This window comes from Chlamydotis macqueenii, chromosome 4 (assembly GCF_036417535.1).
Source record: "Chlamydotis macqueenii isolate bChlMac1 chromosome 4, bChlMac1.mat, whole genome shotgun sequence".
Classification (NCBI taxonomy): Eukaryota; Metazoa; Chordata; class Aves; order Otidiformes; family Otididae; genus Chlamydotis; species Chlamydotis macqueenii.
The window spans coordinates 6052879-6123247 of record NC_141559.1 but is presented as its reverse complement, the minus strand read 5'-3'; the positions used below and the strand labels follow the sequence as shown (position 1 = coordinate 6123247).

Here is a 70369-nt window from a genome sequence, read left to right as displayed (position 1 = left end):
GGAAAATAGTTTCCTTTTTATTAGTAATGGTGGTGGAGTTGGGCATCACTGAGCCCTGGAGGAAGAAGGAGGTGATCATGCATCAGAGGGTCCTTCTCAGGGCTGGGGTCTCTGGGCAGAAGTGGAACTGGCCAGTGTGTGGGACTGGTCTGGGACAATTTTTTCTGAGTCAGCTTCTTGGGATGTCAATGGAACATGGCACAGACCCTTAATCCCAACTGCATCGTTTGCCCTCTTCTCTGCCCCCACTATCTCCACTAACCAGGACAAATTCCTGGCCCTGGGGCTCCTCAAACAGCTCCCAACATCTCTTCACTTCCCTCCCTTGCCTGCTGAGTCCCCACTGACTCCTATGGCATTGCAGCATCCTCTTTGTGGATACCTTGATTCAATGCTTCGCTTTGGAACAACTTAATCTTTTGAGTTTCCATTCACTCCCACCCCGGGGTACATGGTGAGTCTGCATCCTGTCCTGACATCTTCATATTAATTTCCAGAGAAATTGTACATCCATCAGTGCGGTCATACATGAAGGAGGCTGAGGAGGCAATGGGCAGCCCATGCACCATCTCCACAGCCATTGGACTCCAAGAAGAGAGCCTTTAAAACAATAACTTCTGGTGCAATTAAACCCAATTAAATTGTGAGCTTAAGACAAAACATCAGGAGAATGCAAGGAGAAAAGGCACTTCAAAAGACCAATTCCTTGGAAAATTTTTCTGCAGTAATGTCGGAGGAAGAGCCCAGCCTTCAGACAATGCACACAGGAAATGTCCCTTTATTGAACAGGCTGCTAGTGGACGGGTCACATCAGGCACAGTGTGGTGCATGCACTCAGACACAACAGGATCAAGTCTCAAGACAAGTAGTAGAAACCGAGAAAATTTTATATAAGTAGAATTATCTGGAAGAAAAAAAAAAAACCTCAATTTCTCACCTAACATATACTTTGGGAAACATGCTGAGGAGGGGAGTTAGGCTGTTTGCAGTGCATCTGTGTCCCTTGGACCACTTTCCATAGGGCATTCTTCAGCTCCTGGTTCCGCATGCTGTAGAGGAGGGGGTTCACTGCTGGAGGCACCACCGAGTACAGAAATGACACCGCCAGGTTCAGAAAAGGGGAGGAGATGGAGGGGGGCTTGAAGTAGGCAACCATGGCAGTGCTGATAAAGAGGGACACCACAGCCAGGTGAGGGAGGCACGTGGAAAAGGCTTTGTGCCGTCCCTGCTCAGAGGGGATCCTCAGCACAGCCCTGAAGATCTGCACATAGGACACAACAATGAACACAAAACAGCCAAATGCAACACAGGCGCTGACCACAAGAAGCCCAACTTCCCTGAGGTAGGAGTCTGAGCAGGAGAGCTTGAGGATCTGGGGGATTTCACAGAAGAACTGGTCCACAGCATTGCCCTGGCAGAGTGGCAGTGAAAATGTATTGGCAGTGTGCAGCAGAGCAGTGAGAAACCCACTGCCCCAGGCAGCTGCTGCCATCTGGACACAAGCTCTGCTGCCCAGGAGGGTCCCGTAGTGCAGGGGTCTGCAGATGGCAACATAGCGGTCATAGGCCATGACGGTGAGAAGATAATACTCAGCTGAGATAAAAAAGGGAAAGAAAAAGAGCTGGGCCAAACATCCTTGGTAGGAGATGGCCCTGGTGTCCCAGAGGGAATTGGCCATGGTTTTGGGAACAGTGGTGGAGATGCAGCCCAGGTCAAGGACAGAGAGGTTGAGGAGGAAGAAGTACATGGGAGTGTGGAGGCGGTGGTCGCAGGCTATGGCAGTGATGATGAGGCCGTTGGCCAGGAGGGCAGCCAGGTAGATGCCCAGGAAGAGCCAGAAGTACAAGAGCTGCAGCTCCCGTGTGTCTGCGAATGCCAGGAGGAGGAACTCAGTGATGGAGCTGCTGTTGGACATTTCCTTCCTTTGGGCACTGGGTGCTGTCCAAGGAGAAAAATTCAGAGAAGTGTTAGGACAGAAAACTCTGAGTAAAACCTCTTCCATCTCCCCTAGAACCTCCCACTCCCCCAGCCTCTGTCCTTCCAGAAAGACCTTCGTGCAGGTCCCTGGCTGAGCCCTGGGTTCTGCTGGCTGAGGGTGCAATGGGGAGCAGATGATGATGCCGTGGGCTCCTGAGGAGTCAGTGCTGCTGTGCACCAACAGGCAGGTAGGAACCAGGAGTGATCTCTGTTTAAATCCCCTCATGAAATCAACGACATTTCAGCATTGTCCCTCCCAACTCACCCGGCTGCAGAGCAGAGCTGTGGGGGGTTGGTTGTGTTTGTTTTACTTTTTGAAGGCAGACAGCCTTGAATTTTCTGTTCTGCTACAAGTGCTACATTGGGAGAGCTGGGCTGCAAACAGGCAGACCCTTAGTGCAGAGTGAGTCCATTAAACTTGATCCCAGCTGCCCTGGGCTTGCACCTCTTTAATCTGGAGGATGATCACACCCCGCTGTTCCCTTGAAAAGAAAATTGGAGACTGCTGAGAGCAGAGGAATCCAGTTTAAAACTCCCCTCCCCAGTAAAATTCCCCTCAGTAAAGATCTGTGAGCTTTCTGATCCCTTGAAGATGGGGTGTCTGGCAAAAAGAGCCAGCTTCATCCCCACCCTCTGGACTGCATTGCCCAGAGACCCACAGGCCAGAAGAGGGCTTGGGCACCTTGCTGCCATGGACACATCTGCACGGCAAGGCCTGCAGGGACAGTGGCTGAGCTGCTGCTGAACCCCCATCCCCAGAGAGCCTGAAAACAAGAGCAGCAGCAGCAGGGGCAGGTGGAGAAAGAAGGAGAAATGCCCCAGTGCTTCTGCCCAGGGCAGCAAGGCCATGGAGGGGCTGAGGGGCACTCAGGAGTCTCCTGTGCTGGAGCTCTGGCTGCAGCGGCTACAACTCACAGAGCCCATCCCACCCACCGTGTGCTCACCCCTGTCATCAGGAAACCTCCTGGCAGCAGGACCCTGCCCAGGCCCATCTTTCTGTTGGCCAGTCCTAAGGAGTGGGTCAGAAAAACACTGAAGAGATGACTGAGCTCTCTGTAGGCAAAGGAATGATGAAGGAGCTTTATCAAGTTGCTCTCAGACGTGCTGATCTGTCAGTGTAACACTATAGGAGCCTCCTTCTCTTGTCCAAATGTTTCCAATGATGGGGCACCAACCACGACTCTGGGCAACCTGCTCCTGTATTTCATGAACCTTATTGTAAAATTTTTTTTCCAAATATCTCGTCTGAATCTAGCTCTGTCTATTTTAAAACCAGTACCTTTCACCCCATCACAACAGGCCCTACTGAAGAGTTATTTCTGTAGGCCCCCTTTAGATATTGGACGACCGCTATAAGGTCTCCCTGGAGCCTTGTCTTCTGCAGGGTGAACTGCACCTCTCTCAGCCTGTCCTGATAGGAGAGGTGCTCCAGCCCTCTGATCATCTTCATGGACTTCCCTCGACTCTCTCCAACTGCTGACCTTTGGGTTCTGCTGGCTGAGGGTGCAATGGGGAGCAGATGATGATGCCGTGGGCTCCTGAGGAGTCAGTGCTGCTGTGCACCAACAGGCAGGTAGGAACCAGCAGTGATCTCTGTTTAAATCCCCTCATGAAATCAATGACATTTCAGCACTGTCCCTCCCAACTCACCTGGCTGCAGAGCAGAGCTGTCGGGGGGTGGTTATGTTTGTTTTGCTCCTGCCCCCTGTCCCACCTGAGGAGGGTTTGCTGAAGGCAGACATCCCTGGCATCTCTGCTACACTGCAGGTGCCATCCTGAGAGCCCTGGGAGGCAAAAGGACAGAGCCTTGGTGCACAGGGAGGACAGACAGTATGTCCATCCGTCCTGCTGTCAGCTGCCCTGGGCTCACACCTCTCTGAGCCAGAGGATGAGCACAGTCAGCTCTTCCCCTGGAAGGAACTGGATGCTGCTCAGAAGAGAGGAACCCAGTTTCAAAATGCAGATGATCTCCACACTCTTCTCTCCAGGGAAGAGCTGTGAGGGTATGGATGCCCTAAAGACGGGGTGTCCTTAAGAGAGAGCCAGCTTCATCCCCACCCTCTGGACTGCATTGCCCAGAGATCCAGGGAATCCCTGCTCTGGAGCATCTCCTCCTCCACGCTGGAGAGAGATCTCTGTGGGCTGTGGCAGCTGGACAAGCCCCCTCCAGGAAGCTCCTGTTCATTGCCCTGCAGCCAGAGACTTACCGTGCAGAGGGCTGTGAAGGTTTCTCCTCCAGTGAGCTCTCAGCCCAGGCCGCCTTTACCCTCTCTCTGCCCTGCCTGTCCCCACTCAGTGCCTGCAGCAGTGCCCTCCGCCCTGCTGCGCTTGGCAGAGCAGCTGCTCCTGGGCAGAGCTGTCTCTCTGCCGTTCTGCCTCCTTGCCGTGAGCTCCCTGCGTCCCAGGAGCCTGGAGCAGCTCAGCAGCAGAGGACCAGCCCAAGGATTTTAATGACCTCTCTGGTGGGTTTGGGGCTAAGTCCATGAACCTCAGACAAGGTGAGGAAGTTGAGGAAACCTCTCCAGAAGTCAAGGACAGATGCAAACTCCAAAGTTTCTTGGAGCACTAATGGGTCCCACTGAGGGACATTACTGACAAAGCCTCCCTGGGGCTGGTGAGAGCAGAAACCTGGAGGCAGAGATGACAGGCAAAGGCAATGTAGAGGTGGCTCTGACGCTGAGCAAATCTGAATGGGCATTATCTCTTTCTTATATTGTTTCTCACTGTGAAGAACAGCTTCACCACCACTGAAACCCCCATTGAAGCACTCTTAGGCTACTCCTATACTGTCTGGAGCATCCACAACGTTGGGCCAAAGAAGCCCATGTTCCTCAGCCATCCCACACAGGTCATGTGCACCAGGTCCCAAACACCACCTCTACAGACCTCCTCTGGTCACTCTGCAGTTCCTTCCTACTTCTTTGAAAAGGGGAGACCCACACTGGGACACACCTGTCTGTGTGGGACCACAGCCGTCCTGAGATGAGTGGGATCATACCTCAGGTTGTCTGGGTGGCCCATGCTCCTCCTAATGCAGCCTTGTATGCAGCTGGGCTTCCTCATGGTGAGCACCTATGGTGTCCCTCATAGCGCCCACCACCTTCTCCTCATGGTCCCTGCTCAGTCAATCAGATTTCAACCTGCCCTGTTGTATTTGGTTAATCTCTCCACTCTGCGGGACTGGACATTACTCCTTGTAAAACTTCCAGAGGTTTCTGTTGGCCAAAGCCCAGAGTTTCTCCAGGTTCCCATGAACTGAGCCAGCTGTTCATGTTTGTGTGCAGATGGCTCACCATGATGGTGGTGTCTCTCACAAGGTAACAGCAGGAGGAGTTGCAGGGCACTACAAATAACACCTCCAGGAGAAACTGTGGGGTCTGGGGGATCTACAAGTCACAAGGCCACAGACCTGTGCTTGGGGGGAAAGTTGCCCTTTATGGGAGAGAGCAGCAGGAGGGCCTGGAGTTCTGCCTGGGGACAATGAGTCAGCTGAGAGCTGAGTGGTCAACATGAGAGGGCAGAACATGGGCAACGTTGTGGTTGGTGGATGTCTGGTGGTGACCCCTTGGTCAGGAAGAGGAAGTAGATGAGGCCTTCTTCAGGGAATTGGAAGAAGCCTCATGTTTGCAGGCCCTGGTCCCAAAAGCAGATCTAAACTATCCCAGTATTTTGTGAAGGAGGATCACAGCCAGGCGCAAGCAGTCCAGGAGGTTTTTGGAGCACAATGACGATATCTTCCTGACAAGGGTGACTGAGCAGTCAGAGAGGTGAGGTGCCCTGTGGGACTTCATACTTACATTTGTCTGTGTGTGTTCTTGTGTGGGCCTGGGGGAACTGGGGGATGAGGGGATCCCAGGGCCAGCTGCTGGATAGACAGAGGGTCTAAAACCAGCTCCTGAAGGGAACCACACTGTGTGTGTGTGTCTGCAGAGTGCTGTGAACATTTCCCTCCCAATTATGCAAATCAGCCTTTATAGTATGCAAGAATTTTAACCTGAGAGAGGGAGAGAGACAGAGAGATTTCACATTGTGTACGGATTACTCATGTGCAAGGAAGCAAACTGACAGACACCAGCTCCTCACAAGAACCTGAAGGACACTCTGGACCTGAAAACAAAGACTTTACCTCTCGGAATCTCAGAGCTGTGCATGAGGGATAAAAAACACCCCCGAAACTCAACGCCAGCATGCCAGTCCCTCTAACACAGCTTTGAGACCCTCCCAGTGTCTGGCACCACAGACAAGTAACCATAGCAAGAGCAACTCCAGGGACATCTGGATTAATCATCGTTAATCTGTGGCGATGACACAGAAATACAGTTGCTTTGCAAAGTTTTATTATGATTAGTAATCAGGAGTGTATTTGTTAACTAGTGATTAGTCAAATATTGTTGTACCTCAATGTTTGTAGGGTATAAGAACCCCATGTAAACCAGATTTGAGGTGCCCCAGTTTGGCTGGACAACACTCATGAACATGAATAAATATTCACTCTGGTAATTCTGTAAGTGCATCCTAGGTTCTCAGTCGGCATTGGCCAGTTGGGAATTTTTGTAACACTTTGGAAACCCAGAAAGGACACAGCTGACTCACCTGGTCCAATGTCTCTCTCCCATGCGTACCCCGTGACCTGCACTGCTGCCTTGTTGCCGGGTTCCTCTCAAGAGGCTGGAGCACAGGGTGATCAGTGAAGTGTGGAGCTTGTTTGGAAGTAAGGAGGTGATTTTGGAATAATGGGATGCCGAGGAAGGATAGTGGAAGATTCCCCAGCAGATTAATTGCTGCAACACTGGAACCTGATGGGATGGCTGAGTCACCAAAAAGCCAAGCCGTGTGTCAGGAAATTTGGCCAGGAGTGACTGCCTTTGGTGATGTGAACCAACCGTGGCCGCACTCTGGTTCTTTTGATTAAGCTGAGTTAATTATGCCAGCAATGGGAGATCTGGTTCCCATCACAAGAAGTAGCCCTTGGTATGTCTGGGATACTTACAGGTATCAAAGCAAATGTTCCCCTCCAGAGTGGAGAAAAAGTAGGGTTGTGAACAAATGGGAAAAATAGTATCTCTTTACATTCCAGAGCTTTTAAATCTGAGAGAGAAGTTTCCCCTCCAGGTTGGAAATTGAGTAAAAGTCTCTGTCTGAACAGGAAAATCAGGGACGTGCCACATTCAGCTCCACCTGCCCATGCTACTGCTCTTTCTTCTGCTTTTGATCTGGTTTCGGCTCCAGCTGCTGCTTCTGGTTTGCAAACAGCTCTCCAACAAGAAATAAAAGAGCTGGGACCGGAACCTGGTCAGCTTTCTGTGGGAACAACCTACGTGCCATTTGCACCTGCTGATTTGGGTTTGGGGTAACAAGTGCCCAGAGTGGGATGACACAGGGAAGGTGATGCAAACTGTAGGTGGCATCTTTGGCATCTCTAGCCCTCTGTGGGCTGACGTGCAGGGAGTGTTTGAGACTCTTTTCACTGCTGATGACAGAATTGAAATCTGGGAAACAATTAGCAAATGGGCCTGTGACGCACAGGGCAGAACTCCATGGCCAACCAGTGACCCAGGTCAGTCCCTCAAATTTACCAGCCAATACAGATGCGCTGTGAACCGTGACAGGAGATTGTCAGAGTCGTTAGAACTGCCAGGAAGGAAGACTGTAAATGGGGCTAAGATCCGAGGATGCCATCAAGGATATGCTGAACATCCTTCTCAATATTACACCCAATTGTTTAAACAAGTGAGCATGTTTAGAGGAGTCAGCCCTGGAAATGAGGAAAATCAGACTTTGATGGTCTCTTTCTTTGTAGATCAGGCAGCCTCACGTATTAAGAAATATTTTTCTAAGCCCAGGATGGCCGGGCAAAGGCTTGGATGAAATTGCATTGCTACATTCATGTTTAATGGAAAAGATGAAAGACAGCTGAAGCAAAACCCTCAGAAAGGAGAGGCACACAAAGCTCGTCTGCTGGCAGTGGCATTGAACAATAATCCTAGGTTGAGAGGACAGGGAGGGGGAGATTTCCAAGGTGGAGGCAGAGGAGAAAATGTCAGAAGCACTGGATCTCTAAGAAGAGGAGACTGTTGTAAACTGTTGTCGGTATCCTGGACAACAAGGCCATCGGAAACGGGAGTGCCCAGGATGACAAAACCCAAGGTAAAAGTGCAGAACAAAACCCAGGCCTCCCTAAAGGACCTCTCGCTGCTGCGGTGCAATCTTTCCTTGCTGTACGCAAAAAGGACAGCTCGGTGTCACCCAGGATTGGCAGTTAGCAGGGACCTGTGGTGCAGTCACTCCAGGAGCCTCTCAATAGGATTTTCTTTATGCTCCTTCTTATGAGAATCTTACATCTTTTCATTGATGACCGTAAATATTCCTGACTGATAGATACAGGGGCAAAGTTTTCTTCTCTAAACCAGTGCACTCAGCCATCTGAATCTCGATAACTTTCAGTATCTACTTGGGGAAAGATACAGCTAACATGAGCAAGATTCCCATCAAAGCTTTCCTGGGTTCTCCATTATTTTTCTAAAATTTTAGTAGAAAATTTGCAGGACGTTGGGTTTTTTAAAAAATAGAACTGGTTTTGGTATATGATGTGAAGGATTCATTAGGAATCTTACGTAGCTGACACCTGTACCTTCCTGTTTGCCTTGCTGAGAAGGGCCATCGGGCTTCTCGACATAAGATACAGTTTGTAAGAGAAGTGTAAAGTATCTGGGTTTCATTCTCTGACAAGGGGAGGTCATTTACTTGAGGAATGTACTAGAGCCAGTGAAAATTGTGGCAGTAAAAACACGGACTGCGTGGATGGTGTTCCAGAGACCTTTATTGTTAGTAGGCGTTTTACACTCTAAGTTACACACGAAGTGCACACACTTAATTATCTGATTTGATTGGTAGCAATTTACTGTTCACGTGCCTTATGCTTCATTTGGATTGGTTATAGGTTTTTGGTTGTCTTTACTATTTTTGCCTTTGCTATTTCCTTTTCTTGTTCTAGTTGCTGTTTTTTGTTATTGAGCAAGCGTTGTTCCAGGACATAGCCCAAATTCGTCAATGTCAAACAGCTGCGTTGCACTTTCTGCCTCCACAATGCAAAATAAAAAAAATAGAACAGCAAAAGATAGACTGGAACTTTATTGTATTCCTGGGACTTATATGTAGATGGTGGGTCCTTATTAATGATGGAATAATGTGTATTCATATACTCTCCTCAGGGCATCCTTGAGCTCCTTGTTCCTCCTGCTGTAGATGCAGGGGTTCACTGCTGGAGGCACCACTCAGTACTGAACTGCCAGAAATAGATTTAGAACTGGGGAGGAGATGGGGATGCTTTTGTTGTTGTGATTCTTGTAAATACTGATATTCTTGGGGAAATTACAGAAACATTTGAAGGATAATGGAAGGATTACCATCTGAGTAGCCCTGCAGTGAACTGACTCTTCTTTGCCAATGTCTCATCACCAGTGCACAGCTAAGCCTGAGCTATTTTGGATGTACTGTAAAAAGTGCAGAGCAGAAGGAGATAATCACTTCTCCTGGCTGTGGTGCTGCTCATGCAGCCCTAGATGCTGTTGGCCACCTTCTCTGCTGGGTCCTGTTTTGCCTCATGAAACTGAAGGACCACCACAGCCTTTTCCCACAGAGCTGTTGCCCAGCCACACAGCTCCTGGCCTCTGTCACTGCAGCCTGTAATTCCCCTGCTCAGTCCTTGGGTCTTTTTAGAAGATGGACGCAAGATTGGCTTTTTGCTTTCTCCAGACATTACGACCTCACAAAATGTGTTGGAACAGCCTTGCTATGACATCATCCTGGTCTCTTAGCACCCTAAGATCCATCCCATCTGGTGCAACAGACTCTTAATGCTTGACCTTACCTAAGTAACCTCTGACTTCATCTCCATCCACTGCTGTGTTCTGGCTGGGCTCTGCCTTTTAGGCACACACAACTGAGAGACCTTGCTGGAGAAGACAAAGGCCAAGAGTACCTCAAACCTGTCTATTCCTCCTCTTATGAAACCCAACAGTGGCCACACATTCTCTTCATTTCTTCTTTCACTTTTCCTCAAGTAGGAACAGCTGATTGTTTTGCCCCTGAACTCCCTTGCAAGTGTCAACTCTGCAGCTTTCCTAAAACCAACCCTATTTCTGAATTCCTTCTTTCTTTCAAGTCTCTGCATCCATCTCCTGTATGCTTCCTTTTTGCCATGGAGCTTTCCCAGGAATTTCCTGCTTCCTCAAGCATCTCTCCTGAATATCTCTTCTTGTTTTCCTGACTGTTGGTGCAGACGGTCTTGGACTTGAAAAGCGCTGTCCTTGAAGACCAGCTCTACTGAGCTCTGCTGCCCTTCTGTGCTGCTCACATGGGCTCCCCCACTACAAATCACAAGACTAGGCCAAAGCCTCCTCCTCTGAGGTGGGGCATCTGCACTTTTCTATTTTCCTTCCTGTCACGAATCGATAAATATCCGGTCGGGAAAGGTACGAATTTCTCAGTTGCAGAATTAAGACACAATGGTGTCATACACATATGTTGGTTATTTATTTCATTCATACACAAAGGATAATGGCGGGGAAAGAAAGAGAAAGAAAGAAGAGAGAGAAAAAAAGAAAAAAAAGAGGTGATAAAATACCACTATGGAAAGTCAGCGTCCTAAAGTCCGTCTTACAGAGTGGGTGGGGTGGGCGCCTCAAAAGGATGACAATGGCTCCACGGAGAATCGGCTTCCCCAAAGTCTGTCTGAGTGGGATGGAGTTCCACACACAGGTTCATGCGGCGACACTTTTTGTAGTCCTTTTTATCAGCCCCCTGCTTCTTGATGTTTTGGGGGCCTTTACCAGTCTTTCCATCTTAGGAGGTCAGGTGCTTCCTGCCTGTGGTTTAGCTTGTGATTGCTGCATCATGCTGATCTGTCTCTGTGGTGGTGGGCGTTAGCTCTCTGCAAATGTAAGGCCCGCTTGTTCTTGGTAAGCCGTGCTGTTACCTGAAGCATGTTGTTACCTGATGTCCAGCAAGACAGTGTCCACAAAGTCATTTTGCATCCCCCAGAGCAGGCCTCCATTGTGCAGTCCCTTGGCAATGCTGTGCATGCTTGGTATCGTCCCGGGCCTGAGCTCATGCACAGGGTTTGGCTCTATTCTGGGGGAAGGGTACAAAAACAAGACACCCCGTTTTGCAGTTCTTGGATTTTATAAGCATGTGTTGCTCCTTCAGCTACAAAACCAGGATATTTGTCTAGACATTCTTTCACAGTTATTGAAGGTTTTAGCATTGTGGTTTGTGGACGTTTTGCTCAGTTCCATCCATCCTTTAGCGATATTGAGACATTAATTAACCTTTTCTGTCTCCGACAAGGGAGGTAGATTCAGATTAGATATTAGGAATTTTTTTTTTTAACCTGAGGGTGGTGGAACCCTGGCCCAGGTTGCCCAGAGAGGTGGTGGATGTCCCGTACCTGGTAAAATTCAAGGCCAGGTTGGATGAGGCTCTGAGGAACCTGATCTGGTTGAAGACGTCCGTGCTCCCTGCAGAGGTGTTAGACTAGACAACATTTAAAGGTTCCTTCCAAACCTAAATATTGTAGGATTCTAAAATTTCCGCATAAATAACATTATTCTTGGCATTCAATCTTCCTGGGGTTTTTTTTGATCCAAACACCTCATGGAAAAATGGCGCTAGACTCCTTGTGTAGAGAGACACAATAAAGAAACCAGTTCAAAATTGTTTTTCCAAGCTCCCATCTCTATTGAACTTTTCCGGAGCAAGGTGCAGCTGCAGCATGCAGGAGGGGTTCAGGAGCCAAGAGCCCAGATGCCGCATGGGGACCTACGGCCTTTCCAATGCTCTCCAGTTTACCCCTGCCCTGGCACCTTGTTCAGAATCAGATCCCTCTCAAGTACCCAGGTGCTGCTTTGACCTTCAGAGAGTCAGAAGCCTCGCCTCGTCTCTCAGCAATAGGATTATCTCTTCATGCAGCTCCTTCACTGTGTTTGTATCTACCTGTGAAAAGCATCTCCAGTGAGGTTATCCCTTGTGGGTGGTGAACCTCATTGGAAGCACCTTAGACTTAGCATACAGATGAGGAGTGTGGGTTCTTGTTTATTAAACTTTACCATCCTCTCCTTCCCTTTGTTTGCAATGAAGGAAACCCTGCTGTGCCTGTGTGCAGCCAGGTCTCTCAGGAAAGCAGGTGGGAGTTGGTGCAGAGGAGCTGTCACCTCCAGCTGCAGACTTGGGTGGAGAAGTCTGGTGTCAGGAAAAGTGATGCAAGTCCCAGGGGGTCGATGAGAGAAATGGTGGGGCTGGAGTGGTGAGGAATCAGGTTGTCCATGCAGTGTCTGACCTCCAGGAGGAGCTGGTCCTACCCATCCTGATACCATTAGCAAATCCCCTGCATCCATATCTACTGGACAATGCTGCAATCACTCCTTCTGACAACTGAAAAAGTAATAAAATTGAAAGAAAATTAAGAAACTTAAAAGTGAAAAATACTTTTGTGTTGAATACTCAGTGAAAACTTCCCCTTTATGTCCACTCTGGAGACCTCTCCAATTAGCTGTCCAAGACTTGAAGATTGTAGGAAATAATTGGAGGAGACATGGCTTTTTGCATTTTAACGAGCCCCAGGGTGCATTTGGTGCTGAGACCATGAACCTCAGACACTGAGAGGAGCCTGGACAAACTCCTGAAGAAGCCAATGTCAGAAGCAACCCCTACAGTTTCAGGGAGCATTAATGGGTCCCACTGGGGATCATTACCAACAAAGCCTCCCTGGGGGCTGATTAGAGGAGAAAATGGGAGGCAGAGATGAGAGGCAGGCAAAGGCGATGTAAAGGTGGCTCTGATGCTGAGTGAACCTCCATGTGTTGCATGAAGACAAAGGGCCATGGCCTGACCCCCAGCCCCTGGGAAGGGAGATCCTGTGGGTCACACATTGCTCAGGGCTTTTCCTGGGGCAGTGTGATGTGGGAATGTGTGATGCCAAGTGCAGAACTACGGTGCGATGGTTATGGGTCTCTCCTTGGTGGGGTGAGGAGGCCTTCATGTCCTGGTCCCACCAAGGTATGGTGTCTCCCGGTAGGCCTTGGTGGTTCACATAACAGCCATAGTGGTGATAAAGTCCTTGTCTCTGTTGGGGGCTTTTAGCCTTGCCACAGCCCTTGACCATCTCCACCACAGGGTGTTCTACAGAGTCTCACATCTGCGGCTCTTTCCCTGCAGGCTTTAAAAATCTTCCTTGCTTCCCCACCTCGCTCTCACCTGAAGATCTCACTGCCCTTACGCTTTCCATTCCCTCTAGCTGTTCCTTGAAACACAAAGCGATGGTATGGTCCAGGATCTCTGTTCGTGACCTGTACAGAACAGAACTACCCTTGGAGAGACATTTCTTTCTGTTTTTTTTTCCCTGTCTCAACAGCCTAAGTTACACTTTCTTCCATTATTTCCTTGTCATGCTTTTACTACTGTGAAGCAAAGCTCCACCATCTCTGAAACCACCCTTCAAGCACTCTCAGGCTACTCCTACTCTCAGCCTCTCCGTCTCTGGGCCAAAGATGCCCAGGTCCTTCTTCCTCTATTCACAGAACATATGCTTGAGGCTCTGAAGCCCATCTTGGCAGACCACCTCTGGGCACTCTCCAGCTCCTCCCAACTCCTCCAAAATGTGGAACTGCAGACAGGGACACACCTGTGTATGGAGTCACACCACTGCTGGGTTGAAGGGGAAGGTAACTCAAGTGGTCTGATTTGACACATTCTTCCTAATGCAGCCCCAGCTGGCCTTGTTCATGGTGAGCAGGCACCACTGGCTTGTAGGGCGTCCCTCGTAGTGCCTTCTCCTCAGAGTCACTTCTCAGCATGTCAGGTTACAGTTGATCCAATAAATGGGGTTGTTCTCCCCTCTGGTGCAGGACTGGCCACTTCTTCTGGCAAACTTCAAGAGGTTTCTCTTGGCCAATTCCCCAAGTTACTCAAAGTTCTCCTGGACTTAAGCTCCATTTGGTCGGCTGTTAATGTCTGTGTGCTGATGGCTCACCCTGACTGAGGTGTGTCTGACACAATAACAGCAGGAGAAGTTTCAGGACACTATATAAAAAATAAAAGACGTACTAGTTTAATTTCTGTCCCAGCTATGAATTACTGTGACAACCATCTCGGCAACACCAAATGGGGATACAAAGCAAGCAAATCAAGCACCAGTGGAAACCGAGTCGATGAAAGTTGGTGTGCCAGGCAGTGTTCGTGGAAAAAGTTATACCTATATAGACAGACAGACAATATGACTCCCTCCAGGAGCTGGTCTTCAACCCTTCTGGCCAATGTTCTTCTGTCTTCTCTTGCTGACCCCTCAGCTCTCAGATACAAAAATAAGGCATATACAGCGTGAAAGCAAGGATGAATAACTGGGAGAAACAAACAGATATTATCCACGCATCCAGGAATGAAGTCAGGAAAGCTAATACCCAAATGGAATTGAATCTGGCCAGGGATGTCAAATCAAAGACAACAAGAATGGCCTCAACAAGTACATAGGTGAGAAAAGGAAGACTATGGAAAATGTGGGCCCCTTGCTCAACGATCAAGGGACTGGCTTACACAAGACATGGATAACATGGAGGTACTGAATGCTTTCTTCACCTCTGTCTTCACTAGCAAGACTGGCTTTCAGGAATCCCAGGTCCTAGAGACCAGTGGGAATGGCTGGAACAAGGGAAATATACTCTAGGTAAAAGAGTTAGGGGTCAGGGAACAGTGACTTTTTGATGTCATTTTGAGGACACTCTTGATAATCTTTGATCGATGATGGTGACTGGGAGAAGTGCCTGAAGACAGGAGGAAAGCAAATGTCAGTCCCATATTCAAGAGTGGCAAGAAGGAAGAACGAGGGAACTACAGGTCTGTCACCCTCAGTTTGATCCCCTGGAAGGTGATGGAGAAGCTAATCCTAGAAACCATTAACAGACACTTAAAAAACAATAAAGTGATCAGGAGTTGTCCGCGTGGCTTCACCAAGGGGAAATCATGCTTAAAAACTTGATAAACCTCTAGGATGAAGTGACTGACCCAGTAGATGAGGGGAGAGCAGTGGATATTGCCTGCCTGGCCTTCAGGAAGGCTTTCAACACTGTCTGCCCTAGGATCCTCATACAGAAGCTGTTGCTGTGTGGACTGGATGAGCAGACTGTGAGGTGGGACGTGAGGAAACTCATGAAGTGCAACAAGGGGAAGCACAAAGTCCTACCCCTGGAGAAGCACAGCCTCATGCACCAATGTTTGACGGGGACAACCAACTAGGAAGCAGCTTGGCGGGAAAGGCCTCAGGGGTCTCGCTGGGCACCAGGTTGAACATACGCCAGTAACATTGTGTGGACGGCCACACTCAGAGAGTGGTGGTCAGTGGCTCAATGTCCAGGTGGAGACTGGTGAGGAGTGGCGTCCCTCAGGGGTCCGTATTAGGTCCAGCCCTGTTGAACATCTTTGTTGGCGACATGGACAGTGGAACAGAGTGCACCCTCAGCAAGTTCGCTGACGACACCAAGCTGTGTGGTGCCGTCGACACGCTGGAAGGGAGGGATGCCATCCGGAGGGACCTTGACAGGCTGGAGAGGTGGGCCTGTACCAACCTCATGAAGTTCAACCAGGCCAAGTGCAAGGTCCTGCATCTGGGTCATGGCAATCCCAGGCACAAATCCAGGCTGGGCGGGGAATGGATTGAGAGCAGCCCTGAAGAGAGAGACTTGGGGGTGCTGGTGGATGAGAAGCTCAACATGAGCCAGCAATGAGCCCTTGCGGCCCAGAAGGCCAACCGCATCCTGGGCTGCATCAAGAGAAGCGTGGCCAGCAGGTCGAGGGAGGTGATTCTCCCCCTCTACTCTGCCCTGGTGAGACCTCACCTGGAGTACTGTGTCCAGTTCTGGAGCCCCCAGCACAAGAAGGACATGGACCAGGTGGGTGATCAGAACTTCATTCTGTAGGTATTTGGATTTTCTGTTTTTACACAGGAAAATGAAACAAATACTGATCCAACCCACTTATTTTCACACACAGTAGATGCCTCTCCAGCACTGCTGGTTTGCATGGGTACTCTGGACTGCCAGCGAGAAACTGATATTTCTGACAAAAGCATTGGTGCACACTCAAATGGAGTCCTCTGTGCAGTTTTGGAACTCACCGTTTTAAAAGAAAGTGAAGGTCCTTTAGTGTGCCCAGAAGTCGTCAACAAAGTTGGTGAAAGGGCTGGAAGGCATGTGCTATGAGGAGCGGCTGAGGACTCCGGACTTGTCTAGTTTTGGGAAAAGGAGACTGAGGAACAACCTGATTGCTCAGACTATCAGAGTGTGTCCGGAGGAGGGCGACCATGATGGTGAAAGGTCTCAATTGCAAGGTTTCTGCGGAGCAGCTGAGGTCACTTGGTTTGTTCAGCTTGGAGAAGAGAAGGCTGAGGGGTGACCTCATTGCAGCCTACAACTTCCTCAAGGCGGGCAGTGGTGGAGGAGGTGCTGATCTCCTCCCTCTGGTGCGCAGTAATAGGACAAGTGGAAATGAAATGAAGCTGCGTCAGGGGAAGTTCAGATCAGAAATAAGGAAAAGATTCTTCACTGAGAGGATGGCTGGCCACTCAAACAGGCTCCCCAGGAAACTGGTCACAGCACAAAGTCTGTCAGAGTTCTAGGAGCATCTGGATGATGCTCTTAGTCATATGGTTTGGGTTTAGGTAGTCCTGCGAGGAGCAGAGGGGTGGACATAGTGATTCTGTGGGCTCCTTCCAACTGGAGATATTCTAGGATGCTGTCGTTCTAGAATCCTTGTCACATCTGACTGGACTGTTCTGTTCTGTTCTATTGTATTCTATTCCATTCCATTCCATTCCATTCTAAACAAACCAGAACTCCTAGTGTAAAACAACCGCCAGGTCATGTGTCTGTGACTGGCAGGTTCTCAGGCACAAGTGACATCATAGTCAACACCACAGCCCTGTGTCTGCTGATGGCTAGTCACTCAAGCACACTGGAGACTAAAGTAAGCCCATGTTCCCCTCCATGGCCAAGTGCCTCCTACTGGCTTATGACTTTCTCAGAAACAATTGATGTCATAAAAATAAGCCAAAACCATCCGCCTTCTTGTGGCCTATCAACTGATGAAACAAAAGTAAAATCATTGTGATCTTCCAAGACATGTATCTTTCAACTTCTCCAGTAGACACAACCAAGCCATGTTCCTGCTGCTGACCTGTCCTGTACTCTAGTGGAAGGGACTTGCCAACTCATATTCAAGGCCTCTTCCTGGAAGGACTCACCAGGAACTTGGGCAGAGAGGATCTCAGAATCAGTGTGGCAGCCAGGCACCTTCTGCTGGCCTGTCAGGTTGCTGACAGATGTGAGCTTAGAAGTACCTATCCCAGCCACGAGTCAAGGGCTGACCTATCAGCTCCTTCAGAAAGAAGTGACCTCACAGCCCCTTTCCCAGCCATGTTCCTGCTGCTGGCTTCTCAACTCCAAAGAGAGAAGTGACCTCACAGCCTCCCTCACAGCCATGTGCCTCCTGCTGGTCCATGAGATCCTGAGGCACAGCTGACCACACCACAGCACGCTCACCCATCTCCCCCTTGCGGCCTATGAGCTGATCAGATACAGGTCACCTCACATTCCTCTTCCAACACCATGACATTGCTCTTGGTCCTCACAATCCCTGCCCTGCCCCAAGGGACCACACAGCTGAAGGCAGGGTGAGGAGAGAGGATGATTATGAGCGCGTTAGAGCGTGGGAAAGAGGGTTTCAGCAGTTAGGGTAGGGCTGTGGGATTAGAGCTCACCTTTGAGAGTTAGGGATTAGGCAAAGGCTTAGGGGCAAGGTCTGGTGTTCTGCTGAGGGTGCCTGGTTAGTGTTTAAGGCGTGGGCTAGCTTTGTGGGCTAGGGTTTTGATTAGGGCTGGAGCCAGGGCTAAGATTAAGGCTAGAATTTAAATACCAGAGATAAAGGCTAGGGGCTAGGGTGAGCAGTAGGGTAAGAGTGTGGGTAAGGGATTGTGGGTTTGAGATTTGGCTTAGGTGTAAGGTTTGAGGTTAGGGACAGCTTAACCTCAGTTAGGTCAGTACTGGTGGATTGCTGTCAGGGTGAGCAGTGGCCTTTAGGAACAGGTTAGGGCTTAAGGTTCCTGGTTAGAGATAGTGTCAGGGATTCACATGAATGTTTCACAGTCGGTGTTTTCACAGCAACATCACTATAACCCATTTGTCCTCCTCAAAATATTTTTTAATCTTTTGGCCAAGTCTCTCTTCCCTCCCCCAGAGCTCTCATCTCTCTTGCCCAGCCTTCTCCTAACCTCCCCCAGTGTGCCATCTTATTGGGGGCAGCTTGCTGACGACCTTCATGACCGCACAGTATCTCTCTCCCTGCTGCTGACCAGTCAGAAGTGACCTCACAGCCAGTGTCTGAGGGGAAACGTTGTGCTGCTGTGCTTGAAATTACAGTCTCTTCACGGCCCACCCAGCAGCGCTGGAGGAAGGTGATGCTCTGCACCATCACAGAGGTACCCTGCCTGCAACCCAGCTCATGCACCAGAAGGGTTCCTGGGCTCCCTTTCCCACACGGGTGCTCCAGTCAGCACAGGGTATCTTGGACGCAGTGGCCACCTCTGTGTAACCAACTGAATCTAGTCCAGAATGGGAGTTTTTGAAAAACATTGAAAGCTATGCAGAGAAAGCACTCTGAAACAGCTTCTTTTCTGGCAGTATTAGGCTTTTAATGATTTTTTAATGAAATTTTGCTGATCACTGAGGGATTCTGCTAGTATCTGGCTCCTTGGAGGACTGTCTGCTACTGACAGCATTTACTCCTGATCATCCAACCAGCTTCCTACCAACCACATCATCCACCTCTTCAGGCCACATGTTAACAATCTGCTCTAAGGAGACTACGGGAGATCACTTTCAAGGACTTGGAAAAGTTCAGGTACACAACACGCCCTTCTCCCCCTACCACATGGATTCAGCAATCTCTTTCTTGTCCTTTAGATGCCACCAGCACCCTTCTGCCCCTTCCCACACCACAAGCCTTCTCCATATCACACATTTCCAGAGGAGAGCACACGAGGCAGTGCACATCAGTCCAGGTCCACGGGGCCTGTTCAGAAGAGAACCAGAAGTGATTTCTCCCAGCAGGCCCATGAATCCAATGGGTTCTCGGTGTGGCGCAGAGCTTTCCTGAGCATTTTCCTCAGGGTTCCCCTTCCCCCCAGACTTTCTAGTCTAAAGGCTGTAGATGAAGGGGTTGACAAGGGGTGTGAGGAACGTGTAGAGAAAGGACTTTGTCAAATGATCACAGGAAGACTTGTCTGGGCATCACACACCCAAGGTACGGGCGTCATGAAAAACAGTGGCACAAGTGAGGTGAGAGGAGCATGTGGAAAAGGTCTCTACCTGCCTGCACACGCTAGATGGGAGATCTGCTCCAGGGTGGCAGCTCTGATGCACACAGGATGGCCACGTGAACAGAAAGGGGGGGATGGGATCTAAAAAGCAGGTTATGAACGGGAAGAGCATGGGTGTCACGGTGTCACCGTGTGAGAGCTCCAGCAATGGGGTGAATTCACCGAAGAAGTGGTCAGCTCTGCCTGGGCCACAGAAATATATCTGGGACATGACTGCAATGATTAATGCTGATGGCAGAAATCCTCCTAGGGAAGGTGCAGTTGTCCTCTGGAGACAGATGTCGCAGTTCATGAGACTTGTAAACAGCAGAGGGTGGCACACAGCCCAGTACTGATCATAGGGTGTGGTCCCACTCAGCAAGAATGACAACTACAAAACCTATAAAGGCTGGGGCAGTAAGGAGTTCCACTATGAGTCATACATTGAAGAAGATGGACACAGGATCGCTTCTGGAAAACATTCAGTCATCATTTTCCATGCTGCTTCCTTGAGCTCCTGGTTCCTCATGCTGTAGATGAGGGGGTTCAGTGCTGGAGGCACCAATGAGTACAGAGCAGCAACCAGTAAATTCAAAGATGAGGAGGAGATGGAGGGGGGCTTCAGGTAGGCAAACATGGCAGTGCTGAGAAAAAGGGAAACCACGGCCAGGTGAGGGAGGCACGTGGAAAAGGCTTTGTGCCGTCCCTGCTCAGAGGGGATCCTCAGCACAGCCCTGAAGATCTGCACATAGGACACAAAAATGAACACAAAACAGCCAACAAAGACAAAAGCACTAAATGCAAGAAGTTGAAATTCCCTGAGGTAGGTTTCTGAGCAGGAGAGCTTGAGGATCTGGGCGATTTCACAGAAGAACTGGTCCACAGCATTGCCCTGGCAGAGTGGCAGTGAAAATGTATTGGCAGTGTGCAGCAGAGCATTGAGAAACCCACTGCCCCAGGCACCTGCTGCCATCTGGACACAAGCTCTGCTGCCCAGGAGGGTCCCATAGTGGAGGGGTTTGCAGATGGCAATGTAGCGGTCATAGGCCATGACAGTGAGAAGCCAGTACTCTGCTGAAAGGAAAAAGATGAATAAAAAGGCCTGTGTAGCACATCCTGAGTAGGAGATTGCCCTGGTGTCCCAGAGGGAATTGGCCATGGCTTTGGGAACAGTGGTGGAGATGCACCCCAGGTCAAGGACAGAGAGGTTGAGGAGGAAGAAGTACATGGGGGTGTGGATGCGGTGGTCACAGGCTATGGCAGTGATGATGAGGCCGTTGCCCAGGAGGGCAGCCAGGTAGATGCCCAGGAAGAGCCAGAAGTGCAAGAGCTGCAGCTCCCATGTGTCTGCGAATGCCAGGAGGAGGAACTCAGTGATGGAGCTGCTGTTGGACATTTTCTGTTTCTGGGCATGGGGACCTGTCCAAGGAGAAAAGGCAATGAGATAAGGCAGCGTCGTCTAAGCAAAACCTACTCCAGTTCCCATGGAACCACCCCAGACTTCCTTGCCCCTTTCAGGGAGACGTTTCTCATGTTCCTTGTATGAGCTCCACATGGTGCTGGCGGAGGTGCCACTGGGAGCAGGGAGCACTGCTGTGACGTCTTGAAGGGCAAGTCCTGCCCTACAGAAATAGGTAAATAGGAACACAGAATCATCTCAGATTAAAGTCTCAGGAATTTCGCCGATGACACCAAGTTGTGTGGTGCCGTTGACACGCTGGAAGGGAGGGATGCCATCCAGAGGGACCTGGACAGGCTGGAGAGGTGGGCCCGTGCCAACCTCATGAAGTTCAACTAGGCCAAGTGCAAGGTCCTGCACCTGGGTCATGGCAATCCCAGGCACAAATACAGGCTGGGCAGAAAATGGATTGAGAGCAGCCCTGAGGAGAAGGACTTGGGAGTGCTGGTGGACAAGAAGCTCAACATGAGCTGGCAATGCGCCCTTGCAGCCCAGAAGGCCAACCGCATCCTGGGCTGCATCAAGAGAAGCATGGCCAGCAGGTCGAGGGAGGTGATTCTTCCCCTCTACTCTGCCCTGGTGAGACCCCACCTGGAGTACTGTGTCCAGTTCTGGAGCCCCCAACACAAGAAGGACATGGACCAGTTGGAGAAGGTCCAGAGGAGGGCCACGGAGATGATAAAAGGGCTGGAGCACCTCTCTTATGAGGCCAGGCTGAGAGAGTTGGGGCTGTTCAGCCTGGAGAAGAGGAGGCTCCGGGGAGCCCCGATAGCGGTCTTCCAGTTCCTCAAGGGGGCCTACAAGAAAGATGGGGAAAGGCTGTTTAGTAGGGCCTGGTGCAATAGGACGAGGGGTAATGGTTTTAAAATAGAGGGGGGTAGATTTAGATTAGAAATTAGGAAAAAATTTTTTATGATGCGCATTATAGAACACTGGAACAGGTTGCCCAGAAATGTGGTGGAAGCCTCATCCCTGGAAACATTCAAGGCCAGGCTGGATGAGGCTCTGAGCAACCTGATCTAGTTGGGGATGTCCCTGCTCCTTGCAGGGGGGTTGGACTAGATGACCTTTGAAGGTCCCTTCCAACCCTAACCATTCTATGATTCTATGATTCTATGAAATCTACTTTTGATACCAATGAGCTTTGCAACCTTGCTGCTCCCAATTTGCTTCACAGCAAAGTGACTCTGCAGAGCAAGAGAATTCCCTGCGGCTCAGCACAGAGTGAGCGGAGCTGGTCTGTCTCTCCGTCCCAGATGCCCTGGACTTGCAGCTTTCTGAGACTGAAGGTGATCACACTGCTGTGTTTCTGTGAAAAGCCAGCAGACACTGCTGAGAGCACAGGGATCCACTGCAGACCACAGAATGTCTCACCCTTACTCAAGGTCTCAGCACCTCGCTTCTAGCCCACAGCACTCACGGCTCATTTCACCAACACAAAAGCAGGGTTTTGGCCTTAGCATCTCTCTGCTGAACCATGGGGTGTGCAGGTAACACAAAGATGTTATGGGAGATGTTTTCATCCTGAAAGGAAACTCACATCCTGGAAGGATACTGGAAGAAGTTACAGTAAGAGTTTTAAAAATGGTATCTCACTGAGGGAAAACCAGCTCCTGCCCCAGCCCCACAGCCTGCATTGCCCACAGCCCCACAGCTGAAAGCTGGGACACTTGTTCCCACGGACACAGCTGCAGGAAAGGACCCACAAGATCAGGGGGTGACTCTGCAGCTGGAACTCCCCTCCCCAGACAGCCTGACAGCAAGAACAAGATCCCAGCAGCAACACCACAGAGAGGTGGAGGCACAAGGGCAAATACAGCCAGGGCGCGGCTGAGAGAGGACAGGGCAGAGGCAGGCGGGCACTGGGGACAGCGTCCCCCTCCCCCAGCTGTGCGTGCCCCCTCCCCGACACCACCATTGCCGGGCAGCTGCTCTCAGCCCCTGTGCTCTGCAGAGGGCAGTGGGCACGTGGCTGGAGAGCTGCAGCACGGCTCTGCTGGAGCTCTGGCTGCAGAGGAGGGGGTTCATGGCTGGGACCCCGCAGCCCTGAGGGCAGAGGCTTGGGTGGGTGGGAGAGGAGGCCAGGGGGCTTGCTCAGAGCAAGGGGTCTGCACTGGAGGGGATGCTACAGAGATTTCTGAATTCTCCCTCCCACAACATTTCTGGGTTTAGTTTCCTCTCATTCCTTGATCGTAACTGTGATGCCTGGGGATTTTCCTCCTGGGCGTTGTTTCCCTGTCTGATCTCTTTTCCCTGTCAGCACTCACAGACCCCATCCCACCCTCTGTGCACTCTCCCTGGCCCTACACACACCTGCCTGTTTGCAGAGCACTGGCTGGGTGCCTGTTCCTGTTTGGAGGTTCCAAAGGCCAGGGCAGGACAACGCTGCTGGGTGCAGCACGGGTGATGCTGGTGCTGTCCCTGGGCAGAGAAGTGGCTGAAGGCACTTGAGGAGGCGCTTAGCAGACCAACTGACCACTCACACTTACAGCTCAGGAGTCTCAAGGACTTGTCCAAGTTTGACAGCTCCTTTTTTGATTTCTCTTTCCCTCCCCACCTTCATTAGACCCCTACCCTCAGAGTAGGAAAACAAAAACAGAGACTCAGGAAAGCGCTTTATCTCTATAGCAAACCCTGCCTTGACCTTCCTCTTGACACATACCCTTGGAAGTTTCCCAGTGGTGACGTGGAGCTGTGAGCAGCCCTGACCCACACAGCACCCTCTCGACAGCAGAAGGACCCTGCTCAGCCACAAGTTGTTCCTCCCACCCACAGCCTCTCCCCAAACACCATGGGGAGCTCCCCGGGCAGGCTGAGTGCTGAGGCCAGCAGAGGCAGAGTCCCTGCCCCAGCACACAGCCCCTGGGGCGCAGGGACCCTGCTCTGAAGGACAGCCCTGGGCACCCCTGGCTGCACACACACATTCACACCCTGCAGCCGTCCCTGGGAGAAGGCAGCCGTCGTGCCCTGTCCCTCTGGCCGTGCAGCTGAGAAGCCCTCGTGTGGAACACATCCTGCTCCTCTACTGTGAAAGTCCTCCTGACTGTGGGATGTGACAGCTTTTGGAGGTCTTTCCACAAACTACAGACACATTGACCTTCACGCAAGTACTTACCACGTAAAGGGCTGTGAATTTTTCTCTCCTGTTGAGTTCTCAACTCTTCTCCCACCCCAGGCTGCCTTTATCCTCTCTGTGCCTCGCTCCTCTCCCCTCAGCTCCTGCAGGCAGAGCCCTCAGCCCTGCTGCGCTTGGCAGAGGAGCTGCTCCTGGGCAGAGCTGTCTCTCTGCAGCGCTGCCCTGTTACCAGCAGCTCCCTCCATCCCAGGAGCCCGGCCCAGCTCAGCAGCAGAGGCCCAGCCCAAGGCGGCACTTTCTCTGTCCCCTCGGGGCTCCCTCCAGCTGTCCCTGGGGCTGCAGGGGAACCTGCTGGGAAACAGCCTGGAGCCAGCACTGATGGTCCCTCAGCCGGGGAGACAGGCTTCTTTCCAGAAGCACAATTTCTCCCCTCAAAGTTACATCTAATTTTTTTTTTTTTAAATTGGACAGGACTCCCAGACAGAGACAGGCAGGGATCTCCTTTACCCCTCCTGAGAGAAGGGGTTCAGCTGAGGCAATGAAGGCCTCTCATCCTGCGTTTCTGTTCCCAGCATTTGAAGGAGACTCAGCTCCCTCCCATGCACACCACAAACCTACTTCGGCCACTGATCAGGTGTGCACGGAATGGACACCTGCATGTGAGCGTCTTCTCTCAACTCCCACGCTCACTAGTGGAGATGGAGGGCAGGAGCGAGGTGTTCAGGTGCAAATACCTGGCCACAGGGGAGCTGCCGGAGGTGGTGAAGGTACCTGCAGGTAACTGCAAGCTCTGATGGAGAAGTTCGCAGAGACAGGGCAACATGTCAGAGATCATCTGTTCTCCAAAGACAGCATCCTCTAGGCACAGCAATGGTTCACATCAAAACTCAGTTGACACTCAAAGTGGCATTCAGAGGCACCAATGTGAGCTGCTGCTACTTCAGGAACAGTTAGAAAGGAACCAGAAGTCTTGTGGGATGACTGCTAAATTTGGAAAGAGTCGGTGTAGGGAGAATTGCAGAATCATAGAATGGTTAGGGTTGGAAGGGACTTTTAAAGATCATCTTGTCCAACTCCCCTGCAAGGACCAGGGACATCTCCACCCTTATCAGGTTGCTCAGAGCCCCGTCCAACCTGACCTTGAATGTTTCCAGGGCATCCACCACCTCTCTGGGCAACCTGTGCCAGTGTTCTACCACCCTCAGTGTAAAAAAAACTTTTCTAATGTCTAATCTGAATCTGCCTCTTTCTATTTTCAAACTATTACCTCTCATCCTATCACAGCAGACCCTACTGAAGAGTTTCTCCCCATCTTTCCTGTAGGCCCCCTTTAGGAACTGGAAGGCTTCTATAAGGTCTCCCCAGGGATTTCTCTTCTCCAGGCTGAACAGCCCCAACTCTCTCAGCCTGCCCTCACAGGAGAGGTGCTCCAGCCCTCTGATCATCTTTGTGGTCTCCTCTCTGGACACACTCCAACAGGTCCATGTGCTTCTGATGCTGGGGTCTCCAGAACTGGATGCAGTACTCCAGGTGGGTCTCATGAGAGCAGAGTAGAGGTAGATCTGAGATAATCTATGTCTTTGCCTCAGTTGCCCCCAGCAACATCTCCCAGACTTTTGTGCTTTGAGGCAGGATTCTGGATGAGAACAACCAAGGGTGGATGGGGATCAAGGCAGGGGTTACTTGAGAAAACTACACCCTTACCAGTCCTTGAGACCAGGAGATTTGCAGACAAGGGTGCTGATAAAGTGTTTTTTCCTCAGGAGATCCTGGTCCGTTACGATCCCACTTAGGAAGGTGATCAAACTCCATGAGGTATCATTTCAACTGCTGTTCGTTAGGTCTAGCACTATAAGAGGAGTATCACAGAGGCAATCTTGTCTCCCTTGAGAAGGTGAGAACCCCAGGTGGTGAAACATTGAACGGGCTTCCGATCCAAACACTGCACAGCCTGTAGACCCCATCCATAGAACACTGCCTTCTGTTTTGGCCAGTCAAGCTACTACAGGATTTTCTCACTAGGAAACAACTCCATTCATCTTCTCTACAGTCAAACTGAAATGATGTTTTCATGAGATCTTTCTGCTGCACTGTGCGATACAGGCAAAGCCACGCAGCAGACGTAATGTCCAGTACAAAGCAGGACCAGCCTGCAGACTCTGTGTGACACTGCTGCTGAGGCTGTCCTGTGGCCAAAGGATCCATGCAGCACAGCACAGGTTTCAAGGCCGTGGTGTACGTGCAGCACAGTGCAGTCCAGCGCTAACTGCTTGATGTACCATGGTCTTCTGGTAGGGATCAGTGCTCAGGTTTCCCTGTGAGAAGATTGTGTTCTTCTGTGGTGCCACAGCTGAGTTGCTGTGCCCCAAATGTGCACTGTTAGGAGGACCCCCATGTCTTGTCACAGCAATGTGACATTTTTGGATTGAATTAGATGTGGTGAGACACCTTGCTCAACTGGGGTGCTGCGATGGAGGGACACAAGCTCTGCCAGAGGGAATGGCAGGGAGGATGAGGATGAGGAGGATGACCAATGTGTGAAGGAGCAGCTTCTCTATGAGCTGGGCAAGAGGTTGAGTTAGCTTGTGTGAGTGAGGATGGGAGAAGAAGTCAGTACGGTGACATTGTCTTGGCAGATCTAAACTACGTGATCGAGCAGAGTAGGCAGAAAAAGTCTTCTGTCAGCAACCTGAGGAAGTCTCCAGCTTAACGAGCTGGTTCCCATGGGGGACGGTAAGTGCCCTGGCATTCACTGGCCAGGCAAACAACACGGTGCCAACAATCTGGAGGTTCTTGGGATGACTTCTTAGCACAGCTGCCAGGTGGGACAACAAGGGTGATGCTCACCTGGACCTGATGCTGACCAAGAACAAAGAGCTGGCCATGGCTATGACAATCTGTGTCAGCCTTGGCTGTCATCACCATGAAATAGCAGGGTCCCAAGCACAAAGGGCAGCGAGCAAGGCCAGCAGCAGAGCACGGGCCCGTGGACTGCGGAGCAGGAGTCTGTGCTGTCCTTGGGAGACTGATACAAGCGGTGCCTTGGGGAGCAGCTCTGAAGGGTGGAGGAGCTCAGGCAATCCGGTAGGCCTTACAGGACAGCCTCCTCCAAGGACAAGAGTGATCTCTCCAAATAACCTTGGAAAGAAGCAAGCATCTCAGGAGGCTGCTTGTCTGAACTGCCTGAGCTCCAGGACAGAAAGGCAGCACGCAGGAGGTGGAAGCAGGGGAAGCTGCAAAGGAGGAATTTAGATTTCACGAGAGCTCCCATAGTCTTGATAGTTGCGGAGAAGGGGAACAGAAGCAAAATGAGCTGATCCAGGCTTAGAGGGTCATGCTGAACGAGTCACACTCTGCCTGGAGGCCTGTAACAAGTGTGCACTGCAGACATTTGCATCTTGACTGCATGCCTCAGGCTAGGAGATGGGGAATGTCCCTGGCTGTACCAGTCCATCCACATCTCTCGAGATGTTGAGTCTAGATGGTGCAGAGGGCCACAAAGATGATCAGTGGGCTGGAGCACCTTTCCTATGAGGACAGGCTGAGAGAGTTGGCACTGTTCAGCCTGAGAAGAGGAGGCTCAAGGGAGACCTTATAGGGGCCTTCTGGTCCCCCAAGGGGGTCTACAGTAGAGACAGGGAGGAACTCTTCAGTAGGCCTGTTGAGGAAGAATGAGGGGTAATGATTTTAAAATAGAAAAAGGTAGATTGAGATTAGACACCAGGAAAATTTTTTTTACAGTGGAGGTGGTGGCACACAGGAACAGGTTGCTCAGAGAGGTGGTGGATGTCCCATCCCTGGAAACACTCAAGGCCAGGTTGGACGGGGCTCTGAGCAACCTGATCCGGTTGAAGATGTTCCTGCTCACTGCAGGGGGTTGGACTAGATGACTTTTAAAGGTCACTTCAAACCCAAACCATTCTATGGTCTATGATCTCGAGAGGTACCTCTCAAACTGAACTGTTCTGTGAGCATAAAGGAGAAAAGTAAGGCAGAAAGATGTGAATTACACACAGCCCACAGAAATACAGAGTGGATGCTGTGGAGAGGACTCATGGTGGATCAGAGGAGGAGTGTGAGGAAGAAGGAGGGGCAGAGTTGGACTGTCGTACACTGATGGAACCTTTCAATTTCCCACCCCCCTGTGCCTGTCAGGGTTGAAGTGTGTAGAAGAATTGGGAATGAAGGAGCAATGTGAGCCTGGGAAAAAGGAGTCTGGTGGGGGAAAGACTTTGATATTTTTGTTGTAGTTTCTCACTATCCACATCTGTTAATTAACAATAAATTAAATTGATCTCTCCATTACCACTGACAATAATTAGTAAATGATTAGCCTGTCTTTATCTTGACCCATGAGCTATTCTGTTTTTTTTTTTTTTTTTATTTTTGTCCTGTTGAGTCAGGTCAGTGGGTGAGCAGCTGAGTTGGTGTCCTGCTGCTGGTCAAGGTTAACCCACCACAGGACCACATCAGGACTGCTGTGTCCAGTATGGAGCTCACCAGCACAAGAAAGGCCCTGACAGACTGGAGCGAGTCCTGCAGAGGCCAGAAGCTTGGGGCCTGGAGCATGTTATGGTCAAGGAGAGGCTGAGTGAGCTGTGTTTTTTGAGATCCCTCAGAGCCAAAAACTGGAGCAAGGACCCAGGCCAGTTGGTGGGATCTCCATCAATGGAGATTTTCAGTAGTTGTCAAGACAAGGCCATGAGCACCTGATCTAGCTGGAGCTGCCTGAGAAAGGGCTTGGCTGACAGACCAGCTGTGGCAAGAGCTGTGGTACTGGGTGTGTAATGACTTCCAACAGGAAAATAGTTTCCTTTTTATTAGTAATGGTGGTGGAGTTGGGCATCACTGAGCCCTGGAGGAAGAAGGAGGTGATCATGCATCAGAGGGTCCTTCTCAGGGCTGGGGTCTCTGGGCAGAAGTGGAACTGGCCAGTGTGTGGGACTGGTCTGGGACAATTTTTTCTGAGTCAGCTTCTTGGGATGTCAATGGAACATGGCACAGACCCTTAATCCCAACTGCATCGTTTGCCCTCTTCTCTGCCCCCACTATCTCCACTAACCAGGACAAATTCCTGGCCCTGGGGCTCCTCAAACAGCTCCCAACATCTCTTCACTTCCCTCCCTTGCCTGCTGAGTCCCCACTGACTCCTATGGCATTGCAGCATCCTCTTTGTGGATACCTTGATTCAATGCTTCGCTTTGGAACAACTTAATCTTTTGAGTTTCCATTCACTCCCACCCCGGGGTACATGGTGAGTCTGCATCCTGTCCTGACATCTTCATATTAATTTCCAGAGAAATTGTACATCCATCAGTGCGGTCATACATGAAGGAGGCTGAGGAGGCAATGGGCAGCCCATGCACCATCTCCACTGCCATTGGACTCCAAGAAGAGAGCCTTTAAAACAATAACTTCTGGTGCAATTAAACCCAATTAAATTGTGAGCTTAAGACAAAACATCAGGAGAATGCAAGGAGAAAAGGCACTTCAAAAGACCAATTCCTTGGAAAATTTTTCTGCAGCAATGTTGGAGGAAGAGCCCAGCCTTCAGACAATGCACACAGGAAATGTCCCTTTATTGAACAGGCTGCTAGTGGACGGGTCACATCAGGCACAGTGTGGTGCATGCACTCAGACACAACAGGATCAAGTCTCAAGACAAGTAGTAGAAACCGAGAAAATTTTATATAAGTAGAATTATCTGGGAGAAAAAAAAAAACTTCAATTTCTCACCTAACATATACTTTGGGAAACATGCTGAGGAGGGGAGTTAGGCTGTTTGCAGTGCATCTGTGTCCCTTGGACCACTTTCCATAGGGCATTCTTCAGCTCCTGGTTCCGCATGCTGTAGAGGAGGGGGTTCACTGCTGGAGGCACCACCGAGTACAGAAATGACACCGCCAGGTTCAGAGATGGGGAGCAGATGGAGGGGGGCTTGAAGTAGGCAACCATGGCAGTGCTGATAAAGAGGGACACCACAGCCAGGTGAGGGAGGCACGTGGAAAGGCTTTGTGCCGTCCCTGCTCAGAGGGGATCCTCAGCACAGCCCTGAAGATCTGCACATAGGACACAACAATGAACACAAAACAGCCAAATGCAACACAGGTGCTGACCACAAGAAGCCCAACTTCCCTGAGGTAGGAGTCTGAGCAGGAGAGCTTGAGGATCTGGGGGATTTCACAGAAGAACTGGTCCACAGCATTGCCCTGGCAGAGTGGCAGTGAAAATGTATTGGCAGTGTGCAGCAGAGCAGTGAGAAACCCACTGCCCCAGGCAGCTGCTGCCATCTGGACACAAGCTCTGCTGCCCAGGAGGGTCCCGTAGTGCAGGGGTCTGCAGATGGCAACATAGCGGTCATAGGCCATGACGGTGAGAAGATAATACTCAGCTGAGATAAAAAAGGGAAAGAAAAAGAGCTGGGCCAAACATCCTTGGTAGGAGATGGCCCTGGTGTCCCAGAGGGAATTGGCCATGGTTTTGGGAACAGTGGTGGAGATGCAGCCCAGGTCAAGGACAGAGAGGTTGAGGAGGAAGAAGTACATGGGAGTGTGGAGGCGGTGGTCGCAGGCTATGGCAGTGATGATGAGGCCGTTGGCCAGGAGGGCAGCCAGGTAGATGCCCAGGAAGAGCCAGAAGTACAAGAGCTGCAGCTCCCGTGTGTCTGCGAATGCCAGGAGGAGGAACTCAGTGATGGAGCTGCTGTTGGACATTTCCTTCCTTTGGGCACTGGGTGCTGTCCAAGGAGAAAAATTCAGAGAAGTGTTAGGACAGAAAACTCTGAGTAAAACCTCTTCCATCTCCCCTAGAACCTCCCACTCCCCCAGCCTCTGTCCTTCCAGAAAGACCTTCGTGCAGCTCCCTGGCTGAGCCCTGGGTTCTGCTGGCTGAGGGTGCAATGGGGAGCAGATGATGATGCCGTGGGCTCCTGAGGAGTCAGTGCTGCTGTGCACCAACAGGCAGGTAGGAACCAGGAGTGATCTCTGTTTAAATCCCCTCATGAAATCAACGACATTTCAGCATTGTCCCTCCCAACTCACCCGGCTGCAGAGCAGAGCTGTGGGGGGTTGGTTGTGTTTGTTTTACTTTTTGAAGGCAGACAGCCTTGAATTTTCTGTTCTGCTACAAGTGCTGCATTGGGAGAGCTGGGCTGCAAACAGGCAGACCCTTAGTGCAGAGTGAGTCCATTAAACTTGATCCCAGCTGCCCTGGGCTTGCACCTCTTTAATCTGGAGGACGATCACACCCCGCTGTTCCCTTGAAAAGAAAATTGGAGACTGCTGAGAGCAGAGGAATCCAGTTTAAAACTCCCCTCCCCAGTAAAACTCCCCTCAGTAAAGATCTGTGAGCTTTCTGATCCCTTGAAGATGGGGTGTCTGGCAAAAAGAGCCAGCTTCATCCCCACCCTCTGGACTGCATTGCCCAGAGACCCACAGGCCAGAAGAGGGCTTGGGCACCTTGCTGCCATGGACACATCTGCACGGCAAGGCCTGCAGGGACAGTGGCTGAGCTGCTGCTGAACCCCCATCCCCAGAGAGCCTGAAAACAAGAGCAGCAGCAGCAGGGGCAGGTGGAGAAAGAAGGAGAAATGCCCCAGTGCTTCTGCCCAGGGCAGCAAGGCCATGGAGGGGCTGAGGGGCACTCAGGAGTCTCCTGTGCTGGAGCTCTGGCTGCAGCGGCTACAACTCACAGAGCCCATCCCACCCACCGTGTGCTCACCCCTGTCATCAGGAAACCTCCTGGCAGCAGGACCCTGCCCAGGCCCATCTTTCTGTTGGCCAGTCCTAAGGAGTGGGTCAGAAAAACACTGAAGAGATGACTGAGCTCTCTGTAGGCAAAGGAATGATGAAGGAGCTTTATCAAGTTGCTCTCAGACGTGCTGATCTGTCAGTGTAACACTATAGGAGCCTCCTTCTCTTGTCCAAATGTTTCCAATGATGGGGCACCAACCACGTCTCTGGGCAACCTGCTCCTGTATTTCATGAACCTTATTGTAAAATTTTTTTTCCAAATATCTCGTCTGAATCTAGCTCTGTCTATTTTAAAACCAGTACCTTTCACCCCATCACAACAGGCCCTACTGAAGAGTTATTTCTGTAGGCCCCCTTTAGATATTGGACGACCGCTATAAGGTCTCCCTGGAGCCTTGTCTTCTGCAGGGTGAACTGCACCTCTCTCAGCCTGTCCTGATAGGAGAGGTGCTCCAGCCCTCTGATCATCTTCATGGACTTCCCTCGACTCTCTCCAACTGCTGACCTTTGGGTTCTGCTGGCTGAGGGTGCAATGGGGAGCAGATGATGATGCCGTGGGCTCCTGAGGAGTCAGTGCTGCTGTGCACCAACAGGCAGGTAGGAACCAGGAGTGATCTCTGTTTAAATCCCCTCATGAAATCAATGACATTTCAGCACTGTCCCTCCCAACTCACCTGGCTGCAGAGCAGAGCTGTCGGGGGGTGGTTATGTTTGTTTTGCTCCTGCCCCCTGTCCCACCTGAGGAGGGTTTGCTGAAGGCAGACATCCCTGGCATCTCTGCTACACTGCAGGTGCCATCCTGAGAGCCCTGGGAGGCAAAAGGACAGAGCCTTGGTGCACAGGGAGGACAGACAGTATGTCCATCCGTCCTGCTGTCAGCTGCCCTGGGCTCACACCTCTCTGAGCCAGAGGATGAGCACAGTCAGCTCTTCCCCTGGAAGGAACTGGATGCTGCTCAGAAGAGAGGAACCCAGTTTCAAAATGCAGATGATCTCCACACTCTTCTCTCCAGGGAAGAGCTGTGAGGGTATGGATGCCCTAAAGACGGGGTGTCCTTAAGAGAGAGCCAGCTTCATCCCCACCCTCTGGACTGCATTGCCCAGAGACCCAGGGAATCCCTGCTCTGGAGCATCTCCTCCTCCACGCTGGAGAGAGATCTCTGTGGGCTGTGGCAGCTGGACAAGCCCCCTCCAGGAAGCTCCTGTTCATTGCCCTGCAGCCAGAGACTTACCGTGCAGAGGGCTGTGAAGGTTTCTCCTCCAGTGAGCTCTCAGCCCAGGCCGCCTTTACCCTCTCTCTGCCCTGCCTGTCCCCACTCAGTGCCTGCAGCAGTGCCCTCCGCCCTGCTGCGCTTGGCAGAGCAGCTGCTCCTGGGCAGAGCTGTCTCTCTGCCGTTCTGCCTCCTTGCCGTGAGCTCCCTGCGTCCCAGGAGCCTGGAGCAGCTCAGCAGCAGAGGACCAGCCCAAGGATTTTAATGACCTCTCTGGTGGGTTTGGGGCTAAGTCCATGAACCTCAGACAAGGTGAGGAAGTTGAGGAAACCTCTCCAGAAGTCAAAGTCAGATGCAAACTCCAAAGTTTCTTGGAGCACTAATGGGTCCCACTGAGGGACATTACTGACAAAGCCTCCCTGGGGCTGGTGAGAGCAGAAACCTGGAGGCAGAGATGACAGGCAAAGGCAATGTAGAGGTGGCTCTGATGCTGAGCAAATCTGAATGGGCATTATCTCTTTCTTATATTGTTTCTCACTGTGAAGAACAGCTTCACCACCACTGAAACCCCCATTGAAGCACTCTTAGGCTACTCCTATACTGTCTGGAGCATCCACAACGTTGGGCCAAAGAAGCCCATGTTCCTCAGCCATCCCACACAGGTCATGTGCACCAGGTCCCAAACACCACCTCTACAGACCTCCTCTGGTCACTCTGCAGTTCCTTCCTACTTCTTTGAAATGGGGAGCCCCACACTGGGACACACCTGTCTGTGTGGGACCACAGCCGTCCTGAGATGAGTGGGATCATACCTCAGGTTGTCTGGGTGGCCCATGCTCCTCCTAATGCAGCCTTGTATGCAGCTGGGCTTCCTCATGGTGAGCACCTATGGTGTCCCTCATAGTGCCCACCACCTTCTCCTCATGGTCCCTGCTCAGTCAATCAGATTTCAACCTGCCCTGTTGTATTTGGTTAATCTCTCCACTCTGCAGGACTGGACATTACTCCTTGTAAAACTTCCAGAGGTTTCTGTTGGCCAAAGCCCAGAGTTTCTCCAGGTTCCCATGAACTGAGCCAGCTGTTCATGTTTGTGTGCAGATGGCTCACCATGATGGTGGTGTCTCTCACAAGGTAACAGCAGGAGGAGTTGCAGGGCACTACAAATAACACCTCCAGGAGAAACTGTGGGGTCTGGGGGATCTACAAGTCACAAGGCCACAGACCTGTGCTCGGGGGGAAAGTTGCCCTTTATGGGAGAGAGCAGCAGGAGGGCCTGGAGTTCTGCCTGGGGACAATGAGTCAGCTGAGAGCTGAGTGGTCAACATGAGAGGGCAGAACATGGGCAACGTTGTGGTTGGTGGATGTCTGGTGGTGACCCCTTGGTCAGGAAGAGGAAGTAGATGAGGCCTTCTTCAGGGAATTGGAAGAAGCCTCATGTTTGCAGGCCCTGGTCCCAAAAGCAGATCTAAACTATCCCAGTATTTTGTGAAGGAGGATCAAAGCCAGGCGCAAGCAGTCCAGGAGGTTTTTGGAGCACAATGACGACATCTTCCTGACAAGGGTGACTGAGCAGTCAGAGAGGTGAGGTGCCCTGTGGGACTTCATACTTACATTTGTCTGTGTGTGTTCTTGTGTGGGCCTGGGGGAACTGGGGGATGAGGGGATCCCAGGGCCAGCTGCTGGATAGACAGAGGGTCTAAAACCAGCTCCTGAAGGGAACCACACTGTGTGTGTGTCTGCAGAGTGCTGTGAACATTTCCCTCCCAATTATGCAAATCAGCCTTTATAGTATGCAAGAATTTTAACCTGAGAGAGGGAGAGAGACAGAGAGATTTCACATTGTGTACGGATTACTCATGCGCAAGGAAGCAAACTGACAGACACCAGCTCCTCACAAGAACCTGAAGGACACTCTGGACCTGAAAACAAAGACTTTACCTCTCGGAATCTCAGAGCTGTGCATGAGGGATAAAAAACACCCCCGAAACTCAACGCCAGCATGCCAGTCCCTCTAACACAGCTTTGAGACCCTCCCAGTGTCTGGCACCACAGACAAGTAAGCATAGCAAGAGCAACTCCAGGGACATCTGGATTAATCATCGTTAATCTGTGGCGATGACACAGAAATACAGTTGCTTTGCAAAGTTTTATTATGATTAGTAATCAGGAGTGTATTTGTTAACTAGTGATTAGTCAAATATTGTTGTACCTCAATGTTTGTAGGGTATAAGAACCCCATGTAAACCAGATTTGAGGTGCCCCAGTTTGGCTGGACAACACTCATGAACATGAATAAATATTCACTCTGGTAATTCTGTAAGTGCATCCTAGGTTCTCAGTCGGCATTGGCCAGTTGGGAATTTTTGTAACACTTTGGAAACCCAGAAAGGACACAGCTGACTCACCTGGTCCAATGTCTCTCTCCCATGCGTACCCCGTGACCTGCACTGCTGCCTTGTTGCCGAGTTCCTCTCAAGAGCCTGGAGCACAGGGTGATCAGTGAAGTGTGGAGCTTGTTTGGAAGTAAGGAGGTGATTTTGGAATAATGGGATGCCGAGGAAGGATAGTGGAAGATTCCCCAGCAGATTAATTGCTGCAACACTGGAACCTGATGGGATGGCTGAGTCACCAAAAAGCCAAGCCGTGTGTCAGGAAATTTGGCCAGGAGTGACTGCCTTTGGTGATGTGAACCAACCGTGGCCGCACTCTGGTTCTTTTGATTAAGCTGAGTTAATTATGCCAGCAATGGGAGATCTGGTTCCCATCACAAGAAGTAGCCCTTGGTATGTCTGGGATACTTACAGGTATCAAAGCAAATGTTCCCCTCCAGAGTGGAGAAAAAGTAGGGTTGTGAACAAATGGGAAAAATAGTATCTCTTTACATTCTAGAGCTTTTAAATCTCAGAGAAGTTTCCCCTCCAGGTTGGAAATTGAGTAAAAGTCTCTGTCTGAACAGGAAAATCAGGGACGTGCCACATTCAGCTCCACCTGCCCATGCTACTGCTCTTTCTTCTGCTTTTGATCTGGTTTTGGCTCCCGCTGCTGCTTCTGGTTTGCAAACAGCTCTCCAACAAGAAATAAAAGAGCTGGGACCGGAATCTGGTCAGCTTTCTGTGGGAACAGCCTACGTGCCATTTGCACCTGCTGATTTGGGTTTGGGGTAACAAGTGCCCAGAGTGGGATGACACAGGGAAGGTGATGCAAACTGTAGGTGGCATCTTTGGCATCTCTAGCCCTCTGTGGGCTGACGTGCAGGGAGTGTTTGAGACTCTTTTCACTGCTGATGACAGAATTGAAATCTGGGAAACAATTAGCAAATGGGCCTGTGAAGCACAGGGCAGAACTCCATGGCCAACCAGTGACCCAGGTCCGTCCCTCAAATTTACCAGCCAATACAGATGCGCTGTGAACTGTGACAGGAGATTGTCAGAGTCGTTAGAACTGCCAGGAAGGAAGACTGTAAATGGGGCTAAGATCCGAGGATGCCATCAAGGATATGCTGAACATCCTTCTCAATATTACACCCAATTGTTTAAACAAGTGAGCATGTTTAGAGGAGTCAGCCCTGGAAATGAGGAAAATCAGACTTTGATGGTCTCTTTCTTTGTAGATCAGGCAGCCTCACGTATTAAGAAATATTTTTCTAAGCCCAGGATGGCCGGGCAAAGGCTTGGATGAAATTGCATTGCTACATTCATGTTTAATGGAAAAGATGAAAGACAGCTGAAGCAAAACCCTCAGAAAGGAGAGGCACACAAAGCTCGTCTGCTGGCAGTGGCATTGAACAATAATCCTAGGTTGAGAGGACAGGGAGGGGGAGATTTCCAAGGTGGAGGCAGAGGAGAAAATGTCAGAAGCACTGGATCTCTAAGAAGAGGAGACTGTTGTAAACTGTTGTCGGTATCCTGGACAACAAGGCCATCGGAAACGGGAGTGCCCAGGATGACAAAACCCAAGGTAAAAGTGCAGAACAAAACCCAGGCCTCCCTAAAGGACCTCTCGCTGCTGCGGTGCAATCTTTCCTTGCTGTACGCAAAAAGGACAGCTCGGTGTCACCCAGGATTGGCAGTTAGCAGGGACCTGTGGTGCAGTCACTCCAGGAGCCTCTCAATAGGATTTTCTTTATGCTCCTTCTTATGAGAATCTTACATCTTTTCATTGATGAACGTAAATATTCCTGACTGATAGATACAGGGGCAAAGTTTTCTTCTCTAAACCAGTGCACTCAGCCATCTGAATCTCGATAACTTTCAGTATCTACTTGGGGAAAGATACAGCTAACATGAGCAAGATTCCCATCAAAGCTTTCCTGGGTTCTCCATTATTTTTCTAAAATTTTAGTAGAAAATTTGCAGGACGTTGGGTTTTTTAAAAAATAGAACTGGTTTTGGTATATGATGTGAAGGATTCATTAGGAATCTTACGTAGCTGACACCTGTACCTTCCTGTTTGCCTTGCTGAGAAGTGCCATCGGGCTTCTCCACATAAGATACAGTTTGTAAGAGAAGTGTAAAGTATCTGGGTTTCATTCTCTGACAAGGGGAGGTCATTTACTTGAGGAATGTACTAGAGCCAGTGAAAATTGTGGCAGTAAAAACACGGACTGCGTGGATGGTGTTCCAGAGACCTTTATTGTTAGTAGGCGTTTTACACTCTAAGTTACACACGAAGTGCACACACTTAATTATCTGATTTGATTGGTAGCAATTTACTGTTCACGTGCCTTATGCTTCATTTGGATTGGTTATAGGTTTTTGGTTGTCTTTACTATTTTTGCCTTTGCTATTTCCTTTTCTTGTTCTAGTTGCTGTTTTTTGTTATTGAGCAAGCGTTGTTCCAGGACATAGCCCAAATTCGTCAATGTCAAACAGCTGCGTTGCACTTTCTGCCTCCACAATGCAAAATAAAAAAAATAGAACAGCAATAGATAGACTGGAACTTTATTGTATTCCTGGGACTTATATGTAGATGGTGGGTCCTTATTAATGATGGAATAATGTGTATTCATATACTCTCCTCAGGGCATCCTTGAGCTCCTTGTTCCTCCTGCTGTAGATGCAGGGGTTCACTGCTGGAGGCACCACTCAGTACTGAACTGCCAGAAATAGATTTAGAACTGGGGAGGAGATGGGGATGCTTTTGTTGTTGTGATTCTTGTAAATACTGATATTCTTGGGGAAATTACAGAAACATTTGAAGGATAATGGAAGGATTACCATCTGAGTAGCCCTGCAGTGAACTGACTCCTCTTTGCCAATGTCTCATCACCAGTGCACAGCTAAGCCTGAGCTATTTTGGATGTACTGTAAAAAGTGCTGAGCAGAAGGAGATAATCACTTCTCCTGGCTGTGGTGCTGCTCATGCAGCCCTGGATGCTGTTGGCCACCTTCTCTGCTGGGTCCTGTTTTGCCTCATGAAACTGAAGGACCACCACAGCCTTTTCCCACAGAGCTGTTGCCCAGCCACACAGCTCCTGGCTTCTGTCACTGCAGCCTGTAATTCCCCTGCTCAGTCCTTGGGTCTTTTTAGAAGATGGACGCAAGATTGGCTTTTTGCTTTCTCCAGACATTACGACCTCACAAAATGTCTCGGAACAGCCTTGCTATGACATCATCCTGGTCTCTTAGCACCCTAAGATCCATCCCATCTGGTGCAACAGACTCTTAATGCTTGACCTTACCTAAGTAACCTCTGACTTCATCTCCATCCACTGCTGTGTTCTGGCTGGGCTCTGCCTTTTAGGCACACACAACTGAGAGACCTTGCTGGAGAAGACAAAGGCCAAGAGTACCTCAAACCTGTCTATTCCTCCTCTTATGAAACCCAGCAGTGGCCACACATTCTCTTCATTTCTTCTTTCACTTTTCCTCAAGTAGGAACAGCTGATTGTTTTGCCCCTGAACTCCCTTGCAAGTGTCAACTCTGCAGCTTTCCTAAAACCAACCCTATTTCTGAATTCCTTCTTTCTTTCAAGTCTCTGCATCCATCTCCTGTATGCTTCCTTTTTGCCATGGAGCTTTCCCAGGAATTTCCTGCTTCCTCAAGCATCTCTCCTGAATATCTCTTCTTGTTTTCCTGACTGTTGGTGCAGACGGTCTTGGACTTGAAAAGCGCTGTCCTTGAAGACCAGCTCTGCTGAGCTCTGCTGCCCTTCTGTGCTGCTCACATGGGCTCCCCCACTACAAATCACAAGACTAGGCCAATGCCTCCTTCTCTGAGATCGGGCATCTGCACTTTTCTATTTTCCTTCCTGTCACGAACCGATAAATATCCGGCCGTGAAAGGGACGAATTTATCGGTTAAAGAATTAAGACACAACGGTGTCATACGCGTATGTTGGTTCTTTATTTCATTCACACACAAAGGATAAGGGCGGGGAGAGAAAGAGAAAGAAAGAAGAGAGAAGAAAAGAGAAAAAAAGAGGTGATAAAATACCACCATGAAGAGTCAGCGTCCTGAAAGTCCGTCTTACAGAGTGGGTGGGGTGGGCACCTCAAAAGGATGACAATGCCACCACGGAGAATCATCGTCCCGAAGGTCCATCTGAGTGGGGTGGAGATCCTCAGACGGGTTCATGCGCTGACACTTTTTGTAGTCCTGTGTATCAGCCCCCCTCTTCTTGATGTTTTGGGGGCCTTTACCAGTCTTTCCATCTTAGGAGGTCAGGTGCTTCCTACCTGTGGTTTAGCTTGTGATTGCTGCATCATGCTGATCTGTCTCTGTGGTGGTGGGCGTTAGCTCTCTGCAAATGCAAGGCCCGCTTGTTCTTGGTAAGCCGTGCGGTTACCTGATGTCCAGCAAGACAGTGTCCACAAAGTCATTTTGCATCCCCCAGAGCAGGCCTCCATTGTGCAGTCACTTGGCAATGCTGTGCATGCTTGGTATCGTCCCGGGCCTGAGCTCATGCACAGGGTTTGGCTCTATTCTGGGGGAAGGGTACAAAAACAAGACACCCCGTTTTGCAGTTCTTGGAGTTTATAAGCACATGTTGCTGCTTCAGCTACAAAACCAGGATATTTTTCTAGACATTCTTTCACAGTTATTGAAGTTTTTAGCATTGTGGTTTGTGGACGTTTTGCTCGGTTCCATCCATCCTTTAGTGATGTTGAGACATTAATTAACCTTTTCTGTCTCTGACAAGGGAGGTAGATTTAGATTAGATATTAGGAATTTTTTTTTTTAAACTGAGGGTGGTGGAACCCTGGCCCAGGTTGCCCAGAGAGGTGGTGGATGTCCCGTACCTGGTAAAATTCAAGGCCAGGTTGGATGAGGCTCTGAGGAACCTGATCTGGTTGAGGATGTCCATGCTCCCTGCAGAGGTGTTAGACTAGACAACATTTAAAGGTTCCTTCCAAACCTAAATATTCTAGGATTCTAAAATTTCCGCTTAAATAACATTATTCTTGGCATTCAATCTTCCTGGGGTTTTTTTTGATCCAAACACCTCATGTAAAAATGGCGCTAGACTCCTTGTGTAGAGAGACACAATAAAGAAAGCAGTTCAAAATTGGTTTTCCAAGCTCCCATCTCTATTGAACTTCTCTGGAGCAAGGTGCAGCTGCAGCATGCAGGAGGGGTTCAGGAGCCAAGAGCCCAGGTGCCGCATAGGGACCTACGGCCTTTCCAATGCTCTCCAGTTTCCCCCTGCCCTTGCACCTTGATCAGAATCAGATCCCTCTCAAGTACCCAGGTTCTGCTTTGAGCTTCAGAGAGTCAGAAGCCTCGCCTCATCTCTCAGCAATAGGATTATCTCTTCATGCAGCTCCTTCACTGTGTTTGTATCTACCTGTGAAAAGCATCTCCAGTGAGGTTATCCCTTGTGGGTGGTGAACCTCATTGGAAGCACCTTAGACTTAGCATACAGATGAGGAGTGTGGGTTCTTGTTTATTAAACTTTACCATCCTCTCCTTCCCTTTGTTTGCAATGAAGGAAACCCTGCTGTGCCTGTGTGCAGCCAGGTCTCTCAGGAAAGCAGGTGGGAGTTGGTGCAGAGGAGCTGTCACCTCCAGCTGCAGACCTGGGTGGAGGAGTCTGATGTCAGGAAAAGTGATGCAAGTCCCAGGGGGTCGATGAGAGAAATGGTGGGGCTGGAGTGGTGAGGAATCAGGTTGTCCATGCAGTGTCTGACCTCCAGGAGGAGCTGGTCCTACCCATCCTGACATCATTAGCAAATCCCCTGCATCCATATCTACTGGACAATGCTGCAACCACTCCTTCTGACAACTGAAAAAGTAATAAAATTGAAAGAAAATTGAGAAACTTAAAAACAAAAAATACTTTTGTGTTGAATACTCAGTGAAAACTTCCCCTTTACGTACACTCTGGAGACTTCTCCAAGTAGTTCTCAAAGACTTGAAGATTGTAGGAAATAATTGGAGGAGACATAAGCCATGTCTCCATAAGCCATTTGCATTTTATCGAGCCCCAGGGTGCATTTGGTGCTGAGACCATGAACCTCAGACACTGAGAGGAGCCTGGACAAACCCCTGAAGAAGCCAATGTCAGAAGCAACCCCTACAGCTTCAGGGAGTATTAATGGGTCCCACTGGGGATCATTACCAACAAAGCCTCCCTGGGGACTGCTTAGAGGAGAAAATGGGAGGCAGAGATGAGAGGCAGGCAAAGGCGACGTAAAGGTGGCTCTGATGCTGAGTGAACCTCCATGTGTTGCATGAAGACAAAGGGCCATGGCCTGACCCCCAGCCCCTGGGAAGGGAGATCCTGTGGGTCACACATTGCTCAGGGCTTTTCCTGGAGCAGTGTGATGTGGGAATGTGTAGTGCCTGGTGCAGGACTACGGTGCGATGCTTATTGGTCTCTCCTTGGTAAAGTGAGGAGGCCTTCATGTCCTGCTGCCATCAAGTTTTGGTGTGTCCTGTCAGGCCTTGGTGGTTCATGTAACAGCCATATTGGGGATACAGATCTTGGCTCTGTTGGGAGCTTCTAGCCTTGCCACAGACCTTGATCCTCTCCAGCACAGGGTGTTCTACAGAGTCTCACATCTGCAGCTCTTTCCCTGCACACTGTCAAAATCTTCCTTGCTTCCCTCTCTTGATTTCACCAGACTGTCTCCCTAACATTACTGATCTCTCTCTGTGCTCCCTGTTGTTCCTCAAAACTCAAAGACATGGGCTAATGTAGATTCCCTCAGGGTGACCTGTAGTGGCACAGAACTACATTTGTAGAGACATTTCTTTCTCTTCGTGTCAAATCTCAACCTCCTAAGCTGTACTTTCTTCTTTTATTTTTGTCTCATGTTCTTTCTCACTGTGAAGCAAAGGTCCACCCTCTCTGAAACCACACTTTAAGCACTCTCAGGCTACTCCTATACTGCTCTGACCCTCTCTGCCACTGGGCCAAAGATGCCCAGGTCTCTCCTTCTCTATACATACACCATATACTTGATGTTCTGAACCCCATCTCGGGAGACCTCCTCTGGGCCCTTTCCAAAGAGTAAGAGCTTCACGGTCCAGACCATGGTCTTTGAGGGTGTTAAAGCTGGATGCTATGAGCTTCATGGGTAATGTGGAGCTGTCTGAGGCAGTGCCTCCTAGGCTCCCCTTGCAGTCAACGGAGTGGAGGAGATGATCACCTGACTTGGTTTAGATGGTCACATAAAAAAAACAGGAGGATTTGTGCCCCATATGCATCTGCTCTCTCATCTGCTGAGCAGACATTGGACAAGAGATTCTAGGATGATAAAATCACTGAGGTTCAGAGCAGACCTTGGGACATCTGTAGAACCTCAAAGCAGGGTCAGGTATACAGTCACACCTGGTTGCTCAGGGCTTGGTCCCTCTGGGTCTTGAAAATCTCCAAGGACGGAGGACTTCACAATGTCTCGTGGTGACCAAAGCTTGTTGCAATGTTTGGCTAGCCTCATGGTGAAAATATGAGACCTCCTCTTGCTCTGAGGTAATCCTCAGCCATCCCTTTTCCAGGTCGAATAAGCCCAGCTTCATCAGCTTTTCCTCACAGGGAAAGTGATCCAGCCTCTGATCATCTTCAGGGCCCTTCACTAAACCTGTTGCAGCTTGCCAACACCTTTCCAGTGCTGGGGTTCCCAAAATTGGACAGAGTGCTCTGGATGTGGCCTAACAACCTCCACATAGAGGGGGAGTGCTTTCCCCCACCACCTCCTGGCCACGCTCCTGGTTATACAGCCCAGGGCACTGCTCTCCTCTCTAGCTACCAGGGCACACGGCTGCCTCCTGTCCGGCTTCCTGCCCACCAAGTCCTTTCCCACAGAGCTGCTCCCCAGCCTGTGCCACGGCCAGGGTGAGTGCCCCGCAGGGACAGGAACTGGCACTTGTCCTTGTGGGATCTGCCCAGGTTCCTGTCAATACACCCTCTCCTCCTCCTTGAGCCCTGTCACTAAGGAGAGGCCTGGGAGACCTTATCAGCAGAGCCTGAGGCAAAGAAGGCATGGAGTGCCTCAGCCCCATCTGTGTCTGCAGTTATGCCCCCTCCACCCCAGCACTCAGCAGCCTGTTCCTTGCTCAGCCTTTACTGCAAACTCAGTGGCTGAATGTGAAGTTTTAGCCTGAATTACCACACAGATTCTCCCCTACTGGGATGGGGGAGAGAACTGAGAAGAAGGAAAACTCATGGGCTGAGATGAAGACAGTTTACTACAATCATAAAGGAAAACTACAATAACACCAGAATATAAGGATATTAAAATATAAAAATTGTACAATGTACTTTTTTTTCACCACCCGATGTCCCAATGACCCATACATCCCTTCCTGAGCAGCGATCACGGAAATGAAACTCAGCAGCAAGCAAAGGAGCAAAAGGGAGCCAGCAAGGTAGAGGAAACATTGCGAGTGAATGAGGGAGAAAGGTGGATGCCAGGAAGGCAGGTACCTGCCCTGGCCAGTTCCCACTTATATACTGAGCATGACGTTTACGGCATGGAATACTCTCTTTGGCCAGTTTGGGTCAGTTATTCTGTCTGTCTTTCTCCCAGCTTCCTGCATCTGCATGTTAGCGAGACTTGGAAAGCAGGACATTGTCCTTGGTCTCATTCACAAAAACTGGTATCATCAGGGTATTTATCACAATTCTTCACACAAGAAATCCAAAACACACCGGCTACTGAGAGGAAAATTAGCTCCATCTCTGCCGAAACCAGGACACTGCAGCTCTCCGTTTTTCTCTTGACATTTCCTGCAGCCCCCATCAGCTCCAGGTGATTGACAGCTTTCCTAAACACGTGCCTGTATGCTGAGTTCACACTTCCAAATTTCTCCTTCATGGCCTGTCCTTGCTTCCTCCTCCTGACTGTTGAGTTGTGACTCCAATCTGTGACCCGTTCCTGAGCCAGCGCAGCCCCACTGCCCAACACACGCCCCCACGGCCCCCCTCATCAGACACTCACAGGACAGGGTGTGTTTGGGGTGGGGAAACTGCTGTCACCAGAGGCCCCATGCCAGACCTCAGTGTCCATCCCCATCAGCCCTCCTTCTTTTGTAGTCCCCCAGTGCCCAGATCCAGCCAAGCCCCAGCCGTGTCCATGCAAGGGCTCACAAACAGCCCTGCTCTAGGGTGGCCAAGGTCTGGGTGAGAAGAGCAGCTGGGCAGGGCTGGCTCTTCCCCCAGCACAGGTGCTGAGAGCAGCAGGAGGATGGAGATGGCCACAGAGCAAAAAGACCCATAAACTGGTGTAAGTGGCCAGTGCTAGAAACATCTGACAAGGGGGGCTGGGGGGTGACAGGTGCCCTGGGGCATCTTCTCAGACTCTCCATGCCACCAAGGGAATGGACCAGCCTCCTCTTTCCTGCATTTGTGTGTCTCAGCTGCCTTCCAGGAGACTGGGCTCTGCACCACACACCCACTGCAGCGTGTCCTCCCCTTGCATGGTCAAACATCTACGTGAACATTGGTGTTGTCCTGTGCTATGTGACAGCTGTGCCCTTGGCTCCTGAATGCCCTCTGCCTGCTGGGGCTGGGCCCCAAGCTCCAGAGGAGATCTGAGAGATGAGGGTAGGGACAAATGACTACATTCCAGCTGCTTTACGTATGCAATGAGCCCAGTTCCTTATGTACATTGGATTTACCAGAGAGAAAAAAAGAGGTCTCAAGATTAAGAAGAAGTTGTATGAATAATACATTATTACAATTCATATTATCACATGTTTAAAAAAAGTACAAAAAAAAAAACAGAAGAGCAAAAGACAGACTGGGATTTTACTGCATTCCTGGGAATTATATGTAGATGGTGGGTCATTAATAATGATGGAAGACGATGTATTCATGTAGTTTCCTCAGGGCATCCTTGAGATCCTGGTTCCTCATGCTGTAGATGAGGGGGTTCACTGCTGGAGGCACCATCGAGTACAGAAATGACACTGCCAGGTTCAGAGGTGGGGAGGAGATGGAGGGGGGCTTCAGGTGGGCAAATACAGCAGTGCTGATAAACAGGGAGACCACAGCCAGGTGAGGGAGGCACATGGAAAAGGCTTTGTGCCGACCCTGGTCAGAGGGGATCCTCAGCACAGCCCTGAAGATCTGCACATAGGACACAACAATGAACACAGAACAGCCAAATGAGAAACACACACTGACCACAAGTAGCCCAGCTTCTCTGATGTAGGCGTCTGAGCAGGAGAGCTTGAGAATCTGGGGGACTTCACAGAAGAACTGGTCCACAGCATTGCCCTGGCTAAGTGGCAGTGAAAATGTATTGGCAGTGTGCAGCAGGGCATTGAGAAACCCACTGCCCCAGGCAGCTGCTGCCATGTGGACACAAGCTCTGCTGCCCAGGAGGGTCCCGTAGTGCAGGGGTCTGCAGATGGCAATGTAGCGGTCATAGGCCATGACGGTGAGGAGAAAATACTCAGCTGAGATCAAGAAGAGAAATAAAAAGGCCTGTGCAGTGCATCCCAAGTAGGAGATGGCACTGATGCCCCAGAGGGAATTGGCCATGGATTTGGGAGCAATGGTGGAGATGGACCCCTGGTCAAGCAGTGAGAGGTTGAGGAGGAAGAAGTACATGGGGGTGTGGAGGCGGTGGTCGCAGGCTATGGCAGTGATGATGAGGCCGTTGGCCAGGAGGGCAGCCAGGTAGATGCCCAGGAAGAGCCAGAAGTGCAAGAGCTGCAGCTCCTGTGTGTCTGCAAATGCCAGGAGGAGGAACTCAGTGATGGAGCTGCCGTTGGACATTGGCTTCCTCTCAATATGGGAGTCTGTCAAAGCAGGGGAAAGTAGTGAAGGGTCAGGACTGAGTTAACTAAGAAAAACTGACTCCATTTTTTCAAGGAACCATCATTTCCCAGCCTCCGTCCTTCCAGAAAGACCTTCATGCAGCTCCCTGGCTGAGCTCTGGGTTCTGCTGGCTGAGGGTGCAATGGGGAGCAGATGATGATGCCGTGGGCTCCTGAGGAGTCAGTGCTGCTGTGCACCAACAGGCAGGTAGGAACCAGGAGTGATCTCTGTTTAAATCCCCTCATGAAATCAATGACATTTCAGCATTGTCCCTCCCAACTCACCCGGCTGCAGAGCAGAGCTGTGGGGGTTGGTTGTGTTTGTTTTACTTTTTGAAGGCAGACAGCCTTGAATTTTCTGTTCTGCTACAAGTGCTGCATTGGGAGAGCTGGGCTGCAAACAGGCAGACCCTTAGTGCAGAGTGAGTCCATTAAACTCGATCCCAGCTGCCCTGGGCTTGCACCTCTTTAATCTGGAGGACGATCACACCCCGCTGTTCCCTCCAAAAAAAAATTTGGATACTGCTGAGAGCAGAGGAATCCAGTTTAAAACTCCCCTCCCCAGTAAAACTCCCCTCAGTAAAGATCTGTGAGCTTTCTGATCCCTTGAAGATGGGGTGTCTGGCAAAAAGAGCCAGCTTCATCCCCACCCTCTGGACTGCATTGCCCAGAGACCCACAGGCCAGAAGAGGGCTTGGGCACCTTGCTGCCATGGACACATCTGCACGGCAAGGCCTGCAGGGACAGTGGCTGAGCTGCTGCTGAACCCCCATCCCCAGAGAGCCTGAAAACAAGAGCAGCAGCAGCAGGGGCAGGTGGAGAAAGAAGGAGAAATGCCCCAGTGCTTCTGCCCAGGGCAGCAAGGCCATGGAGGGGCTGAGGGGCACTCAGGAGTCTCCTGTGCTGGAGCTCTGGCTGCAGCGGCTACAACTCACAGAGCCCATCCCACCCACCGTGTGCTCACCCCTGTCATCAGGAAACCTCCTGGCAGCAGGACCCTGCCCAGGCCCATCTTTCTGTTGGCCAGTCCTAAGGAGTGGGTCAGAAAAACACTGAAGAGATGACTGAGCTCTCTGTAGGCAAAGGAATGATGAAGGAGCTTTATCAAGTTCCTCGCAGACCTGCTGATCTGTCAGTGTAACGCCATAGGAGCCTTCTTCTCTTGTCCAAACCCAAAGCTGCATTGCTGTTCTCTCACAGCCACAGCGGGAAACCGAGAGCACAGACCCTGGAAAGCACCTTTCCTTCCAGGCAGCCCCTGCCTGCTTGTGCTTCTTGAAAAGCTGCCTCTGCCCATGTCCTGGGAGTGACCTGGAGCTGTGAGAAGCTCTGAGCCATGCAGCACTCTCTTGTCAGTAGAAGGACCCTGCCCTGATGGGGGTCTCTCCTTCCACCCACAGCCTCTCCCCAAACACCATGGGGAGCTCCCCGGGCAGGCTGAGTGCTGAGGCCGGCAGAGGCAGAGTCCCTGCCCCAGCACACAGCCCCTGGGGTGCAGGGACCCTGCTCTGAAGGACAGCCCTGGGCACCCCTGGCTGCACACACACATTCACACCCTGCAGCCGTCCCTGGGAGAAGGCAGCCGTCGTGCCCTGTCCCTCTGGCAGTGCAGCAGGGAATCCCTGCTCTGGAGCATCTCCTCCTCCTCCTCTACACTGGAGAGAGATCTCTGTGGGCTGTGGCAGCTGGACGAGACCCCTCCAGGAAGGTCCTGTTCATTGCCCTGCAGCCAGAGACTTACCGTGCAGAGGGCTGTGAAGGTTTCTCCTCCAGTGAGCTCTCAGCCCAGGCCGCCTTTACCCTCTCTCTGCCCTGCCTGTCCCCACTCAGTGCCTGCAGCAGTGCCCTCAGCCCTGCTGCGCTTGGCAGAGCAGCTGCTCCTGGGCAGAGCTGTCTCTCTGCCGTTCTGCCTCCTTGCCGTGAGCTCCCTGCGTCCCAGGAGCCTGGAGCAGCTCAGCAGCAGAGGACCAGCCCAAGGATTTTAATGACCTCTCTGGTGGGTTTGGGGCTGAGTCCAGGAACCTCAGACAAGGTGAGGAAGTTGAGGAAACCTCTCCAGAAGTCAAAGTCAGAGGCAAACTCCAAAGTTTCTTGGAGCCTTAATGGGTCCCACGGAGGGACATTACTGACAAAGCTTCCCTGGGGCTGGTGAGAGCAGAAACCTGGAGGCAGAGATGACAGGCAAAGGAGATGTAGAAGTGGAACTGATTCTGAGAAAACCTGGACGTGTTATATCAAGCCAGAGAGCCAAGCCCTGACCCCTAGGCACGGGAAAGGGACATCCAGTCCCTCACATTTCTTGAGACTCTTTCTGGGGCACTGTGATGTGGGGATGATGTGCAACGCCAAGTGCAAGAACAGGCTGTGACACCTCCCTGCTCCTGAGCGGGGAAGAGGAGTCCATGAGGCCCTGGTGCTGTCATCATAAAGTTTCTCCTATGTGGCACAGGCAACAGCCACGGCCAAGGAGAGAAAGATGTCGGCTCTGATGAGGTTATTCAGCATTGCCAGCTCCCTCAACAATCTCCAACACAGGCTGTACTCTGCTGCCCCAAGCCTGCACCTGTTCCCTTCAAAGCTGTGGACACCTACTCCTCTTCTTGTTCTCATCTGAGTATCTTACTACCACTACTGATGTCTCTCCACCGTCCCTCGCTGTGCCTTGGCACACAAAGCCTTGGTATGGTCCGAACTCCCTCTGGGCTGACACACACACACACACAAATCCATCCACTGTCAGTCCATTGTTCAAGGAGATGAAATCTCTGATCGTGCTGCTCTGAGCCTCTGTCTCAGCAGGCAAAAGTCCAGGTGCCTCAGCATCCCCACAGAGGCCATGTACACGAGACTCCATCTTAGAAGACCACTTCTGGGCACTCTCCAGTTCCTCCCACGTTGTCTAGAGCAGGAAACCCAACAGAGGAACCCACCAGTCCAAATATGGCCACAACAGTGCTGAGTCAAGAGGGATGGTAACTCCCCTTTTCTGAGCGGCCACACTGTTCCTAAGGCAGCTGCCTACCCAGCTGATCTCACTTATGGTGAGCATGTTCTACTGGCTCATATGGCATCCCTCCTTGGGCCCAGGCCCTCCTCCTTAGGGTCCCTGCTCAGCCAGCCAGGTCCTAGCCTGCCCTGAGGTACAAGGTTATTCTTTCCCCTCAATGCAGGACTTGTTGCTTCTCCTTGTGAACTTCAGGATGTTTCTGTTGGCCGAATCCCAGAGATTCTCAGGGTTCTCCCAGACTGATGCTCCATTTTGTCAGCTGTTAATCTTGCAGGCAGATGGCTCACCCTGCTTTTGGTGTCTCTCACAAGAAAACAGCATGAGTTGCAGGGCACTACAAATACTAAAATAAGGTATTAATTCAATGAAATTGCTTTCCAATATAGAATTATCCACGCTGACCACCTCAGAAAGAGCTACAAAGCAAGCAAAGCCAAGACCAGTGTGGAAGAGCAAACAAAGGAGGGCTGTTTGTATGGGAGGCGCTAAGGATGATCAAAGGGAAGATCTCTGGTGGGGAAAAGAGGGGAAAAGGGAACAGCAGATGAAGCAAAGGGCATGATCAAGGAGGTTTGGAAGTACCTGCCAAGTACCTCTGCATGTGAGCAGTGGTGACTTGCAGAAGACAAGAAAGATGATGTGGCCAAAGTCATGTTTGCTCACTTCCATGGTCATGAGGAACCAGAGTGCTTCCCCTAGCATGGTCAAGGGAAGCCCTGTCGTGGAAGGAAATGCACCATCACTCGAGCTGCAAGGCAGCTCAGGAGGTCTCTAAGACAACCTCCTCCTCACAGCAAGGTTGCATTCCCATTGCGCAGCATCTAAACCTGTTCTATTTTGGATGTAGTGTAAAAAGTGCTGAGCAGAAGGAGATAATCACTTCTTCTGCCTGTGGTGCTCTCATGCAGCCCTGGATGTTGTTGGCCACCTTCTCTGCTGGGTCCTGTTTTGCCTCATGAAACTGAAGGACCACCACAGCCTTTTCCCACAGAGCTGTTGCCCAGCCACACAGCTCCTGGCCTCTGTCACTGCAGCCTGTAATTCCCCTGCTCAGTCCTTGGGTCTTTTTAGAAGATGGATGCAAGATTGGCTTTTTGCTTTCTCCAGACATTACGACCTCACAAAATGTCTCGGAACAGCCTTGCTATGACATCATCCTGGTCTCTCAGCATCCTAAGATCCATCCCATCTGGTGCAACGGACTCTAAAGGCTTGACCTTACCTAAGTAACCTCTGACTCCATCTCCATCCACTGCTGTGTTCTGGCTGGGCTCTGCCTTTTAGGCACACACAACTGAGAGACCTTGCTGGAGAAGACAAAGGCCAAGAGTACCTCAAACCTGTCTATTCCTCCTCTTATGAAACCCAGCAGTGGCCACACATTCACTTCATTTCTTTTTTCACTTTTCCTTAAGTAGGAACAGCTGATTGTTGTGCCCCTGAACTCCCTTGCAAGTGTCAACTCTGCAGCTTTCCTAAAACCAACCCTATTTCTGAATTCCTTCTTTCTTTCAAGTCTCTGCATCCATCTCCTGTATGCTTCCTTTTTGCCATGGAGCTTTCCCAGGAATTTCCTGCTTCCTCAAGCATCTCTCCTGAATATCTCTCCTTGTTTTCCTGACTCTTGGTGCAGACGGTCTTGTACTTGAAAAGCACTGTCCTTGAATACCAGCTCTACTGAGCTCTGCTGCCCTTCTGTGCTGCTCACATGTGCTCCTCCACTACAAATCACAAGACTAGGCCAATGCCTCCTCCTCTGAGGTGGGGCATCTGCACTTTTCTATTTTCCTTCCTCATTCTCCTTGGCAGGTGAGACCCTGTTACCTAATGGTCATGACAACTAAGGCTGACTCTGGCTTTCACATCCGTCACCAGATCTTCCCTCTTGGTGAGGAACAGATGCAAATCAGTTTCACCATTGTTGGCCCATCTGACACCCGATCTACAGAGACCTGTTTCCCAAACTGTCCCAAGACCCTCCAGCAACCTCCACAATATTTGGCATGCTGTTTTGCTCCCCTTCCAGGTACTCCCAGGGTCACTGGTCGTGAAATTCTCCATGAGGACTTGAATGGGTTCTTTGTCTCCCACAGCACTGTGCTCCTCAGCCTGAGGACATTGGTGCATGTTAGGCTTGGAGGTGAAGCTCATCCCAGCAAAGAAAGAGAGGATTTTGAAAGTGGTTTTGGGTGTGGGCATCCTGTGATACAGGAACATCATGAAACCTGTTGGATTAATCCATGATGGTATCATCAATGGGAAGGTTAAAGGATGGGGAAGAGAAGGGTTTGAGAGTGACGGAACACTTGCAGAGACCTCCGTGTGAGATGTTTTGTGTTCATGTGCTGTCATACATCTACTGTATGGAGAAGGGACAGACCTTGTGTCTCTGCACTGGTGGGATTCAGTCACTGGCCAAAGGCACTGAATTGGTCGGAGATGCCCTGGCTGGTGCCCGTCACACCGCTGCTCTGAATGGGGCTAGGGTTCCTGCACAGGGCCGGAGCTGTCTGTGCCAGCTGCGTGCAGTTGTGCTGCAGAGCCCTGGTGTCTTGCGTAGCACTACAAGCCCATGCTTGGCCATCAAACTGACATTCAACTGCCCTGATTGAGGTTAGGCACAGAAGGGACATATGTGGGACAAGTGCCATTATACGCTGTAGGGAACAGCGATCGTAAGATCTCGCGTTGTGACGGAAAGATAGGCTGACTCCTCCCTTAGGAGTGCACCGCCCACGAAGGCGGAGCCAGCCAGTATATAAGCATGTGACACAGCCTAATAAATCGCCATTTGCATTTCCACCATATTGGTGTCACGGTGCTTATTGGCCCCGGGGTGGATGTCCCTGTACTCCAAGACAGGCCACATGTGGGTAACCCATAGCCGCCTATAGGTCCCACCGATCCTGAACACGAAGGCCAGCAGCGACAAGTGGTGACCCCGACGTGATCGGTGAATTGGGGAGAGAGGCTGACGTGATTGAGATCGGAGAGACCGACGGGCCGGTGTAGAGCCCCATGGGATTGAGGAGCGCCTGCAACGCCAAGATTGGCCTCGAGAGGAACGCGGCAGTAGGTGGGGTCGGGCTAGCCATCCAGAGCGTCAGCAGACGGCACAACTTTCACGGCCAAAGAAGGAGTGAGGTGGTTGCAGGACAGTGGATGCCTGTGTGAAGGCTCACGACCATGGAGACTACGATAAAGGTATTGAAATGTCTGGCAAGGGTACAGGGAATTTGCATCAAATCGGCCTCGGCCAGAGATTGTATAGATTATATGATACGTACAGGAGTGATAGGGACTCCCTCAGATATATTTGATAGAGAAAGATGGGAGAAAATAAAGGGCGCATTCGTGGAGCTTGCCGTTTTAGGCAAGTCGGGTCAGCTGATGACCTTGTGGAAGGTCATCAGGATCTTAGAAAAGGCCCGCGAGGTACGCCAAGTGTGGGTGGGAGCGAAAGTGTGTATAACAGGGAGAACTGAGAGGGAAATGGATGTGCAAACAGGACCCTCCTTAATGGGGGACGAGGAGATGGTGGAAGAAAAATTGAGGGAAGTTGTGGAGAACATGGGCTTTCAGGGGAAAATGGCTGCCGGGGTTGGGGGAGAGAACATGGCAAAGAGTTCGGAGCGGGGTAGGGCAGGCGAGGAGGACTGGCCACCCGAATCGCCTGTTGCCTACCCACTGAGAAGGAAGGAGTCGAAGGAACCCCCACCACAGTACCCCTGGGAGGATTTGGTGGAGGCAGCGAACACAGAAAGATGGAGGGTGGGCGAGGGGGGACCATAAAAAGCACGAAATGAGGGAAGAACATAAACGTAAAAAGAGGAAAGAACAACTACTTGACTGGGTGCCCGGCAAAAGGCTGTCCTTTGATAGCGATTCGGAGGCAGAGGGATGGGCTCTGTCCCTGATCCCCGCCACAAAATGGCGGCAGCCCCGACCGTCCTTCCCCTCGGACTCGGAGGAGTCCGAGGAAGAAGGCAGAAATCATGATTACAACGATGGGGGAGTCGGGAAGGTTCCAGAATGGGAGGGCCCTGCTGACTGCCGGGAGGGGGCGCGGCCCAAAGAGCGAGCCAACACGCCTACAGTGCCAAAAAAGGCAAACGCCCAGAAAGGGGAGAGAAGGGAGGAGTCCGAGACAAATAAGGACATGAGCGCAGCAGAAGTGTTACAAAGTCTCATGAAGGGAATGCAGGAACTGGCTGCTGCGAGGGCTCATCAGAGAAGGTTCCTAAGTAACCTCCCGCTGGGCAATCTCCTGTTGGGGGAGAAACAGGAACCAACTGACTGGAACCTGATAGCGAAGGAGTGTATCTTGAAGGGTGTGAAGTTAGAGTCAGGAGTGACAGCTGCCTTCCCTATAAAAGCAAACCCAACTGGAGGGCATGAGTGGACACCCCTAGACGCAAGGCTTGTGCAAGCATTGTATAAGGCGGTAAAAGAAAAAGGACTAAGAGATGCTGAATGAACAAACGGTGAAACTAAATGTGCTGTTGAGTCTCTTCTTATAGGTCGTCCTCGGCATCCTAGGACTGCTGTGCCTAAGTCGAGACGTGGCTACTGGAGGAATTGGATGTCAAAGAGGAACCTGACGAACTTGTGGGTCTACTTGCCGACATGGAGAAGAGGTTTGGGCACACTCAGAAGGTATTGGAGGCACATGCAAAGGCAATGGATTTAGCATTAGAGCTCCTGGGTCAAGGAGGCTGTGGTGGAGCCGTTAGACAAAATCTATCATTCTGTTGCCTTGATAACACAGATTATGAGGAGACAGGAAGGAGGAATATATATTTAAAGAAGCTCGCGGATAACATAGCGGATAACGCAGACATAATGCGTATAGATTTGGTTAAAGATTTGAACACAGTATGGGAGTGGATTACGAGCTTCTTCAGTTGGGATTGGTTATACACAGTTCTGGTAGTTGTTGTGATTGTATTTGCAATGTTATGTTGCGGTTTGCCTGTTTGCATGATTTTCGGAAGATGGGTTACTGTTCATTTACGTGTATTAATGGATGATAGACATCAGCAAGTTATATATCATTTGTTAAGGAATGCATGGTGAATAAAGTTGTGCCTTAAAAGGTTTATCATGGGGAGGGGGAGATGTAGGGAACGGCGCTTGGAAGATCTCGCATTGTGACGGAAAGATAGGCTGACTCCTCCCTTAGGAGTGCGCCGCCAATGAAGGCGGAGCCAGCCAGTATATAAGCGTGTGACGCAGCCTAATAAATCATGATTTGCATGTCCACCATATTGGTGTCAGGGTGCTTATTGGCCCCAGGGTGGATGTCCCTGAACTCCAAGATAGGCCACAAGTGGGTAACCCGTAGCCGCCTATAGGTCCCACCGATCCCGAACATGAAGGCCAGCGGCAACATGTTACAAATTTAAATCAACAGATTCCCATAGGATATGAACAATTGGCAGAAGAAGGTGCTTACGGTAACCCGCTCCTGCAGGCACAGTTCCTGAGGGAAGCGTATGCTCAAATCAGACATATTGCTCTTAGGGCAATGAGAAAAATTCCAGCATCAAGGGGCAAAGGACCTCAGTCTTTTGTTAAGGTGCTGCAAGGAGCTGATGAGCCATATGCAGATTTCATAGATCGTCTCCAAGCCACTTTAGAGCAGCAGATTGACAATGATGATGCAAGAGGGCTGTTGCTATTACAATTGGCTGTTGAAAATGCTAACAATGATTGTAAGCGTGTATTGCAACCTATGAAAAACCGTAACCCCTCTTTGGCTGATATGATCAGAGCGTGTCAAGATATTGGCTCAACAGGACACCAAGCTGATGCTTTAGCTAATGCCCTTGCAGCACAGTTGAAAGTAATGGATAAAGAGTCAGGACAAGGCAGGTGCTATTGTTGTGGTGCTTTGGGACATTTAAAGAGAGATTGCCCAGAAAATGCAGACAGAAAAAATTTTCCACCCCGAAACTGTCCTCTTTGCAGGAAAGGAAAACATTGGTCTAATGAATGTCACTCCAGGTATCACGCTGATGGACAGCCCTTATCAGATCGCTCAGGAAACGCGAGGCAGGGGGTGAGATCGCGTGTCCCGAACAATCAAATAAATCTGTGTCACACTGTATGGTGGGCGACCTCACTCCAGCCACCACAGGGAGTGCAGGGCTGGAGCTGGCCGCTGCCCACTCAGTTACAATAACAACAACTGATGTAATTCTTATCCTGACAGGAGTTTGGGGTCCCCTCGGAAAAGGGATGTGTGCTTTGCTAATTGGTAAATCATCAACCACTAAACCGGGACTTTTTGTTTTACCTGCAATCATTGATTCAGATTACTTTGGAGAAATTCAAATCATGGCATGGACACCGGTGCCTCCGTGGTTTATCTCAGCAGGACAGCGTATCGCACAGCTTGTACCTTTTCAAGGGGAAACGTCTGGGAAATCTGGACATTCAGGTAAAAAAGGTTTTGACAGCACTGGAAAACCGCAGGTATTGTGGACAAAATCTGTAAAGGGTACACAACCTATGATAACATGCACCATTGAGGGATGTTGTTTTACAGGACTTGTAGATACTGGTGCGGATGTCTCTATAATCCAGAGTTCTGTCTGGCCGCCAGAATGGCCCACAGCAGACCCGGCTTCCACGATTGTGGCAATAGGAGGAATGCAGCAATCAAAACAATGCGCACATCTTCGAGTGATCATCGGACCAGAAGGAGCAGCCCGTGCTGCTCCTTTCATTGCTCCAGTTCCATGCACCCTATGGGGATGAGACGTGCTTGGACAGTTTGGAACTACAGTCCACATAGCAGAACCGAAACAGAAATTGTATGCAGAGAACATTGAACAACCGATCAGAGCCTGGTAGCAACCAATCTTCAAACTCACCTGGCTAACACAACAACCTGTGTGGGTTGCTCAATGGCCCCTACGTCGAGAACGCCTGGAACAACTATGTAGACTGGTGGAGGAGCAGTTGGCAGCTGGCCACATCACGCCTTCCATGAGCCTTTGGAACACTCCTGTGTTTTGTATTCCAAAAAACAACGGCAGATGGCGCTTGCTACAGGACCTCAGAGCAATTAATGCTGTAATTGAGCCTATGGGAGCTCTTCAGCCAGGGATGCCCTCACCATCTATGCTTCCAGCCAATTGGCCTTTAACAGTGATTGATCTAAAGGACTGTTTTTTCACTATTTTTTCTTTCCACAGGCAATCGAAAATCGTCAAGAATGGCAAGGTCTCCTTGAACTACCAATCATGTTGGCAACAATTGCTAATGTCTTTCAGCCTTTTGCAGTTCTCTTTCAATGGCAAAAGATTCTCTATGTGTAATTGAATGGCTCTTTTTGCCACATTCTCAATCAAAAACAGTAGTAACAATTGTTGAAGCTTATGCTAAATTGATACGAAAGGGAAGGGCCAGATTACAGGCTCTTGATGGAGTAGATCCATCTGTAATTTTTATTCCTGCAACCAAAGAAAATTTAAATTGGCTTCTTGCTGAGAATCTCGATATGCAAAATGCTTTGGCTGATTTTCAAGGCCAAATCTCTATTCATTATCCCAAACACCGAATTTGGGCAGAAATTACAAAATTGCCCCTGTATACAAAATTATGTTGCAGACCAACCCCTGCACAAGGCATTACTGTCTTTACAGATGGCTCTGGCAAATCAAGGAAAGCAGCCATGGGATGGAAACCATCTCCGGAGGCGGAATGGCAACATGAAGTTAAAATTGTTCCTCAAGGCTCAACTTAAGCAATTGAGTTGGTAGCAGTGAACATGGCTTTGTTAAAATTTAAGGGTGAGCCTGTTAATCTTGTCACAGGTTCATTTTATGTAGCAGGGATAGTAGCGAGACTTGATTATTCAATGATTAACAATGTGGATAATTCTTTTTTAATGGCTGAACTCGGCATGCTTTGGTCCTTAATAGACCAAAGAAAGCACGATGCATGCACTATGTGGTGCGTGTTTGATCTCATACTGATTTACCTGGTCCTATAAAGGAAGGTAATCAATTAGCAGATTTCTACACTATGTCTGCAATAGTTCCTAATTGATTTGAGCAAGCTAAATTGTCACATTCCTTTTATCATCAAAATGCTAGAGCACTTAAAAGACATTTTCAGCTAACCATGACTCAGGCACGTAGTATTCTTGCAGCCTGTCCTGATTGTCAACTCTTAGCCCCGTTGCCTGCCAAGGAAGGAGTTAACCCACGTGGAATTAAAGGTAACAAGTTGTGGCAAACAGAGGTCACACACTTTGGAGAGTTTGGAAAAATGAAATATGTGCATGTAACAGTAGATACTTTTTCTGGGTATCTTGTTGCTACCGCGCAAGCAGGAGAAAGTGCACGTGATGTTTGTAAACATTGGCTAACCTGTTTTGCAATTTTAGGTGTTCCATGAAGAGTGAAGACTGACAATGGGCCTGCTTATAGCTCTGCACACGTTCCAGTATTTTTACAACAATGGGGTATTGAACATGTCACAGGTATTCCTCATTCACCCACAGGTCAAGCAATTACTGAGTGAACTCACAGGATTTTGAAAGAACAGCTCAATAAACAAAACAGGGGGAATATGGGGTTGGAATCTCCACAGGAAAGGTTATGGAAAGCAACTTATGTCCTTAATTTTTTTAATCAAGATGAGACGTATAAGTCAAAATATGAAGAACAACATGGGCTATCCATACCTTTTCAAGGTAAACCATTGGTAAGGGTAAAGAATCCAATTTCAGGACAATGGGAAGGACCAAAAGATTTAATAACTTGGGGCTGGGGATATGCTTCTGTTTCTACAGGTGATCGACTGCAATGGGTTCCATCGGGTTTTGTGCGACCCTGTGTCTTGGATTCATCGGAGGAGTCACAGGATTGCCCGCTGTCAGCTTGAATGCGCCTGATAGCAGTGTCTGGCTTACCCTTGCTAAAGCAACAAACACAAGTACCATGTGTCTTTCTATCGCTACACTAACCGCTCCTTTTCGTACCTGTTTGGTAGGCATACTATTAGCAAGTCAGGAATTAGATACTTTTTACAATGTCTCAGTGCAAAGTCCATGAGAAAAACCAGGTGTTATTGAGCCTCTCTGGTGGTGTCATGAGACATGGCGAAAGACCACCTCGCAACCACGATGGTGGTATAACACCTCTCTAAATATGATACATGATTTTCCAGCCTTGCCAATTCAACCACAGGAATGAGACATTATGGGTACACTGAAAAGTCACATTTGTTTCTCTTTGAACTACACGGCTAAAATATACATGAATGGGTTTGATGTTTCACCACACAGAAAATTTTTTAAGAACTGGACTTGGTGTAATAACACTGCATCAAGTCAAATTATCCCTGGGATCGATGCTATTGGCCTTCCTGAAGATATTTTTTTGACTTGTGGGGATAGGGCATGGAAAGGTATTCCTGTGAAGGCTGTGGGAGGTCCATGTGCTGTTGGCCGACTAACGCTATTTCATCCTAATATCCCATCTCATAATTTGACATATCAACTCAGCCGTCGTATGAGACGAGTTGTAAAAACATTCCCAGAGAACTGTGATTTAAATGTAAAATTCTGGAATGCAGCTGAGAGAATTTTTGGTTCCTTGATTGCATCCATAGGGACTGCACACACATTAAATATGATTAATAAGTTAGGATGTTGGCTTGCTAGAGAAAGCAATGCAACTAGTATCGCTTTGAAAGGCTTATTAATGGATGTTAACTCAATAAGGCACGCTACATTACAGAACCGAGCAGCCATGGATTTTCTACTCTTAGCTCAAGGCCACGGATGTCAGGATTTTGAAGGCCTGTGTTGTATGAACCTTAGTGACCACTCGGGATCAATTCACGCGAGTATTGGTCAACTGAAGGCTTTGACCCAGCAATTGAAGTTACATTCAGAAGAGGATTTCTTTGGTTTTCTTTCATGGTTTGGGAACCCTGGGCTATGGCTTAAAAGACTTGTTATTTTACGCTTATTAGGAATATTTGTGTTTTTTCTGATTTGTGTCTGTACTCCATGTTTTTAACTTGCATGCAGCGAATGATCGAACGCAGTATTAACAAAATTACACTTTTGCATGTCAATGTAGTGCTTGCTTTAGAATTCTTAAACAAAGAAGGAGGAAATGTAGTTGTCACGGCCCACTCGGGACTCGTGATGGTCCTTTTAATGCGATCTCGAAGTGCAAAATTACGGCGAACACGCCAAAGGGGTTGGTTTCAATCAAACAGCACAAACTTTATTATTTTGCCCGTAAAGCGGCGTGCAATAGGTGAAAGGGAGTGAAAAGGAAAAGTAAAGATAGGGAAGGGGAAAAAAAAAGAAGATAATAGCTACCACCGCGGGTCCAAGGCGTCCCTATGGTCCCAGGTCCAGGCAGCGTCCCGCCAGTCCTCACGATCGATGTCGATGTCGATCCTTGGTGGGGAGAGCTCTTCGGGGGTCTCGTTGTTAGGGGTCGACCTTTTATGCCAAGTGGCAAACCTTGCTCCTCCTTACTTCGGGGATCTCCGCCTGCTCTCGGCCCTTAGGATAGAAGTATTTTTTTTTGTACATTATAATTAGCAAAGTTCCGTTAAAGGACACTTTCTCACCGTTGTTTTTGAGACAGCAGTTGTGATTCATCCTCCTCGATAGCAGCTGCACGGTTATCTCTGCCAGTTTTGACAACAGGGATGAGCCGTGGCACCTCTGCGCCACTCTGTCTGCCGCTTCAAGGATGTTGTACATTTTGTTGTTAGGCCAGAGTCGGCCTTGTCCATAACCGCTCCGTTTTGTTCCCAGGAGGAAAAAAAAACAACTGCATCTCAGGCAGGCTGCTCACAGCAACTCATGTCAAGTTGTGAGCCTAACTTTTAGGCCAGATCAAGTCCATAGTCCGCCTGGAAGTCCTCGATGACAAGGTTGAGACAATACTGGTTTTCGATACTGGTTTTCTGACCGACCCTTACACCACCCCGTGGCTCAACATTGTCGTCAGGACCGCATGGTGGTAGCATAACCCTCAAAGGGAGACAGGAAAGAAGAGAGAAAGAGAAAGAGAAAAGTAACAGCAGCATAATTACCATACAACTTTGCAAAAAGTTAAGCTGTTTCTCTAACATACACTAAAAATCTTCTAATTCTATATCATGTTTTTCTCTAGGCAATCTGCCTTGCACTAGCAGATTTTGGAATATCTATGTAGGTTGGAACATTTATCAGACTGTGTGCATTAAGTACGGAAGTCAAACGTGTCAACTGATTCATTATTTTCCAAATTTTGACATACAGTATTGCTGTTAAAACAAAACTTATTAAGACCAGTATTAAGAGAACAATAATGGGGTGACACAATTTGTTCAACATGCCTGTTGCAGTAGGTGACCACCCAAAAACTGTGTCCCACCATCTATGTTCTGAATCTTTTTCTACCCTTTCCAAAACATGGTGGATTTCATCCACATCATGATGAACTGTTACTAAGGTTTTTTGTCCGTTTTCCCTGATCTTTCCCAGGATCTTGATCAAATCCTGGTGGTGTAATAATTTTTTTACCAAAGTGAGATTCATTCCAATTGGTGCAGGTAGCAGTTCATGAATCAGTGTGTAATTAGATTGCAAGAGTTTGTGAGAGGTCACCGGTGCTAAGTAAGAAAAGTCACATCCAGTGATTTTAGTAAAATTACAAACACAAAAATTTGAGTGGTTCCTAGTATCTACAACTACATCACTTACAGCTATGGAATCGCAAACAGTCCGTAAGCATGCACAACCTTTGCCAATATATACAAGTATTGTCTCAGGGTTTTCGTCAGGACGAATCTCGAAATGGCAAATGTTTTGTTCAGTGTCAAGACAAATGTCTTGGGCTCTGATGGTATTGCTTTCACAAATGAATCCTTGTTGTTCCCGCACAATACATGCATCAACATCAATACTTTGCCATTTATGCCCGTTTTTCCGGGCCCATACTCTATGGTCTAGAGGATAGAGTACAGTTCCGTTGTGGTTCAGTCCTAGCGCAATGATTGGGTATATTGTATCTACCGAAGCATTGTGTATGGTTAACACAAAAGCTGTGGCCACGCTGTTGATGGGGTTATAGGTAAAATTAACCAGATACCACCAGGACTGGAATTTCCTTTCAAAGTCAGTGGCACTGTCCCAAACTATTTTCCGAATTTCAGTGGGGAAAGTGCCTTCTTCACCTTCTCTTATAATTGATGCGGCTACTGATTGCATCCACAGTTGAGCTTGGATACAACTGAGAGCCAGGGAGAGGTTGTTTTGGACCACACTGAGTGCATCTATAACCAATTCATGGTCTTTTTCATTCACCTTCTCCCATTTTGGTAATATATTCGATAACATCCATTGATTAGTTCCCAAAGCCAATAGGGAGGATCGTAAAGGATGTTGCAATTTAGTCAGGTCACTACTTGTGGTAGCCAATTTGTTCATCAATACCTCTGAATCAATACTATTTAGAACTCCCAATCCTGTTCCCAAAACACCAGTTAGGTCTCTCTTTATTCGTTTCTCGGAAGGGGTCCGTTTTTGCAGCCAGGTTGTCCATCCCTCGTAAGAGGTTTTTAGGAAAGGTGAGCAAGCTGGCTGAATTTCTGAAGCATTATTTTGCATTGACAATTCAACTTGTTTGAGGGACCATGATGGATTGAATAACATCTGTTGCTGGCCCATATTTCTGATTACATATGGTCCAATCTCGACAATTTTCGGGTTCAGTACAATAACTGGTTCAGTGGTAAGAGGTGCTGTGTTTGTTGTCACGTTGGGGCTGGGAGTAGTAGTTGGCTCAATAATGGCCATTTTAAATTTAAATGTGAGTGCCACGTCACCTTTCTGGTTATTCCAGAGACAGATTACAAAGACAGGTTGGGTTAGTGTAAAATTACTCCAGCATTCCAATTTTTCCTTTTCAAGGACACAGAGACTCTTTGTGAGTACAGATTCATTAGTTCTTCTTACAATAATTTGGGTTGCTTTTTCATGGATAGATCCATTGACCATTCGGCAACCTATTTGAATTTTTTCTCCAATTGTTCCCATCAAGAGGGGAGCCCTGCTGTCTCTGTCCCAGCCCCACTCATGCTCTGAGTACATTTCCATTTCATGCTTAACCACAGTGGCCAAGTTTAAGTCCAACCGTTTAAAAGGTGGTCCCATGCTTCCTGTAAACCTAAGGTAGGCGTGAGACCATGGCCATTCGGTGTTCTTTTGATTACAGGTCAGTGGTAAGATGCAGAAAAATATTGTAAGCCCAATCACAGGTCCAATTAAAAAATTGGTCATTTTTAGAATTTATGCTTCCAAATTATCATCCATGTGCAGCTTTTCCCACTCACTGTTGTCCCTCGGAGTTCTTCTGCAAGATAAAATAACAGAGCTTGCCTCCTTGAGGCACAGTTAAAATGACGGAACTATCCAACGGGTATTAATCCGATGTTCCTTTCCCAGGGCATCAGAGGCTACCCATGCATATGCATTTAGAGGGGTTTTTAGGACCAATGGTACTGTTCCCGCAGTGGGAAGCTCCACTAAAACAGGTTGTCCTGGGAGGTGAGCTGGATTTTTAGAGTCATTTGGTCCTTTTAAAGAAGGGATTAAAGTAGGGGCTTTTGGACAGAAGGCAGTGATTTTAGGGCATCCATTTACCCCCCATCTGTCATTTACACCTTTGACAGCTTCCCACAGGCGAGCATCCCAATTGCCTTCCTGTGGTTTCAAAAGTCGTTTCAGCAAACCATTGGTTCTTTCTACAATACCATTAGCTTGTGGGTAATAAGGAGTGTGAAAAATCCATTTAATCCCTTCACTTCGTGCCCAATCCTGTACTATTCTGGCAGTGAAGTGGGAACCGTTATCAGACTGTATTTCTTGTGGTTTTGGAAAAGTTCCAAACCATTGTCGCAATGCTTTCACAGTGCTTTCTCCCGTAGCCCTGTTAAAGGCTTCTGCTTGGACTAGTCCTGATATTATTTCCACTCCCACCAACACAAAATGTTTCCCTCCTGATTTCTTAAAGGGTCCAATATAATCTACCTGCCACGCATCCCACAAACCTTTACCCTCTCTTAGATGCAGGGGATCATCTTCTAAAGGGTGTCTTTCCAGTCGCCTACGACATTGCTCACAGGCAGATATGCAAGTTTCGCATGTTGCTCTGGTGACAGGCCAGCCTCGAGCAAGGGCTTCACGATACAGGTCCTTAGCTCCTGTGTGTTTACGCTTTACATGCAACCATTCTAGCAGGCGTTCCCAATCTTCTGTGACTTGGTCCTTTTGTACAGGGGCTAGCCTTGCTAACTCATCCGCTCTGTTGTTCCATTTACCCGCTGAGCCCCCATCTGCCTGATGAGAAGCTACCCATCCCACGGCAAAGTTCCCCTGTTTAGCAATGTTTAAGATATCTTGCCATTTTTCCTTTTGCCACACTGGGATTCTGTTAACCTCCCATTCATTTTGCTCCCAAAAAGGCAGCCATTCAGTACAACCCTTAAACACAGCGTAGGAATCAGTATAGATGTGGATGGGAGAAGTGGCTTGAGCTTCACGCTGGAAAACACTCCACACTGCAATTAACTCTCCTACTTGGGCGCTGCCCACTCCCTCTGTAATAATTTGTTCATCAGAGGAGGTATGGAGTGCTACTGCTCGATATTTCCATACTTTCCCTTCTCTTTTTGCGGAAGCATCGGTAAACCAGGCACTCACTGCTTGGTCGGGAGAGAAAGGAGGAGCCGCTTGGATGACAGAGGCAGGTTTATCTTGGCTGCCATCCGAGCTTTCTGTTTCTTGTATAGCCAGGTGTTTTAAAGCTCCTTCAGTCACTGAGAAAATGTTACAGTAGTGTTCAATCTGGGCATACCATTTTCGTACTGAGGCTTTCTGGGCCACCCCGTCAGGGGGAGGGGTCCCACTGATAACTGCTTTTATCACTTTAAACGGGCCTCTCAGTATAATTGGTTGTTGGCGTGCAATTTTCTCTACTTCTATGAGAGCCAGGCTAACCACAAACAACCCTTTCTCCCAAGCAGTGTATCTCCTCTCGGCATCTTTAAAGCTACGAGAATAAAATCCCACAGGCCTAGTTGGACCCTCAGGGCCCCGTTGCCATATATGTACTGATAATCCTGATATGGCAAATCCCCATTCCACCTGAAAAGGGTCTGTAGGGTGGATAGGACCGAGAGCCTGGTGAGCTGTTGCTTCAAAAATTAACAATTGCATAGCTTCTTCCTGAGATGGGGTCCATTCCCATTTGACCCCTTTCCTCAGCAAATCATAAAGAGGTCTAGCAATAATGGAGAAGTCTGGAATATGTTTTCTCCAGAACACCAATAGTCCTAAAGCATGTTGTAAATCCTTTTTTGACTCAGGCATTTTAATCTGATCTAAAGAAGTGAGGGTGTCCGGTGGGATACACGTCATTCCCCCTTTCCACCAAATTCCCAAAAACTTTACTTCTTGTGATGGCTTTTGGACCTTTTCGGGAGGAATTTGCAAACCCAAATTCTCCAAGTGAGAAATTATATTCTGGTGGGTTGTTTCCACCTCCTTTATTTCTTCCCCCCCCACAAGGATGTCATCAATATATTGGTAAACATCTACAGCTTCAGGTTTTGGTATTTTTTCCAATTCTTGGGCTAAAGCATGATGAGCCAATGTAGGAGAGTGCTTATACCCCTGGGGCAGCCGGGTGAAAGTATATTGTTGCCCTTCCCACGTAAAGGCAAAACGGTCTCTGTCCTCTGGTTGCAAAGGTACCATAAAAAACATGTCTTTAACATCTATAGTTGCCATAATTGGGTGAGCTTTCTCCTGAATTATTGTTACCAATTCCGCCAAATTGGGCACTGCGGCAGTCAAAGGTTCGGTGTTGGCATTCAGTCTCCTAAAATCCACTGTGAGTCGCCACTTTCCATTTGGTTTTCGCACTGGCCACACCGGAGAGTTAAAAGGAGAATGTGTATTTATCACAACCCCTTGCTCCCGAAGTTCCTGCATAACAGGTCTGATACCTTCTTTTGCTCCCAGGGGAAGGGGATATTGTTTGACATTAGTTACTTTGCTAAACGGCAGAGAGGGTGCAGTTTGGAGTAACCTAATATTTAATTGCGGGGTCCCAAAAGTCCACCACAAGCCTTCTGGGTCTTTCCAACCTTTCCCTTTAAGGACATCCATTCCTAATAAATTAGTAGGAATATTCCCGATCACCATTGTAACAGTGACAGTGTTTTCCTCTCCCGGCAACGTTAGCTTTACCTGAGCAACACTCATGGCTTCTGTTGATCCTAAAGCATTCAGGACACAAAAACGTCTTCTCGAGGGAGAGACACCACACCTTTGTGCATCTTCTTTAGTCAAAGCGGAGACTTGGGCACCGGTATCAATCAAAAAGGTCACCAGTCCACGTTTTGGACCCACAATAGCCGTAATTAGCAAATCTCCCCTGCTAGTCTTGGTGAGCTGTCGGATATAAATCCATCCTCCATTCCCTCGCTCACCGATGGGGAATGGAGGTTCTAGTTTTCCTGCATCTGGGGAAAAACCTCACTGTTTCTGTTGCCTGTGTCTTCCAAAGGTGGGGCTGTGGGTGTGATGGGTGAGATTTCTTTCCCTTTGGGTGGGTATTGTTTCGGGTTACACCATTTTGATACCACCTTGCTCAGCTTTTCAATGGGTAAACCATCCATTACATCTCTTGGAACACCCTTTTTAATTCCCAAAAGCCACCACTGTTGTCGGGTCATGGGCTGTGCTCCCCCCGCTGTTTTAAAACGAGGGCTAGGTTGACTGATGTGGGGGGGTGAGTCCCTGATTTCTATCTGACGGATTCCTTTTGGTCTGTCCTCTGGGAGTTTTACTGGACCATATTTTCTTCCATAATTTATCAGCTCCTGTGCTACCTCCCCCCAGGTCCACACCTTCGCTTTATCACCTGATGAAGGTCGAGATGGGCTGAGATCGGAGGGAGACACATTCATAGGGCTATTGGTTGCATTTCCATGGCCTCTCATAAAGCCCTCCAATCTTTCTAAGGGACCGAGTGTCTCAATGGTCTTTCGAAGTTGAATCCCCAAAGGTTTAAGTGACTCTGGGAGTCCCCTTATCAAGGGAGTCATGCTCTCAGGGTCCACCGGCAACATCATTGGAGATTCACATCTAGGAGTTAACTTTCTTTCTTTCATCATTTGCAAACAAGCAGCTTTTTGGACGCTTTCCACCAGCTGATCAACTGTGCCAGTGATTGCAAGAGGATCCCCTCTCTCCAAAGGGTTTAGCCCCCCAGCCCAATAAGCAGCTCGCTGAGTTAAGGACCATGGGGCACGATTATCTCCTGTGGTCAAAAAGACGCCAGGACCCCAATATCCCTCAGCCTCCTTTTCACTCAGCTGGATTTGATCTCCCCCGGTTAGAGATACACGCCACACATACTCCGTCTCAGATTCTTTGGCAAGACGCCCGTACTCCCGCTTCAGTTTGGCAAGCTCAGTAGCGGTATACGGCGACTCCTTAGTTGTTATCTGTGGGTTGCTATCCTCATCATTCAAATAAAAGAATTCTGTTTTAACCAAAGGTCTTACCCGAGGGTGGTCGCCAGAGCGATCCCTCACTTCCTCCAATTTCTTCTGAGGGTATATTGGACTTATCTGTCGAATACCTCTCTCCTCAAGCTTCAGATCTGTCTCACTGTCCAATTCTGAATTCTTTGGATATTCCTCCCTCAAGATAGATTTTAGCAAAAGGTTTTGCTCCTTTTCTCCCTCCAGCTGTTTTTCGAGGTTGGATACTGTCCCCTGAAGGGCCTCCACCAAACGCTGGAGCGACTCAATAATCTGTTGCTCCTGCTCTCGCCGCTTAAGGCGGTCCTCTACTGCTGCTGCCAGACTGGCACCCAGAACAGCACAAACTATGGCTTTGCCTCTGCCAGATTTTACCCTCGCCTCCTTCTGCAAGGAAGTCATTCGATCTACTACGCTCTGCAAATTTGTCCAATTATCCCGAGCCCAATCTTGCCCAGGTGTGGACGGCTGGGCACCATGCTGTGCCAAGAACTCATAAAGCGAGTCTCGATTTCTGACTAACAAGGAGTACCGATCATCAACTTTTCCTGCCATTCTTATTACGAAGGGACCAAACCCACTTCGGAGAGGCTAAACTTAGTTTCCACACACGCAGTTCCCCTGCGTCGCCCTTCTCTTCCCCGAGTGGTTGAAGGGACCAAAATCTACTACAGGGAGGCCAAACTTAAGTTTCCACAAATGCAGACTCTCTGCAGTCGCCCTTCTCTTCCCTGAGTAGTCAGCCTCATACATATGAGGACAGATCCCCCTTTTGCACTAAGAGATCTGATTATTAACTCCCGTCAGACAGAGTCCAAACCTCAGTTCAAGTCCATTAGGTGTGTGAGGTGTGCGGGAAATTCGGATCAGCCCCCTTGCTTTCTAGACACCTCTCATCCGAATGGATGTAGGGCTAGGTGCGGCTGGACCGAACCGTCCTTCCCCTGTTACAGACCACACACAACCTGCACCTCTCTGTCTTTCAGGATCCTGCCGACTACGCCAGTTTAAAAAAAAATGTCACGGCCCACTCGGGACTCGTGATGGTCCTTTTAATGCGATCTCGAAGTGCAAAATTACGGCGAACACGCCAAAGGGGTTGGTTTCAATCAAACAGCACAAACTTTATTATTTTGCCCGTAAAGCGGCGTGCAATAGGTGAAAGGGAGTGAAAAGGAAAAGTAAAGATAGGGAAGGGGAAAAAAAAAGAAGATAATAGCTACCACCGCGGGTCCAAGGCGTCCCTATGGTCCCAGGTCCAGGCAGCGTCCCGCCAGTCCTCACGATCGATGTCGATGTCGATCCTTGGTGGGGAGAGCTCTTCGGGGGTCTCGTTGTTAGGGGTCGACCTTTTATGCCAAGTGGCAAACCTTGCTCCTCCTTACTTCGGGGATCTCCGCCTGCTCTCGGCCCTTAGGATAGAAGTATTTTTTTTTGTACATTATAATTAGCAAAGTTCCGTTAAAGGACACTTTCTCACCGTTGTTTTTGAGACAGCAGTTGTGATTCATCCTCCTCGATAGCAGCTGCACGGTTATCTCTGCCAGTTTTGACAACAGGGATGAGCCGTGGCACCTCTGCGCCACTCTGTCTGCCGCTTCAAGGATGTTGTACATTTTGTTGTTAGGCCAGAGTCGGCCTTGTCCATAACCGCTCCGTTTTGTTCCCAGGAGGAAAAAAAAACAACTGCATCTCAGGCAGGCTGCTCACAGCAACTCATGTCAAGTTGTGAGCCTAACTTTTAGGCCAGATCAAGTCCATAGTCCGCCTGGAAGTCCTCGATGACAAGGTTGAGACAATACTGGTTTTCGATACTGGTTTTCTGACCGACCCTTACAGTAGTGGATGGGAATATGAGCAAGTGTATGGATGTAAGCGAATGGAGCAAAGTGAGTAATGCGGCTGTGAATGTGGGTAAATGTATCAAAATGAACAGAATCTGAGCACAATGGACAAAGCGAGAGTACGTGCTGAGAAGCAACAGTATGATGGACAAAGTAAGAAGTACGGGATGAAGAACAACGCTACAACGCCAGCCAGGTGTGTGAAGCTGATTGGATAAATAGTGGGGTGGTAGAGATCGTGATAATACTTGCCTTATAGGAATAGAAATCGTAGACAAAGAGCATCTGGGTAAAGAGTATCAAACACTGGTTGTAAAAATCAACTTTGTCTCACTGGAACCATGAGTGAGTCTGTGCCGTAATATGCAACAATGGGGCTGTGCGGCGCTGACGCTGTCCACCACTCTGCCATTCCCAGCGATGCTGCATCTGCCGGCTGCAGGGCGCCTTGGTCATCTGCCAGCACTGGCGCTGCCGTAGAATCTTCCGCTTCCCTTGCGGCAGTGAGCAAGGCTGCATCTCCCAGTTCTTTGGGGCGTACAAGTGAGTAGAGCTGCCCCCATGGGGCTGGGGCCGAGGCCAGGCTGGAGGAGGCTGGGGCTCAGCTGTCACCTCCGTCCCACAGATCTTTCTGCTGGAAGCACCGTCCAGTGCAGAGGGTGTGAATGCCGCAGCAGGAGCAGAGCCTCTGCCTCATCTGCCAGGAGGTGGTGACAGGGCAGCCCTGCTACAACACCCTGGTCTGTCCCGCCTGCACCAGCACCTGGTTCCACCGCCACTGCATCCAGGTAGGCGGTATCGCCCCCAGTCCCTGACGTGATCGTCACCTCTGGTTTGCACCCTGTCCCACAGCTACAGCAGAAGGCAAATGGGACCCCCCCCCCCCCCCCGCCACTCATGCTGATGCCATCTCTGCCCCTGGTCCCGGCGCTGCGCTCTGCCCTCTACCACTTCCGCTGCGCTCTGTGCCAGGATACGGCAACCTTCCAGGCAGAGATGTTTCGCCTGGGCATCAAAATCCCTGACAGGTGGGTGCCCTGGCCTCCCCTCTGCCTCCCTCCTCATTGGCAATGCTCCCACCGATCCCCTTCTGCCTCCCCGGCTGCCGGTGTGGTGCCCCCACGCCCCCGCGGCTGAGCGCTTCCCTGCTCTTGCAGGGGTGCTGCCTGGGAGGAGGACGGGGCCTTTGTAGACCATTCCCTGCAGCACAGCTCCTGTGACGCCAGCCAGTGCCTGTGCCCACTGGGATGGGAGCAGGTGGAATCGAGCGGGTGAGTGCCGCTGACCACGTCCCTGCAGCCCCAGGGAGGAGACGATGCCTTTGTCTCCTTCTTGGAGCAGGGATGGAGGTTCCCTGGGATGCTGAGCAGGGCCTGGCACAGGGTTTGTGCTGGGAGCTGAGCGCTGGCTGCCAGGGCAGGAGCACGGTGGAGATGGGCTCAGCACGATGTTGGCCCCACCCCTCCTTTGTGTGTTCAGGGGCGGAAAATACCTTATAAGGCCATGTGTCCCTGCCCCTCCTCTGTGTGCTCAGGGCTGGAACATACCTTATAAGGCCATGTGGCCGCACCCCTCCTTTGTGTGCTCAGGGCCGGAACACGGCTCCAAGGCCAGAGCTGCCCACCCCTGGCTCATTGCAGACGCTGTCTCTGCTCCTGCATGGTCAAGGGAGGCAGCAGCTGCTGAGAGGGAGTGACGTGTGACGTCAGTGGCTGGTGCTGGCTGCATTTGGTTCCATCCCTGCAGCCATGAGCTGGCATGCTGTGGGACAGGGCTCCACGGCACGCAGGCGCTCCTCGCCCCGCCACGGCCTGGTGCAGAAGGACGAGCACCAGCGGGAGCTGGAGAGGCT

The 70369-nt window shown here is 49.7% G+C and overlaps 4 protein-coding genes and 1 pseudogene across 4 annotated transcripts in view; all 5 read right to left on the bottom strand.

The window, feature by feature from the left end:
* The window catches only part of LOC147600816 (olfactory receptor 14A16-like), a 4369-nt gene extending 2367 nt beyond the window's left edge, over positions 1 to 2002 (bottom strand). Inside the window, exon 1 of the mRNA XM_086746633.1 lies at positions 993 to 2002. Coding sequence (XP_086602759.1) covers positions 993 to 2002 — 1010 coding nt within the window. The remainder of the gene's footprint in view (positions 1 to 992) is intronic.
* Positions 2003 to 19808: 17806 nt separating this feature from the next.
* On the bottom strand, positions 19809 to 20774 carry LOC147600815 (olfactory receptor 14C36-like). The gene has a single exon (XM_086747058.1). The coding sequence runs from the start codon at positions 20772 to 20774 to the stop codon at positions 19809 to 19811; it is 966 nt and encodes a 321-aa protein (XP_086603184.1).
* Positions 20775 to 29649: 8875 nt separating this feature from the next.
* Positions 29650 to 30626, bottom strand: LOC147600814 (olfactory receptor 14A16-like; annotated as a pseudogene).
* A 29619-nt stretch (positions 30627 to 60245) lies between these two features.
* On the bottom strand, positions 60246 to 61916 carry LOC147600813 (uncharacterized). The gene has a single exon (XM_086746631.1). It carries the CDS (start codon positions 61914 to 61916, stop codon positions 60246 to 60248), a length of 1671 nt encoding a protein of 556 aa, XP_086602757.1.
* Positions 61917 to 62448: 532 nt separating this feature from the next.
* LOC147600812 (uncharacterized) lies at positions 62449 to 67228 on the bottom strand. The gene is made up of 2 exons (XM_086746630.1): positions 65677 to 67228; positions 62449 to 62501 (listed from the first exon to the last, which is right to left on the bottom strand). The coding sequence occupies exons 1-2, from the start codon at positions 67226 to 67228 to the stop codon at positions 62449 to 62451; spliced, it is 1605 nt and encodes a 534-aa protein (XP_086602756.1).
* Positions 67229 to 70369: the final 3141 nt, after the last annotated feature.

What these genes read in the sequence shown, in the direction of transcription:
- LOC147600815 (XM_086747058.1), bottom strand. Translation starts at nt 20,774, where the DNA reads ATGTCCAACAGCAGCTCCATCACTGAGTTCCTCCTCCTGGCATTCGCA.
- LOC147600813 (XM_086746631.1), bottom strand. Translation starts at nt 61,916, where the DNA reads ATGGCCATTATTGAGCCAACTACTACTCCCAGCCCCAACGTGACAACA.
- LOC147600812 (XM_086746630.1), bottom strand. Translation starts at nt 67,228, where the DNA reads ATGGCAGGAAAAGTTGATGATCGGTACTCCTTGTTAGTCAGAAATCGA. An exon ending in CCCACCTTTGGAAGACACAG is followed by an intron (nt 62,502 to 65,676) that starts GCAACAGAAACA and finishes CTGTGCCTCAAG; the next exon opens with GAGGCAAGCTCTGTTATTTT.